At 37.2% G+C, this 72,089-nt stretch overlaps 2 protein-coding genes and 1 long non-coding RNA gene across 3 annotated transcripts; all 3 read left to right on the top strand.

The window, feature by feature from the left end:
• The first annotated feature begins 26,061 nt into the window (after nucleotides 1-26,061).
• Nucleotides 26,062-27,396, top strand: LOC113326362. Its single transcript, XR_003348363.1, has 4 exons — nucleotides 26,062-26,142; nucleotides 26,225-26,347; nucleotides 26,444-26,725; nucleotides 27,153-27,396. It is a non-coding gene; the product is annotated as an uncharacterized LOC113326362 (long non-coding RNA).
• An 11,018-nt stretch (nucleotides 27,397-38,414) lies between these two features.
• LOC113355427 (major latex protein 149-like) lies at nucleotides 38,415-39,044 on the top strand. Its single transcript, XM_026598310.1, has 2 exons — nucleotides 38,415-38,580; nucleotides 38,764-39,044. The coding sequence occupies exons 1-2, from the start codon at nucleotides 38,415-38,417 to the stop codon at nucleotides 39,042-39,044; spliced, it is 447 nt and encodes a 148-aa protein (XP_026454095.1).
• A 29,013-nt stretch (nucleotides 39,045-68,057) lies between these two features.
• LOC113326354 (major latex protein 146-like) lies at nucleotides 68,058-69,065 on the top strand. Its single transcript, XM_026574101.1, has 2 exons — nucleotides 68,058-68,277; nucleotides 68,543-69,065. Exons 1-2 carry the CDS (start codon nucleotides 68,088-68,090, stop codon nucleotides 68,818-68,820), a joined length of 468 nt encoding a protein of 155 aa, XP_026429886.1. The 5' UTR covers nucleotides 68,058-68,087; the 3' UTR covers nucleotides 68,821-69,065.
• Nucleotides 69,066-72,089: the final 3,024 nt, after the last annotated feature.

Here is a 72,089-nt window from a genome sequence, read left to right as displayed (position 1 = left end):
TATGAGTGGTGGAGGTGGTAACATTACTGGTGGTGGAAAAAATAGTGGGTGTGGTTGGTTTTTACGTACGTTGGTGAATGTTAGTGAATAGTAGTGGACAATAATAGTTTTGTGTCTTTTCAAAATGGGCAACATTTTATTGTGATGGATGTAGTTGGTTGTTTTTAGCACAACTGGTAAGGATAAAACAAAAATATTTTGAGGAGGATACTAAATCATATAAGACAATATGATCATGAACGTTGGATCACCTAAATGAGATCCCAGCTATTTATAGTATCCGATCGAATAAATCACGGTTTTTAGTATTAAAATAAAATCGATTACATTTACGGAATACAAAACAAAGTTTGGACAAGTTAGGCTAGATAAAGAACAATCAATTTATACTTGCAGAACATAAATCTACCGATATAAATGTTATTTAATTAAAATTTAATAATAAATGTTCAATTGATATTTCATAATAAATGTTTCCTTAATTAATCAAATGAATATATTTTTGTTGATACATAATAAATTTATTTTATATTAACCATATCAGTAAGCATTAATGATGGTTGTGATGGTGGGCAATGATGGGGATAATGGTGGTGGGTATTGGTGAGACTGGTGGAGTGGTGACGATGACGTGGTAGTGGAACAAGTAGTGGTAGTAGGGTGAGAAAAGGGGTCCTAAGATAGGTAAATTAAGCACTAATGGTGGTTTTGATGGTGGGTGGTGGTGGCGGATCGGCTGTGGGGATAATGGTGGTGGGTATTGGTGGAGTGGTGACGATAATGTGGTGGTGGAAGAAGTAGTAGTAGTAGGGTGAGAAAAGGTGTCCTAATATAGGGAACGAAGTAATGTTCTACTACCCATAGGATTTGCTCTAACGATTAACCATGTTTGTCCCAAAGGGTTGTATGACTTACAACACAATATTAAAAGATTCAAGGATAAGGACATGTTTATTAACCAACTCCTCAAAACATTTAGACCTGGATCGATCGGTTCGATTCTTCTCAGAAAATTGCGACATGTATGAATCGATGGATACATTTGAAACACATATGCTTGCCCGTGCCATTACGGGACGGGTTGAGACCTAGTATTGTATATAAAGGATTATATATATGTAACAAAGACTAACTCTAATAAATGGAATATCCTTTTCTCTTTGTCTTTTAATCTTTCCCATCCACTACAAAACATTATCATGCACGAAGTTATACCGCAGAGTTAGATTGAATCAATTTTTTTTATGGATTATTGGAAATCAATTATCGTCGAGCTAACGTTGGAATCACTGGAATTAAACCAACTAAGTTGGATATAGTTTATATTTTCCTTTCCCCTGTTTTCAATTGATATTTGTATGTGTATGTTGTGATTGATTGGGTCATCATCCTTGATGTAATCTGCGTGGGTTCTTTTAATTTGTTTAGTTTTTATAATAATCACATATACATTTTTTTTATTTTCGTTTAATTTGTTTAAATTTTATAATAATCACATGTACATCTGTTTTTATTTTTATATATGATGAATGATGGTTATTATAATATACACCTGTTTTTGGTTACGAGGATGGAGGAAGAGAAGGCAAAGAGTTTCTGCAAAACGAATCTGCAAAACGAAGGAGAAAGGAAAATCTCCGGCCCACCCAGAACTGGTCCGATCCACCAACCAGGTCCAGTCCGGTCCGATCCACCAACCAAGTCCGGATCGGTCCTGTCCGACCCACCTGGTCCAACCCGGCCTGACCCATCTGACCCACCTGTTCCAACTCGGTCCGCCCTGTCCAGATGTGTCATGTCCTGTTCCAGACTGGTTTTGGGCTTTGCGCGGCCAAGGCTGTTCCGCTTCATGGTATATACAACGGGAACCAAAGATTGAGGTATGCAACTAACTAATGTGGGTTTTTATATGAATATTTGTTGGGCTTATTTATACATGTTTTTAGAACATGCGTAGTTCTCTTTTTTTTTGTATTAAGATTAGTCCATATCATATAAACGGTCAACTTAAACTATGACTACTGATCTCGACCATTAAGAATTTTGGTTTTATTGTTATCTTGTTCTCTTGAATATTATATTGGCTATAGTTGAATGATGTTTTTTTTAATTCAATTGGTTGTACCAACTCGATTCCATTGTATTCATTTGGGGTTTAGAAGTACTTGAAAAACATTATTGGATACTTGATATTCTTTCCCCAAATTTGAAATATTCCGTGGGATGTAATCCACTGGCTCGACTATTAAAGAGTAGATATTTTCAAAAGATACGTTGCAAATAAAATCACATGTATCCTAATTTTTGTGGAAGAACTCACAAAAGGTGATATGAGTCAAAAGTTCCATTTCTCTACTTCATCCATGATCCTAACGAACCAGTATATGTTGAAGTATGACAACAAGAGAACTCTCTTTAGTATTCTATTCAACCTAAAGTAAGTGGTTGCTATGTGTAGTGGGATTCTCTTGGCCTGTTGAGATAAATAAATTTCTCAAATTAAGCTAAATGTAGCAAAAATTGAAAATGGAAAGAACCCCAAAGTAATGAGGGTTTGACATACCGACTCGTATAAAGCACGTGAAAAGGGACATATATATCATGAGATAAAAATGTATTTTTTTTATTTTTTTTGCCCAGCAGTAGTGACACCAAAGTACAGGTATCAATTGAACATGGGATGAAGCTAGATATAATTCTAGCTCTCACCAAAGAGTTGAGAATGAATCTTCTTATGGGTATTGGTACAAGAAATGTAATGCGGGTACCATAGTAACAACCACTTTCCATAAGAAGGTAATACTATAGACATCAACTTTAATGACAAAAAGAACTTTGCCTGGCCAATTGATTATTTAATTGAACTAGATCCAATGTCTGCGCTTATGAAATGAAAAGTACATCATTCTCACAAGACATAAATTTTCTAATGCACTTGAGATATATTTGGATGAAAAATATATCATCCCCCCTGAAACGTAACATATATTCACTCTAAAGTACTTGAGTTGAATCCTACTTTTGTTACGCAATAAGGCCACACCACTTATTAAATCTCTCAAGACGCAATGTCTAACTGATGGTGGTTTTTCTCCCACTAATTTAAGGAATACACACTTGTTTCTGAACTAATTCTTTATAATGTGACTATGATGATTGGATCATCGAGCGAAGCACTGCTCAAAATTTGTTTTCAAGATAGAACAAAGACGTCACAAAATCTCTACATGTATCGAGAGATAATCACACCTTGTTAAATTCCAAAGAAACCCATGCAAATGGATATCATATAGAACCTCACAATGATGAGAATGTAATTGATTGCATCTTTTATAGTCTCTAATATATTTGGAAGGAAATATATTTTAGAGAAACTAATGAGTCAATCTAGTGAAATGTAAATCACTATAGTATTTGGATTACTGAATCCATATTGACTCCGACGATGAAATGTTGGGAATTGACTCATACATGGTTTGAGCATAACCATAGAGAAACTTTGCTTGTGACAAGATACTTCATTTTGAAATGAATTATACGTACATTACTGTGTTTGAATGGACGAGACAATGGAAAAATATTGACAGAATGCGAAGTGACGGCATATCTCTCAATCAGTGTTTTCTAAAGTACTAGATGCACAACCCTCCTTCCCATTATGCTTTTAGGTAAGAAAGCATATCACTCATTTATACAAAGTCTTCAGTAAAACAAGATCGAGACCATCCTAAGATGCAAATGTTAAAATTTACATATTACAAAGAAAACAAGGTGAAATTCAGAAAAATATTCATGCAGAATGCGGACCATTAAAGTGACTTATGGCTCTGGTGAATGTTTTGACATTTTGGACTAATTATAGTTCTCAAGAAATTTGCGTTTGAAAAACTACTAGCACATATTTTACATGTAAGGTCTCACCACCCCTTGTAAATGCTAGCGAGTGTACATCAAAAGGATTTGATGGTTATTGCATGTCTAATAGGATCAATGCAGAGTATCCTATACCCCAAGGTCTCGCAAAGGTCGTCAACAAAGGGTACAGATGGTGCCTTAGGCATGGTTATGCGTACAAACCTACCTTTAACTGCTTGGGGAATATGCAATATTGATGCATCTTTACTTAATTCTTTTTAGAACCCAATATTAGTCAACCTTTTATGTGTACCAGTTGGTAACTGGATTATAAGCCTGACATTTTGTGTTATCACGCATTTTTGGTATGTGCCCTTACGACTCCACATCGTACTATGTGACTTAAGATTTTTGATGGTTGTAGTAATGAGGTTCAAACTCTCGGATTTGTGAAGGATAATTTTTTTAGACTTAATAAAAATAAATAAATATATACAATAAAATATTAACAATGGTGAGAGTTACTGGGGCTTAGGATTCGGCCAAATTCATTTCTTAAATGGTTCAGAAATTAATTCTAGGCAATTATAATTCAGAACAAAATGAATATTAACTCTATTCTTTGCCAAAGTAGATTTTATAAAATATTACTTGTATTTCTTAAGCATGGCATATCAAAAATCCCTAGGACTAAGCATAAACCATCAAATGAAATCACAAATAATTAATTAAAATCTTAATTCAATTAAAATTGGTGCAAAAAGTAAATATAAAATTAAATAAAATTACCACATAGATGAATTAAGGCTTCCTCCATCGCCCCAGTGTTGGGGTTTAGCTCATCATGGTGAAATACCTCTCAAAATATTTTATTAAGCTCAATTGGTATTTACAAGAAGAGAAAACAATGAAACAGGAAATATGCAACAGCGCATTTGCGTTACAGACCGACTGTTTCAAGTCTCAACTGTTATGCTGAAGATAATCGTTACAAATCTAAAGATAAATGTTGCAAACGAGGATGAAGGAACTTTTACAATGAAGATAAATGTTGCAATCCAGTTGAAGAAACTGTTACGACGGTTGAATAAACCGTCGCCGTTTCCCTGTTCTTCACGAGCAGCAGGAGCAGCAGCAACAGAGTTCTGAAAACTCTTGATTCACGCCTCCTGAGCTCTCCTCTAGACCCCAAACTCTCGACACCCATTCTAGTCGACCCATATAGTCTATTAATACTCCTAAGCCTCATTTAATCTCGCCATAACTCCTCAAAAATCTTCACAATGAAGAGAATTATTTTTGAGAATAATTTCTTATTTCTTTCTCTGTGTACGTTAATTTCCTTGAAAATCTTCAGAAACTGATTGATACGCAACCTAGGAAAGTATCTGATCTTAACTCCACAACCATGCAGCATCTTTTACGTGATTTTCTTTCCAAAAATGAAACCGATATTCTTCTCTCCTGTTTTGATCGGGAATTGATTTTCTGGCCAAAGTTGATCGATCCCAACCACCATAATATCTTCTTATACTCATATGACATATACCCATTAAGTTTCAGCTCTTTAATCTCCCAACAGATCCATCAAAATCTCGAACGAAATTCTGCCAGGGAAGAAGAAAAATTTCCCGCCAAAAAAAAGAATTTGAATTTTGTTGAAGACCTTCCCCTATCCAGTTCAGGGGTGAAAATAGCAAGTGGGGTTGAAATAGACTTCTTGGGGTGGAAATAATCAAAACATGGGTGCCTTTAGTAATTTTTCTGGGATGTTTTCCGCACTTTTTCGAGGTTCCTCCGGGGTATTTCTGGGGTACTTCCGGTCCACTTCTGGGGCGCTTCCGGTATACTATCAACGGAGGTCCAAATGCCACATTTTTGAGCCCATTTCGCCGCAAGGGATTATTTTTCCAAAAACTCTTACAAATAAATAAAACAACATAATAAATACAAAAATGGGTACTAACAATGTATACAATTGGGCTATATTAGACACATAAATGCGTCTATCAAATACCCCCAAACTTATTATTTGCTAGTCCTCGAGCAAATTTTATTCTTGAAAAGTGACCGAGTTAATCTCGGGTGGGTTTATCAGAGGTGTACCCACAAAAACCAATACTCCAGACCCTAACTATCTACGAAAAATCTTGGAAAGCACTAAAGAACCTCCTTGGTTGGCATACTTATTAATTACAAGAGGAAGTACCCTGACGCGAAATTCCAATTGCTGTATACGAGTTTGCACTCAAGCATACTAAAATTCATATAAGTGACAGAGCTCTACTAAGATAGTTTCACGATGGACATCATACTCGGAGTCAGACTAATCACAAGAAAAGATTAAGAAGATGGAAAAAGAAAAAAGTAGATGGTTGAAAAGTGAACGGTGTTTCCCATATCTGTCTGAAGGCCTCTGCCAAGATGAACCTAACCTAAATGACTGAGATACCGGTCTGACTAATATTAACACACTGGCATATACAAGGGAACCAGTGGTCAATAACTTAAATCTAGATCAACAAACTGGCAAATACAAGGGAACCAGCGGTTGACTACACATAACAATAACCATTTTTATTTTTTTTAAACTTAACGACATGAATAGATCTTTTGGATCCAAGCGCATGCTTCTTGTCAGCAGATTACACGATAGTTCCCACGGGTCCTGCATTCCACGCTTGCTTAGGCGACGGAAACAGGGAGAACACACGCATATTGCTATCCAAGTGTTAATACTTATTCCGATTGGTCTAACTGGTCCGGTCTTTCTTTTTTTTTTTGGTAACTCAGTCACTCTATTTCACCCTAGCAAAGGTAACAACTTGAATCGTGTGCCCCACCAAATCACTTGAAACAAAAGAAAACTAAAAATAGAAAGTGAAAAGGACTCGACGAGATATGGCGAAACTATCATGTTATTTCTAACACCTGAGCTCTGTGCTTTTATGAATAGACTCAATAGATGTTTCCATCTAGTCAGATTGGTTCCTCAGCTCCTAAAACAAAAATGTTTCCATCCACTTAGATTGGTTAGTGCTATCCTTAATAGGCGTAAATTTCTAGGCTCTGGAGTTTATTTATTGCAACTAAAAAGTTTCTCCCATACCCCCAAACTTAAATCTAACATTGTCCTCAATGTTCTAAAGATGAAACTAAAAGCATGAACAAGGAGAAACTGTTACCATTTGAAGCGAAAGAGTTAAGGAAAGATATTACCGTGTTGCATGAGATTGGGTTACCTCCCAAGAAGTGCTAAGTTTAAAGTCTTCAGCCAGACGTAGGAAAGGTTTAGTCAACTCGAACCGTATAACAGTAGACGGAATAACTGTGGGTCTTTAAAACCAAAAAGAGCTGACAAAAGGAAACTACAGTGAACCAACGAAATGAACAACACTAGCATGCCCTTACCTAGTTTCCTGATAACTATCGCTAATTGTGGTTCAGGTTCAGGTTCTATGAAAGGGTCTAAATAGAATATTTTCATTGGTTGCGTTTCTTCATAGGTTGGATCCAAATTATTAGGTCCTAGAGTCTGGAAAAACTCAAATAAGAACTTGGAATCACAAAGTAATAACCTAAATAATTGTGGATCCTCTAAGTCAATCAGATATGACTTACAAAAATGACCACAGTGAGAATAGTGGTCATTCTTAAGCAAATGTATCGATTCTAATTTCATAAGGCATTTAGGTTTAGTCTCACAACTTAATATTCGACACATTTGGAATATAAACGTTCCCACAGTTGGAAGAAAACTATTTGGTGGGAAAACAAAGTCAATCTGGGGATCATAGCCTGCGCAAACCACATCAACCAGAGGATGGGTTTCTAACGACTGAACTTCTTCCTGGACATCATTAGGTTCGGGAAAACGAGTATGAAGGTAATCTTGTAAAATGGTTGAGGCACATATGTCAAGTCCCAAGTGAGGGACCTTTCTAAGAGTTAAAGGTAAGGCACTAGGAAGGTGATAATCACCCCCAAACTTAGAGTTTTCAGTGTCTCTAGCTAGACTAGTCACAATCTCCCTAATTTCTGGATCATTAGATTCTTGAAAATGGTCAATTGATTCTTCTAAGTTATTATCAGGTGGTGCATCTTTACTCATATTTAAAATCTCTACGAGTTCATGTTCTTCGTCTAAGACTAATTTTTCTAAATCGCTAGACTCTAAAACAATATTCTTAGAATAAACTCGTTCCTCTAGACCATTATCGGCTTCGTAATCCTCGTCTAAAACTGTGGTATCTCTAGTCAAATCCTCGTCCTTTTGAATAGGTGAATAATTATTAAAATTATTTGGATTTGAACTAGAAATAACATTATCATTATAAGGCTCAATTGGAGAAACAAATTCCTGATTACTCTGCCTACATATTCATCATCACTATCCTCATCATCATGATACAATTTTTGAAATTCAAGAATTCTCAATCTTTGTTCCAAACTACATGGTCTATGTTTATAATATTTCTCATAGATCGTTAGAGGTGATTCCTCAATAAAAGTTGGAGTATCCATATATCGCTTCCCACGCATATATTCACCAAGAGTCATTTCCGAAGACGTCTCTTGATAACGAGAATTTCTAGACATATATTCTCGCAATGTCATCGCAGGTGGCGTCTCCTTAAAAGGATTCATCACCGAAGAAATATAAACTACAGAGGGATTCTATACAATCACAAACAAGGCCGACTCGACTCCACCAAAGCAAACCTAAAGATTTCTAGCAAACAAAAAGCATGATGGCTCCACTTAGATTGTTTCTAGACCAGCTTCTATCTTTCGAAAGGGAATTCGTTGCAATTTGAGCAAACCCCTCTGGAATCAATCCGAGTCAAAGTAAGTTGAATTGAGGCGAGGGAAGCTCAGTGGAGCTTTGATACCCAAGGCCTCACCGCTATCACAAGGCGGCGCAGTCACGCATTCAACTCACAGAAACCATCATGAACTTTGGAGTGTGCTTAAAGAGCAACCAATATTTTTCGAACGAGTTTCCTATTAAGCTCGTTACCCTATCAGTCTCGTTCTATTCCAAATTTTAAGCTTGGGTTCGCGTTAGGTTTCGTTTTCCTAAGGCGGGCAAGAAGGGAACGGTGATGAAATCCGAACCCTTATCTTGTTTAGGCCAGGCCTTGCCCTTTACTAGGAAAATAAAGACAGTCCGGTTCGTCCTCAAACAATTATCACCTTAAGGCAGACAGTAACCCGCTTGCAAGAGATTCGCAGGTGTTTCGATTGGACTTACCTCCCGTACCAGACGGGCGATGAACCGTTGTCGTCGAATCGGGCCACGACTCCTATGCCGTGTGCGAACCCGAGGGGCCGAGACGATATAGTAATCGTCGTCCTTCCCTGCACACAGTTTATATTTAATAATTTTTTTTTTTTTTTAATTATATAACTCTTCCGTAGGGTTTAAAAAATGTCCAATGTTCAATGTCCGGAAAAAAAAAATGTCCAAAAATAAAAACTTTAATTACAGTTTCTAAAAAAAAAAATATCTAAAAAATAATAATAAAAAAAAGTCCTTCGTCTTCGTCTTCGTTCCGTTCTTTTTGCTTTAAGCTTTTCTCCTAGTCTTTATGAATCGCCAAAAATCTTTGACAACTTCTTCTTCTTCTTTTTCTTTTCGATCCAAGCCTCAAAACCTGTATCACATAGACAAATACCCAAAGAACGTAAAAAAGAACAAAGAAAAATAAATCTAAAAAATAAAAAAATTCTACCTAAACACAATTCCGCGTCGGCGGCGCCAAAATGACTTAAGATTTTTGATGGTTGTAGTAATGAGGTTCAAACTCTCGGATTTGTGAAGGATAATTTTTTTAGACTTAATAAAAAATAAATAAATATATACAATAAAATATTAACAATGGTGAGAGTTACTGGGGCCTAGGATTCGGCCAAATTCATTTCTTAAATGGTTCAGAAATTAATTCTAGGCAATTATAATTCAAAACAAAATGAATATTAACTCTATTCTTTGCCAAAGTAGATTTTATAAAATATTACTTGTATTTCTTAAGCATGGCATATCAAAAATCCCTAGGACTAAGCATAAACCATCAAATGAAATCACAAATAATTAATTAAAATCTTAATTCAATTAAAATTGGTGCAAAAAGTAAATATAAAATTAAATAAAATTACCACATAGATGAATTAAGGCTTCCTCCATCGCCCCAGTGTTGGGGTTTAGCTCATCATGGTGAAATACCTCTCAAAATATTTTATTAAGCTCAATTGGTATTTACAAGAAGAGAAAACAATGAAACAGGAAATATGCAACAGCGCATTTGCGTTACAGACCGACTGTTTCAAGTCTCAACTGTTATGCTGAAGATAATCGTTACAAATCTAAAGATAAATGTTGCAAACGAGGATGAAGGAACTTTTACAATGAAGATAAATGTTGCAATCCAGTTGAAGAAACTGTTACGACGGTTGAATAAACCGTCGCCGTTTCCCTGTTCTTCACGAGCAGCAGGAGCAGCAGCAACAGAGTTCTGAAAACTCTTGATTCACGCCTCCTGAGCTCTCCTCTAGACCCCAAACTCTCGACACCCATTCTAGTCGACCCATATAGTCTATTTATACTCCTAAGCCTCATTTAATCTCGCCATAACTCCTCAAAAATCTTCACAGTGAAGAGAATTATTTTTGAGAATAATTTCTTATTTCTTTCTCTGTGTACGTTAATTTCCTTGAAAATCTTCAGAAACTGATTGATACGCAACCTAGGAAAGTATCTGATCTTAACTCCACAACCATGCAGCATCTTTTACGTGATTTTCTTTCCAAAAATGAAACCGATATTCTTCTCTCCTGTTTTGATCGGGAATTGATTTTCTGGCCAAAGTTGATCGATCCCAACCACCATAATATCTTCTTATACTCATATGACATATACCCATTAAGTTTCAGCTCTTTAATCTCCCAACAGATCCATCAAAATCTCGAACGAAATTCTGCCAGGGAAGAAGAAAAATTTCCCGCCAAAAAAAAGAATTTGAATTTTGTTGAAGACCTTCCCCTATCCAGTTCAGGGGTGAAAATAGCAAGTGGGGTTGAAATAGACTTCTTGGGGTGGAAATAATCAAAACATGGGTGCCTTTAGTAATTTTTCTGGGATGTTTTCCGCACTTTTTCGAGGTTCCTCCGGGGTATTTCTGGGGTACTTCCGGTCCACTTCTGGGGCGCTTCCGGTATACTATCAACGGAGGTCCAAATGCCACATTTTTGAGCCCATTTCGCCGCAAGGGATTATTTTTCCAAAAACTCTTACAAATAAATAAAACAACATAATAAGTAAAAAAATGGGTACTAACAATGTATACAATTGGGCTATATTAGACACATAAATGCATCTATCACTATGATGGGTTATAAAAATGATTAAGTGACTATGTTGGACAAGAATTTCCAACAATTATCCGCATTTTAAAACCTTTGGAAGGAGATCTCTTACTACTAGATTTGCGGGTGATCACTTTAATGAGACAATCTTCCCGTCGTTAGGGGAATATAAGAAAAAGTATTTTCTAAGAGAACGACAGGAATTGTCGTGGCCTATTACCATTGTGTCTCATATTGATTCTTGTACTTTACAAATGTAAATGTGAAGTGAAAGAATAATCGATTTTTAGAATGTACATTGATGTCACTAAAGTGATGAGATCACACATACCAGCTGCAAACCTGAAAAGCGAGGGTAAAACAACCACACCCAATATTTCTCTTAGCACCCTGTATGGACAAACTCCAATATACTTTCTAGAGAATCAACTAGACAGTCAGACTCAATCTAGAGAAAAATATATTGAGGAGTTAATATCTCTCTCACTTGATTTGATCTTTACTCAAGCAAATAAGAATTTGCGAGTCTTTATCAAATACAAGGATAATAACTTGGATGGTACCAAAGACCAATCAATTTCCAATCAACAACCAAGGTTGGATTTCACAATTGACCGATACAACGCACAACCTGTGATATTTCAATTATATAACAAAATATAATGCGGAATAGAAATAACACAAACACCATAATTTTGTTAACGAGGAAAACGCAAATGCAGAAAACCCCCGGGACCTAGTCCAGATTGAACACCACACAGTATTAAGCCGCTACAGACACTAGCCTACTACAAACTAACTTCGGTCTGGACTGTAGTTGAACCCCAATCAATCTCACACCGATTCAAGGTACAGTTTCGCTCCTTACGTCTCTGATCCCAGTAGGATACTACGCACTTGATTCCCTAAGCTGATCTCACCCACAATTAAGAGTTGCTACGACCCAAAGTCGAAGACTTTAATAAACAAATCTGTATCACACATAAAAGTCTACAGAATATATAAATCTGTCTCCCACAGATAAACCTACAAGTTTTGTTTCGTCTTTTGATAAATCAAGGTGAACAAAACCAACTGATAACCCGAACTTGTATTCCCGAAGAACATCCTAGTATTATCAATCACCTCACAATAATCTTAATCGACGCGGCGAAAGAAGATATTGTGGAATCACAAACGATGAGACGAAGATGTTTGTGATTACTTTTATATCTTTCCTATCGGAAATAAAGACCTCAATCCAATCGTTGCGATTGTACTCAAAACTATAGAATCAACAAGATCAGATCACAAAACTACGAGAAAGTAGTATCGGTCTGGCTTCACAATCCCAATGAAGTCTTTAAGTCGTTAACCTGGTTTTTAAGAAGAAACCAAAGGTTAAAGGAGAATAGACTCTAGCTAATACAACTAGTATCACACAGGAGGTATGGGGATTAGGTTTCCCAGTTGCTAGAGTTCTCCCTTATATAGTTTTTCAAATCAGGGTTTGCAATCAATGTTAGCTTGGTAACAAAGCATTCAATATTCACCGTTAGATAAAAACCTGACTAGATTCAAGCTAATATCTTTCAACCGTTGGATCGAAAACTTATATTGTTACACACAAATGAAATGTACTATTTTGGGTTTATGTAACTGTACTCAAACATGAACATTTGTTGGTTCAACAATAGTTAACCAAATGGTTAGCCATATGAGCACTTTCATATCAACCATGTTCTTCTTCACCATAACTAGTTAAAATGACTCAAATGAACTAGTTAGAGAGTTGTTCAATTGCAAGGAAATCTTATGTAACTACACAAGACACAATCGAAGCAAAAACGATTTGATTCACTCGAATCGGTTCATGAACTATATAGCCACGGTTTGCATTTAGCGTTTCTTAGTTAATATAAATAAGTTCACAAACAATCGTCTTTAGATATAACCAGCTTAAGTTCGCAGACTTAATTCGCGGACTTAAGTTCCCGGAAGGAGTTCTCAAACTCCAGCAGATTTTCTCGGGTCGAGAACTTCCACCAGTTCGCGGACTGGGTTCGCGGACTGAGTTCACGGCTCTTGTTCCGGTTCTCTTGATCAACAAAGTTCGCAAACTTCGGTTCAAGGAAAAAAGGACTTATACATATATGTGTTGCCACACAATGCTTATATCCATCATTGGTTATTTAATCTAAACTCTCATTTCAACCATTGAAACATTCTTAGAGGACATTTCGTCAAAGTAAGCAATTTTCAAGGTGATTGAAACGTGTCATGACTTTCATCACTAGGTAAAGATGAACTTGGCCAAAGCAAAAGCTTACCAACACATATTTCAAGAAATAGATAGGCGAGATAACTTCGGCTCGAAGTAGCAAATGTGTATAATCAAAGTCTATATAGCAAAACGACTTTTGTCTCAAAATAGGAGATAGAGCAGATAGACTTTTGAGTGATAGATAAGTTCAAATCTTCACATACCTTTTATTCGATGAAGATCCACCTGTTCCTTGAGTAGTCCTTCGTCTTATATGATGATTGTCATGGAGTTCTTGAGCTCAACTACACTTTCTATCCTAGTCCAAGACTTAGCTATAGTAGACTAGAAATCAAGACTTATAGTTTTGATCACTAACATTGACAAACATGCTTGAGATAGCAACACATGCGAGTTCGACCGAGCAATGCTCTAACAATCTCCCCCTTTGTCAATTTTACTGACAAAACTATCAATACATATGGAATACAAAAATAAATGAAATAACTTTTGTAGCTCCTATTACACATGCATAATCTTCAACATTACTCGAAATCTTCGTCACTTCCAAGTACTCCAATGATCCCAAAGGTTGTAAGTTCAGCATCATCGTTGTTGAAAATCCGTAGCTATAACAACGAGAAAATAAGAGTTCTCAATCATTGTTATAGAATTTCATAGTATCATTATATAGTATCAAAGTTTAATTGCATCACAACTTCGACAACAATACTATGGTGATATGTATCACTCCCCCTTAGTCAATACTCCATCTCACATGGAAACCACTCCCCCTTACATAATGATCCGAAAACCATATGTATTTGTAGTGTGAACTACATATTAACTCTCCCCTTTTTGTCAATAAAATTGGCAAAGGTACGAAAACGGATCCTAATGAAATTTCCGAAAGATACATTTCATGACCAAAAGAAAGAACATATCATCTTATTTAGATGCAATCATATAGCCGAAGCTAAATGCATTCATCAAGGAGTTTATAAAGATACAAGATAATCTCTATAATATTCCACAGCCGCACTCCCCACAAAGATTTGGCAATTAAGCACAAGTTCAATTAAGAACTCTCCCCCATAATATGTCATTCCCGAAAGAACAACAAGAGCGACCTTAATTTCAAAATAAAAGAAGGATTTCTTTGGACATAACAAATCATATACAAGTATGATTTTGAATCCAAAATACTCAATTAAATTAACCACAAGAGAACCCATGATTAATTTAATCGGAAATGCTCAACATAAGTGAACTTATGGAGACTCAAAAATACACAATTAGATTAATCACAAGAGAACCCATCATTAATCTAATCAGAATACACAACCAAATTAACCACAAAAGGTAATCAATTTAATTGGTCATGATCGACATAAGAGAACTTACGGAGCAACAACTAAGTAACCAAACGAGAATGACTAATTTAGTTGAACATGCTCGACATAAAGTACCTCACGGAGCAATAACTAAGCCAAACAATAACTCAGTCGATAGTGCTCAACATAAGACACTTTATGGAACAACACAGTATGTACACAAAAATTGTGGATCGGAGATCGACCTTATACCGTGGAATAAGCAAGGATTCATTCTATTTCCCATCACCATTTGCACAATGACATACAATAGACATAATCCTTGTAAACAAAATATTTTAACCCATCCTCCATCAATAATTGACATAATAGGCTTAACTTTTATATTTGTCAAAAGTTCATTCCTTCTTTTATCAACACATGCATATCGACATATAAAGGACTTAACTTTTGACAAGGTATGGGACAATCACGGTTCACGGACGCAAACACATATATCCCATAACACATTGCAATATATAAAACCATAAAGATTAATACTGCAAAAATCATCTTCCAAACAATTTTAGAATTTAAACCAATAAATCTAAAAACATGAAGATGAAAACGTTGGACATAACTATGTGTAATCACAATAATGACTATTCCAAACTCTAGTTATTCTTCTAAACAAAACAAGAAAATAGAAGATTTACTAGACAAACTAAAGGGAAAAAAAATCAGAGTTCATTGAGAACCTCATATCTTTCTATGAATCCATCAAAGAAGGTATCACTGATTTCCTTTATTCTCTTGACCGTAGACACACCATGTTCGTGAGTTAGAACACTAACTTTGCGATCAACAACCCGATCAAGCCGTCTAGCTTTGACGCAGTCCATGATGAGCTTCTTTTGATTCCATATCAGAATATTTTGATTAGCAAGGATTCTGGCATGACCATCTAGGAGTTGGTTTATTTGCAATTGAAGATTTGCAAACTCGACCTTTGAATCCTTCTGAAAACGAGTTAAATCCTTGACAGAATCATCAATCCTGGAATTGTGATCCTTTCTTTCAAGCATCTTCTTTGGAACCAGCTCCTTAATTGACTCGCGTTCCTAATTGTCTTCCTCCATATCAAGATGCACAATCTCTTGAGATTTTGCGGAGTTCTCCATGTACCCCTTTTTTTTGTTAGGGAAGGAGAAACACAATATAGAATAAGTATATATGTGTTTGTGAACACGAGTTGGAAACTCTTGTTACGAAAACCCTAAGAACTCACGAGAGGAGTATGCAAACGTTTGTGGACCGTCAGCACAAAAAAAAAACTAAACAGAAATAATATACAACATACTTGAGCATTTCTCAATTAATTTCCTTGCATCTCTCAAGTTAGAAACAAGCAAAAAAAACCTGGAGTCAGGTGGTAGAGTGGAAATTAATCCCACTATGATCATCGATAAAAGAGTTGTATATATCATCTAACAGTTTAATCTTTGTGTTCTTCGCCTTTCTTCGGTTGACTTTCATCCTAGAAGAGTAAGACATGGCGTGTTTAACATATCCGTCAGAAGGCTTTCTCTAAGGAATAAATCTAGGACCTCTTGCAATTGGTTCAAGAGGATCAGAATAGATAGGAATCCATTTTCTAGACTTAGATTTACCAGACACATCCTTATAAGCACAAGAAATATGTTCATTAGTGTCACAAGAGTTTATACCATTGAGATGAACTTGTTCCCTATGATGATTTCTAGAATAGAGATCATTTTTATAAGGTTTCTGGTTTTCTACGGGCACGAGATTTACTGCAGAAGTCGACAGACTATTTACTCCATTGATAGTAGAAAGAAGCAAATTATGAAGATTCGAAATTTGTTTCTTTCTGGCAAGGCAATAGATAGCATAGTGATTCTTTTTCCCACAGAATCTACAGGTTCGTGGAGGATAACCAACAACTGGCACCTGTTTAATCTTCATAGCCATATGAGAGGGTTGTAAGTCACATAACTCCTTCTTGACACAACCTTCTTCTGGAGAACATTTCTTCATGTGCTGTAATTCACAATAATTAGTTGGTACGGAAGAATTTCTCCTTAAGATAGAGTTTTCCTTTTCCAAGGATATGCACTGTTCATGGGCTAGAACATGAGATGCACCTAGTTTCTCTTTTACAACACGAATTCTGTTGAGATCTGATGAATGCGTCTCGATCATTCGTTTTTCTCTAATTGAGTCTTCCTTGATAATATCCTCAAGAACACTAATCTTTTCACGCTGTAGAGTAGTTTCTTGGAGAAGTTTTTCAATATTCTTAGAGAAAGACTCAATGATGTTATAGAGTTCACGTTCTCGATCTAGAGACTTTTCAAATTCATCAATAAGCTGAGCATGATCCTGAAAATCAATAGCTTCAATAGAATTTCTTGAGATTCTGGTGAGCCCCATTTCAGATTTTGCCAAAGTGTCACATGCCTCATGAGAGGAAGAGATGTCAACATCCGCTGGAACAATCTTTCTACCTCGGGATTCGGAAGAATCAACTAAGGAGTAATCCTTTGAGGTGTTTCCAAGACACTTGGTATAATTAAAAGCTTTAGGAGACATCTTGGTATGCGTAAATGCTAAAGAAGAGATTTTGTCCCCAGACTTAGATTTCCACAAACACATACTTGTAAGGTCTTTAAACGTGTTTGCCTGCTCTGATACCAATTGAAAAAGTGGGGGTACAACAACCACACCCAATATTTCGCTTAGCAATCTGTATGGACAAATTCCAATATACTTTCTAGAGAATCAACTAGACAGTCAGACTCAATCTAGAGAAAAGTATATTGAGGAGTTAATATCTCTCTTACTTGATTTGATCTTTACTCAAAAAAATAAGAATTTGCGAGTCTTTATCAAATACAAGGATAATAACTTGGATGGTACCAAAGACCAATATCCAAGGATCAATCAATTTCCAATCAACAACCAAGGTTGGATTTCACAATTTATCGATACAACACACAACCTGTGATATTTCAATTATATAACAAAATATAATGCGGAATAGAAATAACACAAACACCAGAATTTTGTTAACGAGGAAAACGCAAATGCAGAAAACCCCCGGGACCTAGTCCAGATTGAACACCACACAGTATTAAGCCGCTACAGACACTAGCCTACTACAAACTAACTTCGGTCTGGACTGTAGTTGAACCCCAATCAATCTCACACCGATTCAAGGTACAGTTTCGCTCCTTACGTCTCTGATCCCAGTAGGATACTACGCACTTGATTCCCTAAGCTGATCTCACCCACAATTAAGAGTTGCTACGACCCAAAGTCGAAGACTTTAATAAACAAATCTGTATCACACATAAAAGTCTACAGAATATATAAATCTGTCTCCCACAGATAAACCTACAAGTTTTTTTTCGTCTTTTGATAAATCAAGGTGAACATGAACCAACTGATAACCCGAAATTGTATTCCCGAAGAACAACCTAGTATTATCAATCACCTCACAATAATCTTAATCGACGCGGCGAAAGAAGATATTGTGGAATCACAAACGATGAGACGAAGATGTTTGTGACTATTTTTATATCTTGCATATCGGAGATAAAGATCTCAAGCCAATCGTTACGATTGTACTCAAAACGATAAAATCAACAAGATCAGATCACACAACTACGAGAAAGTAGTATCGGTCTGGCTTCACAATCCCAATGAAGTCTTTAAGTCGTTAACCTGGTTTTTAAGAAGAAACCAAAGGTTAAAGGAGAATCGACTCTAGCTAATACAACTAGTATCACACAGGAGGTGTGGGGATTAGGTTTCCCAGTTGCTAGAGTTCTCCCTTATATAGTCTTTCAAATTAGGGTTTGCAATCAATGTTAGCTTGGTAACAAAGCATTCAATATTCACCGTTAGATAAAAACCTGATTAGATTCAAGCTAATATCTTTCAACCGTTGGATCGAAAACTTAGCTTGTTACACACAAATGAAATGTACTATTTTGGGTTTATGTAACTGTACTCAAACATGAACATTTGTTGGTTCAACAATAGTTAACCAAATGGTTAGCCATATGAGCACTTTCATATCAACCATGTTCTTCTTCACCATAACTAGTTCAAATGACTCAAATGAACTAGTTAGAGAGTTGTTCAATTGCAAGGAAATCTTATGTAACTACACAAGACACAATCGAAGCAAAAACGATTTGATTCACTCGAATAGGTTCATGAACTATATAGCCACGGTTTGCATTTATCGTTCCTTAGTTAATATAAATAAGTTCAGAAACAATCGTCTTTAGATATAACTAGCTTAAGTTGGCAGACTTAGTTCGCGGACTTAAGTTCCCGGAAGGAGTTCTCAAACTTCAGTAGATTTTCTCGGGTCGAGAACTTTCGCTAGTTCGCGGACTGAGTTCACGGCTCTTGTTCCGGTTCTCTTGATCAACAAAGTTCGCAAACTTCGGTTCAAGGAAAAAAGGACTTATACATATATGTGTTGCCACACAATGCTTATATCCATCATTGGTTATTTAATCTAAACTCTCATTTCAACCATTGAAACATTCTTAGAGGACATTTCGTCAAAGTAAGCAATTTTCAAGGTGATTGAAACGTGTCATGACTTTCGTCACTAGGTAAAGATGAACTTGGCCAAAGCAAAAGCTTACCAACACATATTTCAAGAAATAGATACGCGAGATAAAAGCAGCTCGAAATAGCAAATGTGTATAACCAAAGTCTATATAGAAAAACGACTTTTGTCTCAAAATAGGAGATAGAGCAGATAGACTTTTGAGTGATAGATAAGTTCAAGTCTCCACATACCTTTTAGTCGATGAAGATCCACCAGTTCCTTGAGTAGTCCTTCGTCTTGTATGATGATTGCCATGGAGTTCTTGAGCTCAACTACACTTTCTATCCTAGTCCAAGACTTAGCTATATTAGACTAGAAATCAAGACTTATAGTTTTGATCAATAACATTGACAAACATGCTTGAGATAGCAACGCATGCGAGTTTAACCGAGCAATGATCTAACAAAACCTACCTGCAAGGTTACAAATCCTCAATAAGGGATATACACCATAGACTAAGGTGTTACAACTACACTTAGTGGAAGTGTGGTTGAGGCCGTGGCTCCATAAAGGAAGTTGGAGAGACCACTTGGTTCGATCAATCCTAACCTAGAAAGGAAGTAGGTGAGGAAGGCACAACTTACTTATATCATCAGAAATCATCTCGTAAGATTGTCTCTGAATTTGTCCATGAATCAAACTGGAGGACGCTCTGAAGTTTAATGATTCCAGAGAACAGTGACATCCCAAGTGGATTATGAGAATGCGCACGAGTCAATGGAAATATCATGCGAACATATTGATGATTAATTTCATATACACTTGCTTAAGGAAATAGAGCAAGATGAGATCGAATCGTGCTCCTTGTTGCGTAATGTCAACGAATAACATATTTGGCCTATACAATCCAGGTAGAACTTGGTTCTTTGACAAATATACAGGTATTTGGTGTGGTAGTGCTAACCAACCAAGTGTAAAGCCTATTGGACATACATGATTAATTTGTCACAAAGCATAATGAGAATAAAAAAGTCTTAAAGTATAAAGACTCGCCATGTGGCGCGAGGTTTCTCACAAAGCCCTGGAATTGTTCTCTTGTAATGAACTTTATAGCGTTCCGCTACTTAGTTAGCTTGGTAATTTCAAAGGGACTTGAAATGCAGGATATGTATGTGGTTGTTACGTATCTCTGAAAGAATCAAGAGATAGAAGATATTTACAAAAGTACTTGATAGCCTTTTGTTACCCAAATTAAGTGACTCTAAACCGCAGAATAAGTTTACAGTTAGATATAACGCTTACTTATAGATTGAAGCAATCGGGCGGATGTGGTATACCCGTCTAAGTGACTATTTGATTTGGAGGGGATAGACAAGTAAGTTATTTTTCCTTGCGTATTCACAAGAAAGATCGTGATTTGGAATTGTAGCTATCTATGTCGATGGTACAAACATGATGGGTACTCTTGGTGTAGTAAGAGACCTTAAAAGCTATTTGAAATCCGAACTTGAGATGAAAAATCTGGGAAAATCTCGACCGAATACTGAGCTTGTGGTATATTATCCCACCAGTTTGTATTTGTCAAAAGTTGTCAGGCAATTTAACAAAGACATGCATCCTGATAGCACTCCCATAATTAGTCGAGGTTCAAATATAAGTAAGTGACCATTTCGTCTAAATGAAGATGACGAAGATGTGTTGGGAGATTAAATTCCCATATCTAAGTACAATAGACGCATTGTTGTACTTATAGCCCGTTCGGTTGGGAGAATTGAAAACCTAAGAATTCAGTTATGGGGTAATCCAATTATTGGAATTGGATTCCAAGGAATGCAATTCAAATCCTAAAAATTTATGTTCAGTTGAGGTAATTCAATTAACTTTTTTTTTTTTACCCCGGAATCCAATTTCATTGCACTATTAGACCAATGCAATGGAATTCTATTATTTTGGAGGGAATTGGATTCCTAGGAATCAAAATTCTTAATTACAAAAAGTTCATTTGTACCATTAGGTTCAAGGAGTTGGGTGCATTCCCTAGGAATTGGATTCCCTGGAATCCAATTAATTGAAACGAACATGCTGCTAGTATAACAATGTACTCGATAAAATTTTGCATCCTCAGGGAACTTATTAGCTAGATATAGCTCAACGCCAACGCAACGTCATTGGAATGATACAATGAATGTAATAATGTACTTAAAAGTAACCATTGACATGAGTTTGTTTTATCCCTGCAAAGACATAAAAAGGTATGCTAAAGAAATTGCAATCCAAAGGTTTTTGATTATGAAAGAACAATAATCTCTTCTCCAACGAAAGTGATCACGGGGAGATATGGTAGACTATTTTGAGCAAATCCTACGGGTAGTGTCACCCTTTCAAATGAAGGAGTGCACTACCAATTTGAGCAGATTAGAGGCTTCTATGGGTAGTCTTTACCCCACTTTTCCCCAAAACACGTTCATACACTCGTTCATCTGAAAAAGTGGTTGGGAGTGTAACGCTAGACAGGGGACAGTCCCCCGTCAAAAAAAATTGCAACTTTTTGAACTAGACGGGGACTGTCCCCCGTCTAAGTATTTTTTTTAAGTTTTTTTCTTTTGACGGGGGATAGTCCCCCGTCTATATTCGTTTTACTATTTCACGGGGACTGTCCCCCATGAGTCCTTAAGTTTAGTTTTTTTAAAATTAAATTTTCCCTCCAGTTATTATTTTATTATAAAATTTTCAAATTGTTTTTATAAAGGGGAGATAGTTTCCCGTCTAGTGTTCCCTTTCATTTTTGCTCATAGTGGCTTCACTCGTTCATATGAGCGAGAGGTCCTTCATATGGGCGAGTTAGTCTCCAAATGGAGATTACCCATAGCCTTTGCTCTAAGTCATTACCGATAATCAGTTTCAAAAAGTACATGACTAAAGGAACCGTCTGGAATAACTCTGAAAGTAATCCGGGGGGGGGGGGGGGGGGGAGATCTAAAGATATGATGTCAACATATTTTACTTCGAAATTGAAGATGTGTTGTACTCTTTTTCCCTTCGATCGACAATAGTTTTTCCCAACTCGACAAGGTTTTTAGCGAGACAACACTAAAAACATCAAGTATGTTGAACGTTGAAGACATAAAGATCACGTTGATATTATTTAAATATCGGAATCAAAGAAATGAAACGTGATAGTATGTTAAGCAACGTAACTTCCAGAATCAACAACAGGGTCTTATAAACATTCAAGTCACCAAAATAAAGTGTGATAAACTCCTTTTGATTGTATTAGACTAATGAAAATTGTCTAACATCATGGGGAGCATCTAATGGTGTGTTGTACTATTTTCCTTCACCGAGGTTGCTTTTTTCCACAGGGTTTTGTTACTCGACACGGTTTTCAATGAGACAACAAAAAACACCGAGAATGTAATTTCCCAGCTAAGGATATTGTCTTTACTATGAGGATTTTCTTCCTTAAGAGTTGTGAAGCAACTAGTCAACATCAACGTAGGAAAGTGATCATCTGCAACAGATCACCTTTACTTGCATCTGTCTCGTTGTACTCTTTTCCCTTCGTCAAGGTTTTTTCCCACTGGGTTTTTCCTTGTCAAGGTTTTAATGAGGCAACATATTCAAGTCCAACTATGTTCTAAGTTGTCTTAATATTGTACTCCTTTTCTTTAGTTCAGGTTTTGTCCCTGTGGGTTTTCCTGGAGAAGTTTTAACGAGGCAATTAACTTAGACTAGTCGGTCCTTGAAGATCGTACAACATGTAAAATACGAGACAACATGTGAAGTACTACATGTGAAGGGTTGTACCAAGGTTTTGTCCCACGGGTTTTTCCTTGTCAAAGTTTTAATGAAGGATTTCTTATCCACAATAGTCATCAAGGAGAGAATTACATTTGAAGACCTGCATCCGAAGCATTGTATGAGAAGTCCCTCATATGGAGTTCTATTGGACCGCACAAGGGGGAGTGTTGTAGGGCTTTAGCCCACAGATGTGCGGCCCAATATAGTAACTATGGTTCTATTTCTATTGTATATAAAGGGTTATATCTATGTAATCACTACAAAACAGAAGGCTTCTAGGGACGGCCCATTCTCAAAAAACCGTCCCCAGAATGCAGAAGTTGGGACGAACCCGTCTAGCCGTCCTTAGCGATGTGTATTTGAGACGATGCCAAAAAAACCATCCCAACTGGTCCATTATTAAGGACAAACTATATCCTAGTGTCACTACTGGTGTACTGGTAGGGACGAATTTTTTTGTGCGTCCCTAAAAGCTTCTAGCCGTCCCAGTAAGTAGAATCATCCAATGGTGGTGATTATATCGTCGGTAACTTAACTTCTGTACTCCCTAGAACATAGTGAAACTAATCTATTTCATTTTTCCTCTCAAGTTTTCATCGCCTATTCTGCTCATGTTTTCATCGACTCTACTAAAACCCTAAAACTCTCCTTCGTGCGATTCGTCATCACTTTCTTCTCCATCTCCTTCGTGATACTCATCAGAAGTGAAATCTTCACTTTCTTCTGCTATAAGTCTGTCAAATCTAGCAGATGCCCATCATGCAAAATTAGGGTAAGAATCTCTGTAATTTATCTGGTTTGGTATTTGATTAATTTGCACGATTTCATCTTTGATGTTTTTGGATTCAAAATTTAACCTAATTCTCTCGATTTGCGTTGGGTTTATTTCTGTAATTTTTTTTTGCGCAGATCGAATTCTCTCTATTGTAATTTTGGTTTGCCCTAATTGATTGTTTGTTTAGTTGAACTATTAGTATTGTTATTTCAGTTTCGAGTGTGATGATTACATGAATTGCTATTTGATTAATTTGCATGATTTCATCTTTGATGTTTTTGGATTCAAAATTTAACCTGATTCTCTCGATTTGGATTGGGTTTATTAAGATATCTGTGGGAAGAGTCTCCTTCATGATTACAGTTTGAGCAGTATAATCTTTTTTTTTGAAGATATGAGACGGTATATTTTAGAAAACTTAGGTTGTAATTTGAACTTAAATGAAAGTGTAGAGGACATATCATCTGATTTTACATGGTGCTGGAGAGAATTTGAAAGACTATCAGAAAAAATTGGATGATAGAGCTAGAGACATGATGTAGATGATAAATCATTTTGTTGTTTTAATCCTATGTTTAGTAGCTAGACATTGTGAGCGATGAGTACACTGGGTCGATGGTACTGATTGTAATAAGCCATTTGAACTTGCTGCATCTTTGTTATAGTTGGAGTTTCATTTCAGGATTTTCTTTCGTGTTGTTGTGTATTTTTCCTCTTAGGGTCTCCTGGCATCTTTGTAAACCCCTGACAGTCTTAATTTTCAGAGATTACAGATTACAGTTGATGAAGAATGAAAATACAGATCTATAAAAAGTACATACTGATTGTAGTTTATCCTGTATCCTACTTGAAAACTGAATTCATAATTGCTAGTTTTTTGAACTTGAAAATAAAATCTGTGCATTCAACTTAAAGCTAGTGACAGAAAATGAAGTTCTGTGATAGGTGCCCTCGGGACAACCTAAGTTTTCCAAATTTATTGCAATTCCTGCAGTACAATACTGTCATTGCATTTTCGTGCTTACTGCTTGCAAAGAAAAGAAATTTGAATTCTAGTGCTTACGGCTTACAAAGAAAAGAATTTTGTAAAGAAGAATTGGTCATTTTGGGAACGTTTTGGAGTAAGAAACTAGATTGTTCAGAGGGCTGGGATGGATGCTAATTGGTTTGAATATTGAGTTTGTGCAAAATCTGAGAGGAATCAGGAAGCTAAAAGATTGCCATGATTATGTATATTGCAGCCTTGTTATTTCTAAATCTAACAGCGTCATTGCACTAGTAAAAGCAGCTGACCATCAACTAATTGTGTTTCTGACCCACCACTAGTTGTATTGTCCCTGCTTAATTTGGTTGAGTTCATTGTGATTTTTCAAAGGTTGCATAGGTTTATCTGTATGGTAGTTCATCCTAATTCCTTTAGTGGTGGTAGTTCATCACTAATTTTATTGTGCCTGCTTAATTTGCCAGCTTTTGAGTTCATCCTGATTCCTGCTGCTTGGTATAGTGTTAAACTCATGTTTATGTTGGATCATAAGAATTAAGAATGGCAGAGATGAATAGCTTTAGTGATATGATAACGTTCTTAGGTTGGTGCTGCCTGGGGCATTGAACACATTTGATAAAATAATGGGTTATTATCATGGATAAGAGTTGGGTTCACAAGGATCGGTCGGGTAAAGAGTATGAAGATGGTTTGAGGAGGTTCTTGGACCATGCATTCAAGGAAGGGGTTGTTACTGAAGATAACAAAATGAAATGTCCTTGCAGAAAGTGCAATAATGTTAATTACAAAGTTAGAAGTGAAATATTCAGTGACTTGATATTGCACGGTATGATGAGAAATTATACTACATGGTTTCATCATGGTGAGAGTTTAAGCTCAACGGTCTCATCAAGTATCGCACCACATGATACATGTTTTGAGGTCGGAAATAACAATAATGGACCAGGGGATGACCTTTTGGGCATGTTGCGAGCTGTGAGTGGAATACCAAGAAAGATAAAGTACGTATTTTCTGTCATCCATGCTCTCATTATCCCTTTTATCATTTACCCACTAGCGCAAGGCTCACAGCAAGCATCGTTTGTTATTATTTTCTTTTGAAACAGGAGTTGGCGGCTAAAAATAAACTAAATAGGTCCAAACAAACAATTCAACACACTGGTGGCTCCAAGCCACATGGAATATGCAAAAGAGGTAAAGCTTCTGTTTAGTTTGATCTTGGTGAGGATGTTTCGTATGTTATATGCAACCAACAGCACAAAATTTCATTTTACAGATGCTAGCCGAAACAGGAAGATTCCCTGAACGGCATGAAGTATTTCTTAGGACCAGGACAAAGAAAAGAAAAACATCAGATCCAAATGAAGAAGTGATGGATCCTGTTGCTTCTGAACAATACGTATACCTTTATACTTTTTAAGTTTTCTTTCGGGTCATCTGTTTTTTGCATTTGTAGTTCGAATTGACCTAACTTTCGAGATTGATTTACTTGTAGGATCGAATGGTGGAAATACACAACCAGGCTAACCAACCTGGATCTGGAGTCGTTTTAGGTGGTTGAAATGATGCATTTGCAGCTGTTATGGGACCAGATAGACGTGGTCGGATTCGTTGCTTTGGCAGCACTGTGAAGCCGAAACAGTTTTGGGGCGAGTCATCATCATCAAGTAGAGTTGTTCAATTGAAAGAGTAAAATGCAATGCTCAAACGAAGGGTTGCAGAATTGGAGGCTCAAGTTGCAGTATTACCACCAAACCAGAACAATGAAGGACTCGAGGTATCGTGCATCATTCACTTTTTTTTTTACATAGAATTTGAGTCATTGTGAATTGATAAGATTAGTCTTAGACCCAGTGGTTATTTAGGTATGCATGAGCTTCCGTGTTATCTAATTAACTATGTCTTAAGCCAAGGCGAGTATAGGTTTTTGTCCCATGTAGGTTACTTACAAGTTTGATAACTCTTCCCAGGTGCAGTTTAAATGTGACTTGTATACAGTAATCTGCTTTATCTAGTACTCGTTCCCTCCCAATGCACCACTGTTGAAATCCTATATGTACCAACTAACAAATGGTAATTTCACTTTAATGAACCGGAGATGTTCATTACTGCAGAACTGATTGTGAATGTGTTGAGTTTTTTTTTCCTGACTGAGAAGAATGTAACTATCGATTATCTATTGAGTAGATTTTTGTTTGTTGCAGGATATGTGATATGGAAAGGTGCAGGAAGGGTTAGTTTCCAGATATTAACAGATGATAAAATAGCACTCAAACGCCGCAGGCCACTGATTGTAGTTAACAGATGATAAACAGAGACACCATCTACTGTAGAGAGTGTATGAACCTAAATTTTTGCTTGTTTTTTGAGAATGGGAGGTCTCTTTTGCAAACAAATAACATGGTTTTTGAGTATCTATAGAAAAATAATCTTCTATGAATTCGTCTATGATTCTCTATTCTGTGGATGTATGGCATTCTATTTGTCTCTGTTTTGTGGATGTATGGCATCTAATCCTGGTATGTGAATGTATGAGGGATGGCATTATGCCAATTAAAGCAGGGAAATGGAGCTTCAGTAATATTCAGATATTAGGGACGGTTGATTAACCGTCCCCATTGTTCCAGTTTATACTAGGGACGGTATTGTTAAACCATCCCTATGATGCACTAGGGGCGGTTTTAACTTGTTTTTCCGGCCGCTTCAAAACCGTCCCTAGAAGATGAATCCGTTCCTAGAAGTATTTGTGGCGGCCAAGAAAAAACGTCCCTAGAAGATGAAGCCGTCCCTATTAGTACTACTGACGGCCACTCAGAACCGTCCCTAGAAGGCAAATCCGTCCCTAATAGTATTAGTGACGGTGGATCTGGGGACGCAGCAACAATCGTCCCTAATATCTTTTTGGGACGGCTTTCCGGTTGTTGGGACGTTTTTCTGACCGTCCCTAGAGGCCTTCTGTTTTGTAGTGAATAGAGACTAACTCTAATGAATGGAATATCCTTCTCTCTTTGTCTTTTAATCTTTCCCATCCACTGCAAAAAAAAAGTTAATTACAAGAAAAAACTAACTTACCGCATTCAAAATATTTGAAAAATAATGTATTTGTAGTCTTCTACCAACGTTCGCATATAACTTGAATTAGTTAGGGACTGCTCGTAACATGACTCCTTACTCCTTCGACTAGATAGGGATCGATCCTAACATAAATCCAAACACAAAACTGTTTTAGGTATAACTTTTGCATACAACGTCCGAATTGGGTGATTTTTATCTTGTTTTAACCGTCTAAACAAGAGATACACATATATGACCTGTAGAATTCAACACCGTAAACTCATAAGTACCGTTTCTATTAAATTCTCAATTATGGATAGAGAAGGTATGAGCAAATAAGAAAAAACTCTCCCAGAAGATGTTAAACAGTCATATAATGATCGAGATATCATGTGGTTCCCCACCTTCCATAAGATTGATAACAAAGGTGATAATGCACATAAGTTGATCCTTGTCTTGTTCGTCATGGTGACTAAGAAAGAATCATCATTCTTGACCTCTTGATTGGTTTGATTTCTCTTGTTCATTCTCTTGTTTTTCTTGTGATGTAGAGTGTCATTATCACAACATACATTCGTACAAGATACATTAGACAACATGATGTCTTTATTTAGTCTTTCAAGAAGACTCTCATAAACATTGTTACCAACATTTATCAATTGAGTGTCATTCTTGTGACTAACTTTTGGTCCCTCATTGCTATGGAGGACTTCGGGACCTATTAAAAGATCAGTTTCGTAGGAGAAGCTTTCTCCTTCATATCATTAAGACGATTTACTTTTTGGATACTTTGCGAAACAACCTTTCTCCAATTTGGAACATCAGATCTTGTTTTCGCATTTTCAAAGTCATCTCTCTTTCTATAATTGGTTCTTTTATAATATGACCTTGTCGAGCGATAGGAAAAACTTGAACTATCATTATAATAAATTTTTTTCCTAAACTTTGGACAATAACGACCTGAGTTATTTAAGGGAGCAAACTTATCCAATTCGTTTGATACAAAAGAAAGTGTGTCTTGCATCTTACGAACACTGCACCCCCATTGTAAGTGTCCTTTATTACACTAAATATTGTAACAATATTTAGTAACATAAGAAGTGTGAGTTTTAATTTTACCTTTTTGTGGATCCACTTGCATTGGATATTGATGAGTTTTGTTATTCACATCTATGTTCAACGGTGTAGCTTTTTGGACATCAGCAGAGGTGCTTTCTTTGATAGCTGCACTTGAATAGTTTGGATGAACATGATTCTTAGGCTTGACAAACTTTATTTCTTTACAAGAAATAGGAACATCTTTGTCATTAGTGGAAGCCTCTGGTTGAGAAGAATTTCTAGCTTTGACAAATTTTACCTCTTTGCTAGTATTTGAAGCATAAATTCCCGTATAGCCCGATCCCCGTGTGTCACGATGATTTTTACTTGCTTCTAAAATTGAGGTTAATTTTTTGAGCTATTTTTAAACCTTTTCAACTTCAAATTTTCACCACTTAGATCAACCTCAAGGCGTTTTTATCGTGAGAGATATGCACCTTCTTTCTCTTCAAAAGGCTGAATCTCCAGGGAAGAAGCATTCTTCAGAAAAAGTAGCTTTGCTTTCTAGGAAGCAAGATCAAGAAAAAGTTGATTGTTTTTCGCTTTCATAGATTCTATATTGCTTAGAAGCTTTCCTTTTCATTCAAGTGAAAGGTTAAGTTCTTTTGCACACGAGAGAAATTGTTCGCTTGATTATTTTAGCTGCGATGTTTTTATATTCGTATAGTCAATGGATCTTTCATCTTGAAGAAGAGATTTTTCAGAGTCTGAATCATTGATTGTGAATACAAGGCTTAACTTAATCTCATCTTGAGAATATTCAGACATATTTTCAAAAGAACAGTAGAACTTGTAGAAGAAGCCCCTTTTAAACATTTGCTTAAATGAAATCCAGATAGTGATTCACCAAACTCTTTAGACTCATATCTTATAGGTTGGATAACACCAAACACAAATTGTTAGATCTTTTCGTGTTTGCCTGCTCTGATACCAATTTAAATGACGAGGGTACCAAGTACACCACAATCTTTTTGATATCAACCTATAAGTCTGATACCTTGCATGATCTAATATATACAGAGACTGTCAAGAAGATAGAAACCACAAGGTATACACTTGGTATATAGTTTCTAGTTCGAAATCGAACCTTAAACTATATGGATCAACCCAAGTGGTGTAGATTAAGGTACAAGTGCAATTACTTTAATTATAACTTAAACAAATTATAATGTTAAAAGTAAAGTAAAAGTTGTTGATGGTGGTTTTTAGTTCAGGGTTAAAATCGTAAAACTCCATATTTGTGTGCCTTCATTCTATAAGAAAGTAGAGCCACTAAAAGATAATGAATGTCTATACCTCCTGGCTTAATTACATATGTACTGTGTAATTCAGTGTCTACATGTACGAAATTTATTAGAATAATATTGGTGCATGTTGCAATAATCCCAGATATTCTATGAATTTTATTTAAGCTTCTAGCTGCATTTTTCACTAATACGGATCCTGCTGCATAATAAGATCCTAGCTGCATTATTCACTAATACGGAGCATGCTGCATAATAAGCTCCTAATTACGTTATTCATCAATGCAGAGCCTGCTGAGTATCTATTATATGTTGTGTTCTTAGATGAACTCTCTATTCTGACATGACATGAGGATTAATGCTCATTCTTATCTAGGTAACATTAATCTCCCGAAGTGTATGAATTGAGATATGCATGAAGGGTACATGATCAAAAGCGTAAGCTGTGCTAATAAGACCAGAGTTGCGCTACTCGTATGAGTAAAAATTTAAAAAATTCACCTAAGATGATTAATTTTATGTCAATTGACGAAATTCAATTTTAACCTAATATTGTGTCAATTCACAAAATATTAGGTTTGTTTCCCTAAAATTGAGCCATCACGATATCTTGATCCCATTTGGTCGAGATAAAACCTAGGCAAGCTAGGAAATTAGCTTATCATAGAGTCAGTAGGAGAAAAATCCTAACAAAAGTGAAAAAATAAATAAAAGGGTCACGGATGGGGAACGACCACGCCACTTGGCCGGCTGGTTTTCCCTAGCTCACGCCCCTCATGACCGACCGACCTTGCTCCGTGTTAGCCCCCTCACACTCTTCTTCCCTATCGACCAATCACGTCGCTTCTACGCTACAATCTCCGCTTTAAATTGAAGATGGAAGTAGGCTGGTCGACGCATTTAATTTCTTAAGAAAATAGATCTTGGCCGCCCAAGTCAGTCGCTAATTGATCACGACCACACAACTTGGCCATCTCAATTAGCTAACCCTAATTATTACTAGATCGGCAAATAAGGTGTCGTTGTGATGACCGACCACCCATCTATTGCCTAGACCAATCACATCGCTCCTTTCCCACCTGCGTCTCTCTAAGTAGTTGGCCAAAATAGGCTAGTCTAGCTACTTCTTGTATATATGAAATTAAATCTAGACTGTTCAAGTCAGTCGCGGAATGATCACGACCACACGACTTGGCCGGTCAATTTAACAAGCTTGGCCCTCTCCTGCATGACCGAGCAAGCTCTATGATAGCTACCTTATGGCCCTCTACATCCAATCAGCTCACTCCTAGCCTACCTGCTTTGATCCGAATCATTGCCCAAAGTAGGCTAGTCGCACTACCTATAAGGGTCTTAATTAGCTTAAACGATAATAAAAAACTGTCGCAAATCATCTCAACCATCCAACTTGGCTAGCTGATTTGAGCGGCTTAGATTTGATTTGAGCCAACCAACGAGGTGCTATGAGTACTACCGATCATCCCTCTCTTAGATGGACCGGTCACCTCACCCCAACTTGCTTGTACATCTCCCAGCAGTTTCTCAAAGAAGGGAGGTCGCTCCACCCTTTTAACCTTAAGCTTCGCGACTAATTCAAGTAGGCTTTATACAATGATGCATTACACGCATCGAATACTTTGAGCTACTTGCTTGAAAAGGATGTTTCACCTGCATCATTTACAAACGATATTTTATGAATATCGATCTCATAAATAATTTAATAAAGTTTAATTATTTAATTATTTATTTAACCAAAAAGCACCATATGTTATTTTTGAGTACTAATTCACTGAAAGTCTCATTCATACGACTTGACTTGCACTTATAACCACCTGTTGCGTAGCTTGCGCATGATTGGTCGAAATATTTAGGTTTTACAAACAAGACCCATGATGTATGATTAATTGCTGGAATAATAATATATTTATGACCACTTCTCACATGTCATATTGGCCCATTCAACAACTACCATGCGGGACTTGCCCCACTTTTCATTAGTTGTGGTGTAACTTGCTTCATATCATATATATTTTACTTTGCAAGTAGTATGACTATGCAAGTCACGACTAGGTAGTGTTTTCTACCAAAATAATCGAGACATCAAACATGTCACAAACTGGGGGATGTTCATCAGGGTATTGGACTGGCGATTTACAGCATGCGGCGTGCAACACGCCCATTATGCATGAGAAAGTGTCAGGAAAGGCGGACAATTGAGAAAAGTAGAGTAGTAGTGTATGTAAAATTTAACAGTATTCCCTTTACAATAGGGACATGGTTCTCACCATTTTACACGATCTCCACCTCTTTACTACTCAATTACTTCCACTTCCTATGAGATCAGGATGTTCGACTATTACTTGATATAAATAGATTTTCAATCTATTCAATCAAAAAACTAAGGTAAAGTATCCAGAGAAACACAGAGAACACACAACTTACATTTTACAAGCAAGTTCTAAATCCTAATACAAGCCATAAACAATCATATCTTACAGAGTATGTCTCTCTGATCTCAACACCTTCTCTGATTCCCTCCCTAAGATCAACCCTTCTCCTTCATTTTGTGACCGAAGCAAGACTGGAACGATCATATCTTGGTTTAGGACAAAATTATACAGATTATTCTCTCGAATCTAAAGTACTCATGTGCAGTACATTTGTTTAGGGTCTAGACTCGTTTCTCATCAACCTACCCACTTTTACTCTTTTCTCTGGAATCAGTTTTTACCGTACTACAAAAGCACACAACAAGATTTTGTTAACGAGGAAACCGCAAATGCAGAAAACCCCCGGGACCTCTAGTTCAGTTTTGAATACTCTCATAACTATGCCGTTATACAAAGTCACTACCAACTTCGTATAGTTGAGACCATATAAACTACCCCTGGTCACCTAGTTTCCTCAGTATCCCTGCGCCTACAACCAATATAGATAACACATGTGAATCCTAAGATAAAGTCCACTATCGTAAGTTCATGCAGTCTCTATGAAGACTTTAAGCACTCAACTCTTTTGATCGTCTTCCAAACAGTAAAAGACTAATCTGTTTGGTAACCATTTTACTATCTTAGGAAATCAATCAGATATATGTATGTTGATTATGACAAAGGCTTTTCTGTTCAATATCAATTAAACTCCTTTGTCGGGATTTTGATATTCCAAGATCTGGATTAAACAAGTTAACCAGATCGAGTCAAATAATACTTCCTGATTTGGATACCGAAGAGTACCACCAAATGATAGATTGTCAATCTAAATACGACTAGTCAAGAGTAAGTCTATAAACAGATAAAATAGATCTATTCGGATCCCAGCCAATCAAGTTTGTCCACGAAGTAAATCACGAAGATACAAAACCAATAAAATAATCTTTTTGTCTTCAATCTTCAATAGCCTTCTGTACCTGCACAATAACAAACTTGATTCCTGACCTATGATCGATCACGTACAGAACAGAGTGTGTTAAAAATGGATGATCACAAGTCAACGTTAATTCCTTGATCTAGTTTGAGTGACCTTATGTCAGAAGAGAAGGCTCTCAAGAATAATCAAACAAAGTGCAATCAAGAGTTAACAACTGTTAGTCAATCAAATCAATAATCGAAAATTAAAATAACAATGCAATTATAGTTTCCCACCAACGGTACTAGTAGACGCTTCTTGATACCAAAGAAGTCTTTAAACTGGCAGACGTAAGAGATTTCGCCTAATTAGGTTACTCTCCTCTCCAAGATGGTATTACGAGAATACTATTAGTCGTCTACACCAGGAACAACAAAGATGAAATTCACCTGGCTCAGGATGAGTTTGTAAGAAGAACAAACTTCACTATTTATAGACCAAGGTAGTTTGGACACCAAGGAATTTCCATAACCGAAGATATTCTTAAGATATGCAATATAACACCTAAATTCGGTTTTATAAATTCCAACCAATGTCCAACTGTATAACTGAAATCTTCACGGATAACTCAATATTATCTAGCACTTAACTAATATGTCTTTCCAGAGATATGTTTTTATTGCTGGTAAAACAAAACATATTAATTTCGCAAATCTCAAAAAGATTCTCTACTATTTCGGTTTGGGATCTCACCTTGTGTATCATGGAATATCTTTGAACAATTCAAAAATAAGATTTTGGCACATGTTCAAATTTGAAAATCTTGAACTTTTCTATTTTGCAATCCCAGTTTCCAAATAACGCAAATCCTTAAGTGTACGTGACTTATAGAAATCGGTTTTGCTTATTGGGACCGGTTCCGCCCATGACTTCTAAAGCAAGTTAGGATCCTGTTCTACCTTGACTCCCAACATAGGTAGGGATCGGTTCTACCATGACTCCTAACATAAGCTAGGATCAGTTCTACCTTGATTACCTATATAGGTTACCTTAAGACCTTCAATGACAATCGACCTATCAATCCTTTTGATTTCCTTTCAACTACGAAACAAGATCGTACTTCTACTTATTTAAACTCATGTAATAAACATAATTTTCTAAATATGAAATCAAACATATATTCTCTACACAATCTAGTAACGAGTTACAAAGATTGTGTCGATGTCGCAATTACGAAGTTCAAAAAATAAGCATTATCTTCGTAAATCAATATACCAATGTAAAACACTTATCACTATTGATATATTGTTCCTTGACACTTTGATCACAATATGATTATCAAGTCTATTATACTAGAGTTTCATATATATAACTTTGCATGTTATATTTTCAATCAGAAATGACTTGAAAGCTTACAATATATAAATGGAAACAAGTCAAAGTCATACTAACTTCAATAGGAAGGATGATGTTATCGTCGATGTCGATACGTCTTCAGAATCTTCAGGTCTTCAGAGTAATACTTATATGTCTCAAAATTTCTAGACTTCCTCTAGTCTAACCTAACGAAGTTGACTCTAGTAATCTAATCAAGTGACTTATGAGTTTTGATACTAAAATATGACAACCAACCTTGACATACCAACACTTGGTGGGTTCAACAGAGCAATGCTCCAACAGTAATGTTGTTATCAAACTTCAAGTTTGAATTACTCATTGGAAATAAATGTGGATGAAATGTCCACTGAACAACTTTATATTAAAATTTTAATATGGATTAAATTCACTTTACTCGGTCAGAGGTTCAATTCTCATTTGCCCACTATCTTCATATCTGTGTACTGATTGCCAAATTACAGACGTAAATGTAATTTTATGCTCTTTAGGACGCAATATTATTTCGTTGCATCCATGATTTAAAAAAGTACGTATTCGATATATCGACAAACATATAAATTTCTTTTTGCTAACTATTTTTCTAATCTAATTTTTGAAATTGGAGTGTAATCAGACTGCTATTGTTAACCTCCGCAGAATCACCCGATTGATAGAGCATCTTGGACTTCTATCAGGCTGAACGTCAAAGACCATTAGATTTGAAACCAAATATTGTGTCGTTATCCAAATACTACAACGATACATGATGGAAAGAATATCTGAAAGTCATCACACAAATTTCTAGAATAGCAGAGAGCAATCAGACTGATAATTTGAAGCTTCATAGAAGCTCATAATCCACATAGCAATATCAAAGTTAAGATTTGTTGGGTGTACAAAGTGCAACAAGTAAGTTTACCCTTAAAGATACTTTGGTAGGTCATTTCTCTCAAGAAGGAACGCTCAAGAAAACTTATTTGCATTACTGTCAAGAGGAAACTTCAAGAAAAAAGTTGTATATTAATAAGTCTTTTTGCCTTAAAATTTTTTACAGTATATCATATATCATGTAAGGTAAGTCATACAAATAAATGTGTGAATGAATATTTTCAATCGAAAAATTTAAATAAAAAGATGATTTGGTTTGAATGGAAACGAAACTCATATCGCGTGTGCGTCTTTGCTAGTGATTTATTAACTTTTGTGATCATTAATTTTATACTAATAAGCTATACGAATGATGTTGCTTGTAAAGAAAAAAAAAACGCGTTACAATGCAAACAACCAGTCATTGTTCAGTGAATCTCAACTTTGCATCAAAGTAAATAAATTAAACCTTGACTTCTGCATCAGTATATAAATCAATTATACTCTACGATATATGATGTTTGAATACGTGGTTAGGCTGGTTCCTATATATAAAACCTGGTAAAAAATTCAATTTACCTGACCAAGTGGACTAGTAAGTGGTGTGAGCCGCTATAAGAAAAGACTTAAGAGATGGAGTACGTATCGAGCGATAGAGTCTCGTTTGAAACGGTCAAAACTCCACGACTCCAAATTTTTTCTATTTCATAAATATGATTTAATAATCTTAATACTGATTTGATACATAATAAAATATATTATAATAAATGAAAATGTGCACATTGTGTAAAATCGACATTTTAGTTCAAATAGAAAGTAAGCGGTGGTTATAAGTCCGCCTCACAACATAGTTTTTAAAACAAAAAGTATAAGGAGCGTTTATAAGTCCGCCTTATTACGCATAGAGGAACATCCGGTTGTCAGCAAAGGAGATTCGATCGAACAACCAATTCTTTACCTAGTGGTCAAGTCTTTACCACTCGTTAGAGACTCCATCTCAAAGGCTAAGTAGCAAATTCGCCATTTTGCCAGTTAAATGAGCTACTATACCATTTTCGTAGTGCGTGCACAATTGGCAAATCTATTAATTTGCCATAATCATAGAAACCGGCCTTAATACTCGGTCAAAGATTTGTATGGATATATATGTCACAACATTATTTTGCAATTCAGAAATATATATCTAAATTGCAAACCGCGAAAGATGGATCTCCATTTCTCAATCCATCCGGTTAACATTCAATGGATGGTGTTAATTATCAATTTACCCCAACCACACATAGTGGGTAAGAGAAACTGTTTGGTAAGCGGATGGTCTTGACCCTAGTTAGCAATTCGGGATTCGGCAAACGTACGGAACGTCAAACGTACGAGTATTATACGATTTTGTAAAATCCAGATTCGGTCCAAAATTCGGTTAACGGGACGTGGTTTGTTAGTAATTCGGAACGGCATACGTACGTGTATAATTCGATTTATAAATGTGAGTTCGGCTCTGAAAATTCGGTATCTATATATAACAAATAATTTGTATTTATAAGATCATAAACCAATTTTTATGCATATGTGTGAGTTATTTAAAGAAAAAATAAACTTAATATGATGATATTAATAATATATACAACATTAGTTATCCAAGAGGACGTCGTATGGTGGTTTAGATGCTTGGTTAGTGAGTTTGAGATCTCTCTCACCTTCACCTTCAAATCTCTTCAGTCGTTTTTGTTTCATAAAAATTACAACACGTCTAATATTCGGTCGTGTATGCTCGGGAGGCAGTAAAGCCCAAAAAATGGGATCTTTGAAAAGTAAAAGCTAAAGAATTTATGGCGAATTAAGCGAACGTATCATTCGGGATACGTAAAATTCGTGAACGATTCGCGAATAATCCGGGAATGCCACATAATACGCGACTTGGGTTCGGAGTTGCAAACGTACGCGAATAAGACGGTAAAATTCGTGATACGGAAAAATTCGCGAATCATTCGCCAACTTACTAACTAGGATCTTGACTACTTTCTCAGTTTGAAGGCAGATATTGTCTCACTTGTACGAGATAGGGACTTTAAATACCCCAACCACACATAGTGGGCTGGTTTTGATGATAACCCCCTATGAATATGGTCCAGAGGACAAAAAAAATACTTGCCATAAAAGAGCATCATGGAAAAAGTAACGGCAGGGGCTTGCGACTGTGGGATTATATCTCTGACCAAGTGTCGTTGCTGGTAGCTAGAAAAGCATAATACGCATTATTTAATCAGATGTAAACCAAAAGACAGAAAAAATATTAATAAATAAATCAATCAAAAGTTAATCATTTGCAATCAAGTTATGGTGATTGATGACTTTTGTATTATAATCATTTTCTATATAAAGTACTCAAATATCACTTCACAAACATGCCCATCTCTCGACATTTCTATCCAAATTAAGCAACAATCTTCTCTACTGTTAATGGATCCTTGTCTAGTCGGGAAAATGGTGACCGAAGTGGAGGTCAAGAGGTATGCTGCCAAGCATTACGAAATGTTTAGGCATTACGTAGAAGTTCCAAAAGCATTACCTCAAATTTACAAGAGCGTCAAAGTTATCCAAGGAGACGGAGATTATTCAGGCTGTGTCAAGGAGTGGGACTATGTTTCTGGTATGTGCGCATTATTTTTTTTTTGTTACTATTTCCGTTTCTGGAAAATTGTTATTTTCATTTTAGCCTAAAAATATATCAAATTGAAAAAGTGAAAATAACATTCTTTCAGAAACGGAGAAAAAAACTTAAAAATTATCTGCAGCTGCTTAATTTTACATGCATCTTTTTACGAATGGGCAGCGGGTAGTCCATTAATTGTGGAAGAGCAAACAACATACATGGACGAAACAATGACCGTCTGTCACAACATGGTTGGAGGAGCTTTGAAGAAGGACTACAAGAAGTTTAATTTAATACTGGCAGTTAGTCCAGACTCCAAGGATGACAGATGTGGGGGTATTGTGAGGTTTTCTATTGAATATGAGAAGAATAACGAGGATTCTCCAGCTCCAGTTGCTTATATAGCTTTGTGCCAAAAGATCATCGAAGGCCTGAATTCTTACTTTTGCTCTTCTAAGTAAAACCCCGCAAACATATCAATATATATGTTTGTGTTTTGTTTGAATAAAACATAAGTGGCCAAACAGCTGAGTTGGTTGCATACTTATGATCATGCCTACCCAGGATTGTATACCTAAAAAGGCCCCTTTTCATAAAAATATTGTACGAATAGATTTGCATGTTTTAAGTGTATCTATCAGTATGGAGTGGATTTCTGTCAGTCACTAGATTAGAGCTTCTTCAATGGTTATTAATTTGGCTCCACAAACAAGACATCCTCCTCTTATTTTTCCTTCAAATTAATTAGGGTGAAAAAAATCTATTTTCCGCGGCATTGTATTTGACCTATTCTTTTGATTAGTATAGATAAAATGTTTATTTTATATATTAATGTCAATTTAATTAAATAAAAGCTGATTAGGATAAGTTGACATCGTCTTGACGATGTCAACCCAAATTAAACCACATCATCTATACATTGATTAGAGAAGTTAGAGCTGTAGAAGGATTTCAGAAAAAAAAAGATATGAATCCTACGTGGACTTAGATATTTATCCTCACACGCATACCATTCGAAAAGCTCTAACTGATTATTGTCTCATATTCATCATTCCCGTACTTGGAGTTACATAACCATATGCCCAACGCGCGAGGTTATTCCGGAAGACCACCATTACTAATTCGAGCTTATGTTGAACAATTCCAATCCAGCTTTGATGCTGATTTCGTTTGGTGTACAATTTGTAATACAATAACTTTATTTATTTTTAATTATTATTATCATGTTCTTTTTAATTTCTAAAGCTATGTCATATAAGTAATGGAGAAATTCCCTTGAAATTATAGTCAGAGTACAAAAATCTACATGTAAAGGAGGTAAGAAATGCATATATTTCCCGAATCACTTTTGCAACTAGGAGCAAACTCAAAATGCCTTTAAAGACACACAATAACATTTAATAATCACAATATTCAGAATATTATGTTTTTTTTTTTTTAAAAAAGAACAAAAATACAAACAACAAACTACACGGCCACATACAAAGGGGGAGAGAAGATAACCAAATGTTAGAAACTTTGTTGGCAATAGCGAACTGAGCTAGGAAGTGAGCAACGTCATTCCCCCACGCTTGATAATATAAATTTGAATTCAACTCTAGAGAACTTACTGGAAAGCCTAATAATGTTATCTAGAATGAGTCCAACTTGCCAGCTTGGAAACTTTTTTGGGTCTTTAATGTATTGGACTACTGACTACGCATCACCTTCAATAACCCACTGTGAAAACCCATAGCGCAAATTAAGAATCGTGCAAAAATGCTTTTGATTCAACCACTTGAGGATTATATTCATAAAAGAGGATGAACGAGCATCCAACAAACAATCCGAAACTGCTCCCATATACAACTATATGAGCACTAAAACCCTTCTTGCAAGTTTAGGCTTAGCTACAACATTCCAAATGTGGCTGACATTTAGCCACCAAAAATGTAACTAATGTGGGCGTTAGGTGTACGTGGATTCTAAGTACCTGGCAGAAATTTCAACAGAAAAATATTTGATCTCACGCTGCTAGATCATCTTTAAACAGGCAGCTTTAATATCATTGGATCTTATAGATGTTGTTAGAACATTGCTCGGTTGAACCCACCAAGCGTTGATTGTCATATTTTAGTATCAAAACTCAGTTAGAGTCGCTTGATTAAGATTACTAGAGACAACTTCGTTTAGGTTGGACTAGAAAGTTTAGAAATGTTGAGACATACAAGTATTACTCCATAGACCTGAAGAACATGAAGACGTAACGACTACAACAAAGACATCATCAATCACTTGAGGTTAGTAATACTGACTTTACTTATTTCCATTCCTATCATTTTTTTCAAGTCGTTTAAGATTGAAGACATAACATGCGAAGTTATATCTGATACTCTAGTATTAGACTTGGTCATATTATTATGATCAAAGTGTAAGGAAGTATATTAATTACGAAGTACACCATTTATCTTTTGAACTTCGTAAATGCGACATCGACTTAATCTATGTAACTTGTTACTTGATTGCATATAGGATATATGTGTGATTTCATCCTAGGAAACTATGTTTTATTACATTGGTTTAAGGAAGTAGATATACAAACTTGTTTTGTAATAAAAAAGGAAATCAATAGGTGTTTTGGTCCGGTTTTATATGAATATCTATTGGATGACCAATTCGAACCTAAGGAAGGAAATCAGGTAGAACCGATCTTAACTTATGTTGAGAGTCAAGATAGAACTGTTCCCAACCTATCTTGGGATACTTGGTAGATTTGATCCTAGCTTTTGTTCGGAATCATGGTAGAACCGATACCTACCTATATTGGAGACTTGGTAGAACTGATCCCTACCTATGTTGGGAGTCATGATAGAACCGCTCTCAAAAGCAAAACCGATTTTAAATATTCACACACTACTTTAGGGTTTTTTGTGAAGTTTTAAATTAGGGTTTGCTGAATAAGAAAGTTCTAGATGTCGACATAAATTGAACATGTACACAATTATTACCTTTAACTGTTCAAAGATATTCCTTGATACAAGATGATCCCAAACCGAAATATTGGTAAATATTTTAATTTAGATTTTTGAATTATATGTTTTTCATTTTCCAGCAATCAAAACATATCTCTAGAAAAACTATATTAGTTAAGCACTAAACTAATATTAGGTTTTTTTTAAAAGAGAGATTTTGGAATTACAGGTTGGATATTAGTTGGAAATATGAAAACCAAAATTAGTAGTTTGTTGCATATCTTGAGAATCATTCGGTTTTGGAATTTCCTTATTTTCCAAACAACCTTGGTCCATAAATAGTTAAGTTTGTAATTCTTACAAACTATCTTTAGCCAGAAAAACTTCATTATTTCAGGTGGAGCCGACTACTAGTATTACTTGTAATACTATACCGGAATGAAAATACTCTAAGTAGGTGAAATCTCTTACGTCCGCTCATTTAAAGACTCTTGTGGGATCAAGAAGCTCTAGCAAGTACCGTTGGTAGGAAACTAGACAAGAGCATTATTATTTAGTTTTCGATTATTGATTTGATCGACTAACGGTTGTTGAAACTTTGACTGCAACTAGTTTGATTATTCTTGAGAGCCTTCTCTTCTGACATAAGTTCCCTCAAACTAGATCAAATTATCGAGAGGATCTTCAGAACTATTTTGTTAGATCTAAAGACAACTTGTGAATCCATTGTTAACAGACGTCATTCTGTGCATGATCGATCATAAGTGTGTGCAGGTACAATTGAAGGTAATTGAAGATTTGAAGACAAAAAGATATTTTCTGATTGGTTTCGCATCTTGTGATACTAGTGCATTCAACTTGATCGCCTGGGATCCGATAAAGATCTTATTTATATCTAGTTTATTTTATCAAGCAGTAGTATAGATCGCAACTATCTTTGATATTGATTGATCTTAACCGACAAATGAGTTTACTTGTTAAATGGAAGAGCCTTTGTCAAAACTCAACATATCTTTATTCTTAAAAATTGGTAGAGAGGTTACCAAACAATTTTGTTTCTTTATGTTTGGAATACGATCAAAAGGAGTTGAGTGATTAAGACTTTACATATGTAAAAAACTCAAGATATTGATTTCTATCTTGGGATTCACATGTGTTGGCCAGACGGTTGCAGGCGCATGGATATTAAGGGAACAAAGTAATTAAGTAGAGGTAGATTACTTGGTATTCAACTATACAAAGTTGGCTTTAATCTTTGTATATATCGGCTTAATACGAAGAGTATTCAAAATTGTATAAGGTCCCAGGGTTTTTCAGCATTTGCGGTTTCCTCGTTAACAAAATCTTGTTATGTCATTTACTTTTATTTTCCGCAATTATAATTATTTTATTATAATTAAAAGTAAATACACTTGTATGTTAATCCAAGACACTTGATAGTGATCATATAGTATATCAGTTTTATACTGTAACTATTATCAAGTGTATACCTTGTTGTCGTATTGTCTCGACTTTGTTCATAGACGATTACTCAAGGTATCAGACTTATAGGTTGATATGAAAAGATTGTAGTGTACTTGGATACCCTCGTGATTTCAGATATGACCCCATCAAACTCTAGGTTTAACCACAATTATCTTACCCATATTTAATTGAAATCCCAAATTATATCTATCAAATCTATTTCCCACAACCTGAAGTATTCAAAGGATTCATATGGTAAACATTAATAATCAATCGGAGATTTGGTTCACCAAGTTTGAAACCACCATAGGATCCATAAAATCACACAAAAAAATCATACAAGAGGTTGACGAATGGGAAGGTCAAGAAAAGCTCTTAATGATATCAGACCATTTTCTAGAAGTGTCAGAAGGATGAGAAGGAAAAAAAAAGTTTTTTACCAATGTATGGTGGTGAACTTCAAAAGATTTTTAAGAATCAAATCAAGAGCTTCAACAAACCTGAATCATCCAGTATTATTATGCCCTGCAGGGATAAAATAGAAAATAAGAACTTGTTTTTGAGGTGTTGATCAAGGATTCAAGATAAAGATGTAAATAAAGAACCATTAATTGGGGGATAAAAAAAGGAATTGGGGGATATAAGAAAAGGACAAAAACTGGTTCCAGATATCAATTCGGGGTCACCCCTTATCTAAGTATTTTACGTATTACCTAATCTACCCTTCACTAATAAGGATTAGTGATTACTAATAATTAGTAAAATCTTAAGATTTTTGATAAATGATTAGTGTGTGTTTTATTTGAATTTGGGTGAGTGAGGTGAGAGTAGAAGGAGGGAAAAATATTTTTGAGTGGATTTTTTTTTGTGAAAATGGAAGATGATTGTGAGGAGAGAATTGCAGCTGTTGAATCTTTAGCTCTACTACAACAAGGAGCTAACGTCAACAACTCTCAATTGCAACTCTTTGTTAAGCCAACACCCTTGAATGATGATTTTGACGAGTATGGAGAGTTTTTCGAAGAATCTACACAAGAAAGTAAACTTGCACAACATGCAAGCATCCCCAATACACATGTAAAGCTGCTAGGAGGTTGAAAAGTCGATTTTTTTTTCTTTAAACCCGCCATTTTTTCAACTGTAAAACCTCGGTGCTGACATGGTCGTAGTATGAATACCATGCCGGCAGACGCGTTACCGGCATGGTATTCATACTACGACCATGCCGGTAAAGCGATATCTCCCAATTTGAATATTGATCCGGCATAGTATTCTACCAAAAAACTATGCCGGTACGCAGTTAACTTTTTTACCTACCAAGGAATATACTACGGAATATTAAACCGACATGGGTTCATTGATAGGTTACCATGGCGGAACTGCATGAAAAACATATAGGAAACCTTTCCATGTAAAGCCAAAAACCGGCATGGAAAATTAATAACCATCAACGCCGGAACCAGTTACCGGCGTAGTACCATCAATTTCGAGAATGCCGGCAGTGGAACCGGCATTGTTGAGTTTCAAATTTACAATGTCGACACCTACAAAAAAACATACAGGAATAAATGTTTTCCAGAGCTAAATATCGGCATTACATATCAATTAATTGGAATACCGGTAGCGTGTAACGGGTTGGGACAATAATTTACGACAGTGCCGATACCTTGTTTTCCGGCGTTGATGTCTAATGAATAATGTATGCCGAAATATGTTTCAAATTTGGTCTTCAGTTTTGGCTAAGTTTGACAATGCCGGAACATTGGTCGAGCATGCCGGTACTTGTTTCCGGCATAGTGTTTTAATTTCGTTTGGAACTAATTTTCGTTCGATCTTTAGGTGGTGACATATATTGATCCAACAAATGCAAAGCCGTTTTATCGGGATACGTCGGAATACTATAAAATACCTCCGGTATGTGACCAAAGAATAATTTACTAATGGATTGCTAGTAATGAACCTTCTAATGAATGTGAAATTGATCTTATGTAGGGAATAATAGATCGAAATGAAGCAATCGCTTGGGCTAAAGAGACGGCTCTTAAGAACATGTGTGTGTTGGTGAGGAATACCGAACGTTCAAAGAGGCGTTTTGAGATGGCTTGCGAGAGAAGTGGGAAATACAAGGAGAAGAATAGCCACAAGGGAAAGGATTATGTATATCCAAAGAAGACTAATAAGGTACATAAGACTCGTACGAGGAAGAATGATTGCCCGTTTAAGCTTGTTTTCCGTTTAAATGACATGAACAATTGGGATTGTGAGGTTTTGTGTGGATGTCATAACCGCCGGGATCCAAAAGATTTTGTTGGTCACTCCCTAGTTGCAAAGCTGAAACCTCATGAGTTCGAGGATGTAAAGAGATTGATCAAAGCACTTATCAAACCGAGACAAATTCTCAGAGGCTTCAAGGAAAAGGATGAGTCCAACGTGTCTTGTCTACGTACAATTTATAGCGCACAAGCAACTATTAGAAGGGTGGAATGGGAAGGGAGGTCCGTTATGCAAGAATTTGAGAAGATGGCTTTGGATTACAACTACACGCGTATCATTAAAAGAGGGCCGGACGAGAACCCCCTTCAAATATTCATTTCGCATCCTTTGATTTTATAATTGGCAAATACATGTTTTGGTGTTCTTATGATGGATTGTACCTACAAGACAAACAAATACAATATGCCGTTGTTCAACATCGTGGGACAAACCTCGGACAAGGTAACATTCACATTGGCTTGGTGTTTAATAAAAAACGAGAGGGACAATAATTATCATTGGGCATTACGACAATTGAAATTATTCTTTCGGGAAAATCAACTTCCGAGGGTGATCGTAACCGATCAAGATGATGCATTAATGAAAGCAATATCCGACGTCTTCCCGGACGCAGAAAATTTCCTATGTACATATCATATACGTCAAAATATCATAAAAACTTGCCATGCCTTGTTTGAACCCACTAAGGCGGATATTAAGAAGAGAATGATTGCAACTAGAGGAAGATGTTCTAAAGAACAAACTATCCTCCTCCGAAGAAGAAGATGAGAGAGGCAAGATGAAGGAGTGAGTGGACAAAGAACATGCGGAAAATCATAAAAAGTGGTTGGAATTTCTAAGAGATTGGGAATAAGTTTTGTTTCTAAGTTCACGATAAGGGTACATGTGAACAATATACATAATAACATAAGTTTAAAAACAAAATTACCTGCAGTAGTGTGAAACTCCCGACAAATTGGTTGGTTTTAGCCTTAGAGGCCCTTCTCATCTCCATCATTAAATGTGCCATTACCGCGGTGCCCCGAAAATAACCATAGACATCTTCCAATGGATCCAAGTACTGAAGGTAGTTCGCACTAACCCTATTGCCATTAGTGTCAGGGAATACCCTAGTGCCCAAGATGTATAACAGGTATGCAGCGGCAGTATAACGAATTTCTTCAGGGTCCCATCCATCCTCCAAACTTATTTGCTTTGTGTTTTCAAACTTCTTCTTAAGCAGCGTCAACTTGATTGTCTTTGTCCTACCAGACTTGGATTCATAAAATCTCTCCACAGAAGTTTTGTAGTCCCAACCCAACAGCTTCTTAGTCAAAGCATGCAACTTCGACCATTCTAGGTCCAGAGACTAAACTCCTTCTGCAATTGATTTGCCGGTAACATTCAAGCCTAGAATGTTCTGAGCATCATCAGGGATGAAGGTCATCTCCCAAAAAGGAAGTGCATGGTATTGGTTTCACCATGATACCTTTCGACGAAGCAATTGACAGTCACGGAATCAGGCTTCACATAATTTTCAACCAAAGCATATAGACCAGATTCCATTACTATTTGTTGGACCTCTTCACATTCATCGGACAATTTCCAACAATTCGCGGCTTGGTTTCGGCAAACACGCACATCCTTCGTATGATCCTACAATTAGGAGACAATACAATTAAGATATTTTACATAAATACACAACAATACATATGCACAAGATAAAAAAATACTTACATAGGTTTGATAGCTAGTACGAGCCCACGAGTGCTTGTATCCAAATAGCGTTTTCGGTTCCGGAGCTTCACCCCAAATTCTACCACGTTCAAGGTCAGGTATCATGTCATTAATATGAGGAAGGTGGGAACCTTTAACTTTCACTTTGTCTTTGCCCTTATTGCCATTGCCTTGTGTTGGTTGTTGACTTGACCCACCAACTTCGCTTTGGCTTGCTAATTGACTTGGAGGAACCACATTATCTTCATCCTCACTTTCCTCTTCATCTTGCTCATCTTGCTCACGGATTACAGCTCGACTACGGTCACCACCACTCTCCCAAATTATCCCTATTGTCTCAGCCCCCAAACGCTTTTTACGACCTCCATCTTTCCCTCGAGGAGGGAGAGATTGAGGAGTATCAAGACCGTAATTCCTTCTTCTCTTAGTGACAGCATCTTTAGTTTTTCTTTTGTTAGCCTCCTTGGCTTTTGACATATATCATAAAATCACACGAAATGAATGCGAGACAACTCACTTTCAGTTTTTCCACCGGCATTGACTTACTGAAACAAAGCAAGCCGGTTGTCTGTTCCGGCATTAAACAATGATTGTCGACAATGCCGGTAATCATATGTAATTCTCCTGTATGTTTTAAGTACCGGCATGCTCGAAATAAATCAATTCCATGTCGTAACCTGGTGCCGGCATTCGAATCAACCTAAATATCTATGCCGGTACTGGTAAAAAATTCATAAACTCTCCTGTATGGTTTAAGTCCACTACCGGCATGCTCGAATTTTACAAAAGAATGCCGGTACTTTAAACCGGCATACATTGCAACCAAAAGTCTATACCGGTACTGGTGACAAATTCATAAACTCTCTTGAATGTTTTTAGACCACTACCGGCATACACGAATAGTTATAAATGACCGCCGGTACCAAGAACCGTCAGTGAATTCGACCCAATTTCTATGCCGGTATCTAAAATTCAGTTTCTGGTGAATCTGCGGAGTGAAACCGACATTGCATTCATCCTAGATTGAATGCCGGAAGGTAAAACCGGCACCATATTCATACATATTTTAGTGCCGATAATCACTGAAACTCAACTGTTTTAGTTAGGGTTCGCGATTCTAACCTAAACCCATTGCTATAAATCGATTAAAACACTCACAAATTAGTTTAAAATCACTAACCTTCTCACAAAAGTCATGGTTGCGAGAGGTTGATTGTCCGAATCCGCTGCTTGTTCTTCTTCTTGCTCTTGAGCAATCTTAGCAATTTTTTGTTCCTGTTTTTGTTGAGCAATCGATTTTGAGTTCGATTGGGCAGTCGTTTTCCTTCGTGGAGGCATTGTTTATGATTCAGGTAGTTTAATCGACGAAGAAATTCTTGAATCGACGAAGAACGGATGAAGAACGATGATTTTTTTTCAAAACCTAACCCTAGGTCAGTGCCGGTACTGAAATGGGGGATATATGAATTTGGTTTTTGATTTTAATGTTTTAGGAGAAAGGATATAATGGTCTTTTCATAATGTTTTTAAATTAATTAAAGGGTATTTTAGTATTTTCATACCCAAAAATCACCCCTTGGCACACACCATGGGTTGCTGGAAGTAATCAATATCCCCTAATTCTTTTTTTTATCCCCAATTAATTGTTCTAAATAAAGGACATTGTTATTTACCATTTTTCTGAAAATAATCAAAATTCTATTGTCATCATATTTCCGCGCATTAGCAACAGAATCTCCTTTATTTGTAATGACAAAAGGTAAATCTCTTAGATGGTGAGGAAGAGAAACATGAATGATTCCTTCGGCGCAATAATATGATAAAAACTCTTTGACCAATATTAAATCTGATAGACTATGTTTAAGAGTTGAAAACCGAAAGTATGGGGAAATAAATCTGTAAAAAATGGAATCCATAGAGCAAGATACAAAAACTGATTTAAAAGGAGGGATTAATATTCAATAGCGGATGATACTAATGAAGACGAAACTGAGAATAGGAAGTGGGGATAATATGGAATCGGCATCCTTTTATGTACTTCTCAAACCCACCACCATAGAATTTAACTCCATTGGATCCGAGTAGTTAACTAAGGCACATAAGGTCATCAAACATCTCATTTTTAATCGTATATTCCCTTCATGGATAAATATATTCCCTGGTCTGCTCCAAATGATCGATATCTTTCCTAAATTACAGATGAACATTTGAGCGCACACTTGCAATAATTTGATCGATTGTAGGCTTTTCACATACTTACATAATTGTCACATTTTTCTTGGCTGCGAGTAAGCAAATACGCACTTGATACATAGAGTTTTTTCAAATTACGGCTGAAATATTTTGCCGCTAGAAAATCGTTAAAATATCTCTGGTTAAATCCTGAGTTTGCTAAGATCATATCTATAAAACCCAATGATACTGAAGTTGCGAGATCAGCGCGAGATCATTTTTCTTATTTCTAATTTTAGCTTATATAAAGTACCCGCCAAACCATAAAATCAGAATAGGAAGTTAAAAAGCTATCGTTGAGTTGCCGATCTGGCCAGATACTCGGTTTCCATGAACTAAGTATTGCCTATAATTGCAGGTGCGAGTTTTATATGCATAGATCCGATGACAAGAGCGGTGATGATGAACGTACCAAGTACACCACAATCTTCTCGTATCAATCTACTATAGATACACCTTGTGTAATCTAACTATCAAAATATTACTTCAACAAGATGTAACGTGGTATATAGTGTAAGTTCGTGACCGAACCAATCTATGTGATCGTACCAAGTTTGATTACATACAAGTGTATTTAATTTAATTATAAAGATAAGTAATATAATGCGGAAGTAAAGTAAATCGCACAACACAAAAGATTTTGTTATCGAGAAAAACTGCAAGGCAGAGATACCCGGGACCTAGTCCAGTTTTGAATACTCTCATAATTAAGCCGTTATATAAGTTGACTACCGCAACTTCGTATAATTGTGACCAAGTAAACTACTCCTAGTTACTAAATTCTTTCAGTATCCCTTCGCTACAACCAATCCGGATTACGCACGTGAATCTCAAGATTGAGACCACTATCTCAAGTTGCTTCACCAGCTGTGAAGACTTATATTATCTCAATTCCTTTGGACCGTAACTCAAAAAAATAAAAGTACTAACCTGTTTCGGTAACCACATCACTTTCTATCGTCTGGGTAAATCAAAGATATACTTGAACACAAAGGATCTCCCGTTTAATCAATATAAACTCATATGGTCAAAAGATCAATACCAAGACAAAGATCATAGAAATAACTTATCTCAGTCAGCGAGCTCTGGTCAAGTAATTATACGAGGAAAATCCACTAACTAGTTTGCCTGATCTTTTCCAAAAGTCTAATGTATATAAATAAACTGCTTGTTAGATTCTAGAAAATCAAGTGTGCAAGAAGTATCACAGAGATCAAAATACCTAAAAAAAAGGTCTTCTAGTCTTGAATCTTCAAAGTATCACCTGGATAAACAACTTGATTCATACTAATGTTCGTTCAAACACAAAAAAGAGTCTGTTAACGTTGGATGATCACTAGTCCTATCTCAATATCTTGCATCAAATAGATATGAAATAGTCAACCCTCAAACAAATTTGAGTAGAACGAAATTGATCATCTTTTCATAAAATTGATTTGATAATCCAAGGTTTTGGGTTCAAATTCTTCAAATTAAAACAAAACTTGAAACTGTATGGCGTAAAACAAAACCATGTATAAAATAGAAGCCGTTAGCAACAAAAATATACGTCGTTAATTTATTTTCCGTCGCGAAAAATAAAATACTTTTAAAATTTTGTTTCAGAATCAAATTTCTTAGGATATGGGTCCTCACATACTGCTGCAGTTGTCATCTAGCTATATTACGACTATTCACATGATAACCATTATGTTTAGGCTGAGCAATATTTGGTGGGCGTCTTCCGTTTACTTGATTTTATTGTTTTTTGTAGGGAAACATTGATTATTCGATATTGACATGGTTGATCGATGATGAATTAGTGGTAGAAAATAATGGATGGAAAAAAATTGCATGTATTATATGATGAGGAGTCTAATAATATGGACACTCAATGACTCACTGATGGAGCCAAACAAAATTGGATGGTGCCAAGTTATTTTTTATTTTTCAAAAAGGATAAAAGTAGAATTCTATTATTAGGGATTCAACCCTTGGGGTTTTGGGGGCTTCATAAGATTCTAATATCCAAAAAGCGGATAAGGGATGCCTAATCTGTATAGGAAAAGTTAAAAATACTTGTAGATGAGGAAAAACGATTTGCTGGTTTTTAAGGAATTGAGGAGACGACCGTACGGAGGAGACTCCTCGAACGAGCGAAATGTTAAACCTCACACAGATGCACCGCTGCAAAGGGGGTGCTTTAGATTCGAGAGATCAATCAGTAGTACTCCGGCCTAAATCAACACAATGACCGTTCCATAGTAAATTCGGTTACAAGAGAGGATGGGTTGATCTGTAGGAGGGAAGCTGGGAAATGTGTGGAATCAATGGTAATCAAAGATTGTGGGTGTGTGAATTCTGAATATGATAAGCTCTGAATGATTGAAATTGCTCAATTGAGAGTAGTTGCTCAATTGATGAGTTGATGATCTCGTGTTGTCGTTGAGACGTGAGATTGATGATACTGTTGATGCTGATGATTCAATCATGATTCAGAGACTTATTTATATTGCTGGAATTTTAGATACCATGATTCCATGAAGTGTGACAGTTGATGGAATCAAGGAGTGGGGAAGTGGAGATCGTGTTTGAAACCAGTTGCTCAACATGTGGAGACTTGGTCGATTTTCCACCCACTACCTCGTGAATTCCTTCAACTGATTGCACGACTTGATTACATTCCATCGTGTGTTTGAAAACACGTGCCATAGACTGCCAGACCAAAACCCTAAGTGATATCCCCCCCCAAGTGACACGATTGACGTCTCGTGGTATGTTAGTCAATTGATGACTTCGTGGTTTGATGTGACGATGATTGCATGTAGTTGCTGAGTTGAACATGATGTTCTAAAACTCATGAGTTGAACATGTCATGAGACAGAGGTATAGTTCTTACGATGAAGCGAGCAAGTATTGCTCATTCGACGGATCGTTGAATATTGGTTGTTGAACCAATATTCTTTGGCTTGAGCAAATATTCATCATCTGAGAAAGTGTTGCTCATGTGATGAATTGTTGAATATTTGATCGTCTGAGCATGTGTTGCTCATCTGATGGATTATTGGCAACGTACCAAAAACATTAATTAGAATACTGGTCGTTGAACCGAGCATAATTAATAAAACTAATGACATGAGGTCGTCGTAAAATTATTAAGGTTGGAATCTGGAATGATGATCCTTGGATTCAGAAACCCTAATTTGATTAATTGATGATCAATTCATGGTTCGTCAGAAGTTTAACCATAGGACGACGGAGGGAGCGACTATATGGGACCGTGGATCAACCATGTAGTGTCCATATGATCACCTGAGCAAATATGAAGAATACCTGAAGAGTTGATGATTTGTTGGTGGGAGAATGATTAAATGTTGGCTTAATCATTTATTCAAAAATACTCGTCTGGGCCTTAGGTGAGAAAACCTAATTAATTATGACGAGGCGAGGGACTGACCATGGAGTTATGAAACCGGCCCTGGGTTGTTACGTGACCGCCTAATGATCACTTCATGAAAATCCAAAGTGTTTGGAAGAGTTTTGTACCTAATACGAGCAATTGTGCAAATTAGGTCAAAACTGTGAAAATTAATGGGACCGGCTTCCGTGAGCCAAAGAGACAATCTTGGTCGGTCAAGATAGCGTGCTCGTGTCCCCAAGGCTTCCGCGTCTCAGTCCTGAGAATTTTGATATTTTCTGGCGTGCAATTGAGCATCCATTCGAGAAAATATGCCAAAATTAGGGTTTCGACGAAACTGAGGAAAACACCATGAGATGATGAAAATAATTATAAAATAAGGAATGAGAGGAGTGGGACCTCCGTGGTCAAGGCATGGTCGGCCGGTCGTGACCACGGTCCCGTGGTGGCTTTTTGTTAATTTTATAATATTTTGATGATTTTATGAAAAATTCATGAATTTTGAGAAATTTGATGGATTTAGGGAGTTTCCATGAATTGAAGGAGTTTCCATGAGTTCATGGAAGCAATATATTAAAATAATAAAAACATGGGCGTATGGGACCATGGAGGCATGGCCGGCCGGTTATGGACCGGTCCCACGAGTTTTCATAATTATTTTTAATATTTTTAGGTATTTTTAATGATTTGAGGGGATTTTTCCTAATTTGAGAGAAATACCATAAAAACAAGGAATTTGATGAATTTAAGGAAAAATAGGATAAATAATAATAAAATAATAAAGCAAAGGACGTGTGGGACCGGCTAGGGCATGGCCGGCCGGCTAGTGGCCCGGTCCCACAAGTTTTTCATAATTTTATTTTATATTTTATTATTTGATGATTTGTGCAAAAATACCATGAAATCAAGGAGTTTTTCATGAAATTAGAGAAATAATAATAATAATAATAAAATAATAAGGAACCATGGGGTGTGGGGCCGGTTGGCCAATGATCACGCCCCACACTCCTTTCCTTAATTTTATATTATTTTTTATGGATTTATGGAAGTACCATGAAACCGATGAGTTTCCTCGAGACGAAGGAGATTTGATAAAATGAGAGAATTTTCATCAAATCATGGAAAATAATAAAAATGCATTAAAAATATAAAATTGGCCTGGGATTGACCATGACTGGTCGGTCGGTCGTGTGTCCGTGTCCCAGCACCTTGGTCAATATTTTAATTATTTATTATTTCTTCTCCTATTTTCATAGGTTCATCGTTTCGTGTATTTTGAAATACTCGTTCGTGTGACTGTTAGTGTCGTCGTTGAATACACTTTCACCATTTGAATCGGGGACTTAGAGGTAGCTCAGACGCCCGGTTGTTGATTATTTATTACTAATTGTGGAATTCAGTGGAGAATAATTCACAAACTGAGTAATAAGATGTTTATTATTAATTCATAGGATCAGCTGAGGATTCACTACGAATTCAGAATAATAAAGTGAGCATTACCATTCCATGGGATCGTAGATTCGACCATAGAATCAGAGTAATTAAGATTTATCTATTACCATTTATGAGACCAGTTGTGGATTCGATCATGAAATCGGAGTAATGAGATAATATAGTTATTGCTATTCTATGAGATCAAGCGTGGATTCGATCATAGAATCAGAACAATTTTTATTGCCATTCATGGGACAGTCGTGGATTCGACCATGGAATAGAGCAATTGTTATTGCCATTCCATGGGACCAGTCGTGGATTCGACCATGGAATAGGAGCATTGTTATTGCCATTCCATGGGACCAGTCGTGGATTCGACCATGGAATAGGATAATAGATTATTCTGGGAATTCAGTAGTGAATGTCACGCGAATTAATCTTAATTAGGAATAATTAACTTTGTGGCTCTATACTAGCAGAGCAAGCTGTCTAGGAGCATTAATTATCCCGATATGAGCTTGTCGGTAAGTCATATCCTTTATATAGTCAGGGTAAACTCGTTGTTTGTTCCTGAAGACGTTATCGCTCTATACTAGCAGAGCAAGCTGTCTAGGAGCCGTCCATCTCGTGATACTATATAGAAATAATCACTGAAAGTATTCAGTATTCATGAGATATGCCGTTGTCCAGTCGTGAGACTACATATCTACATGTACTCTGAGAGAAAGTACTCTCCGTTGAGAATTCGATGAGAGACCCGTGTCTCGATACTCACGTCTGATTGCTGAATCAGAGCTTCGTATAATTATGAGTTTACGATTTTAGCCTTTGTCGAAAATCCACCATCTACATTAAGTCCCCTGCTTACTGAGGAAAGCTGTGTTCCTCAGTCAGCATTAAATGGTGATTTTCCGGCCATAAAATAATACCAGTAATTGAACTTAGTCGTAAGTTGAGACGTTACCGGATTTAGAGAGCATGAGAAACCACGACTTGATGAAGGCTTCAATGTCATGATTGGAGCGTCGTTTGATGAGCATAAATTGGTGTTGAACCGCTGGTTTGGACGACGAGTCCGTGGTCGGTTAGGATTCGCGGGTCGGGCCCAATAAGGAAATCCTTAGAAAATTAGGTTTTGGAAATAAAATTGATATAAAAGGGATTAATCCTCTTTTTTTTTCACGACCACTCTTCATCACTCTCCATCTTCGCGAGCAGGAGAAGGAGTTTCCGCCGCCGCGATCCACCTGCGCCGCCGTCGCCGTCGTTGCCGTCGGCCAATTTCCGGCCGGCGCTCCCAGGTACGTTTTTTTTTTTTTTGTTTTGATTCTAGACCTTCATGAATTGTTCATGCCTTGATCAGATGAATTATATACATGTGTATATTAGTGTGAGTTTTATGAAAAAACCCTCGTTTTTGAAAACGTATGTTCGTTCGATCGTTAGTTTTGAAAACTAACTATAATCCCTGATTTAGAGAGATTTTTTTTTAAATATGAACCTAGGTCCAGTGATAAAACTTAGTGTATGAGCTTTCATGTGTACCAAGGTTTATCATAAAAGAGTGAATTTTCATGAAATCGAATAATCCTTCGTTTTAAAGACAAATACGACGACCGAAGGAAAATATATGATGAACTTGTGTCCAGTGATAAAATTTTGCTTATGAGCTTTCATGTAAATACAAAACTTTATCATATGTATGAGATGTGAGCTTTCACAATATTTTTGAAATAAACCTTCGTTTTAAAGACAAATAACGACGATACGAAGGAAAAATATTTTTTTTTATATATATGCAGCCGTGACATATATTGTGCAAAATATGATGGTATTTTATTTGCATGAATTTGTTTTCATTAGATAAAATCTTGAGAATTTATGTAGCAAGTTGCATTAATTGCTGTTTTTTCGAAAAATCAAAACGTGGGTTTTGAGGAACCTTCGAAGATAGACAATATATTTATGATGAATATTTATTGTTATGAACTTCATAGGTCAGTTGTGTGAATGTTCACATTATGAAAATTGTGTCCGTGATTTTATGAAAAATCAGTTTCGAAATTAATAAAGTTTCGTTCGTTTTTGCAGTTTTCGAAGAGACGAACGATTTTGAGGTGTTAACTCTACCGTTACTATCACTATTGTTAGTGGAAGTACAAAAGGTAAGAGTTAAGAGTTACCATTTTTGCCGTATTTCCTTGATTCATGTCTGGAAGCATACTGAAGTAGAATGTAATGTGGACTTTGCAGTTGTTTTAGCAAAATGACCAATTCCTCAGCCAACGATACTTCAAGGGACGAATCGCATACTGATGATGACATCTCCAGGGATGATGCATGCATGGACGAGACCTCCATTGGTGAAGAAGAGGAGGATGCCACTGGCGTGAAGAACATTCCGAATATAGACGACGCATTCTTTGAGGAGGATCCAAAAGGAGCTGAAGCATATCTCAATCCCCAGTATATCGTCTTCTGATCAACCCTAGGACTGTGACTCAGAAGAAATTGGTGACCCCGAAGATGGTAATACGGCTTTGTCTCGAACGAGGGCTTTTCCTTGCATCGACCATAGAGTTTAAGCTTTCTCGACGCCCTTTGGAAAAAATTCTGGATGGGCGAGGCATATGTTGGGTTTCCCTCATGTCAGGGCTATGCTCAACCAGGCGCAAGTGACGAGAGCTATTCAAGCTTCTGGAGACTTGTCTATTAATCATGATGTGAAAAGTATCGTGGCTTTGCTGGCTCGTTGGTGTGTTCCCACTCACCTTCATATGTAGATGGGGAGAATTTACTGTTACCTTAGAAGATGTGGCTGCTTTGATGCATCTCCCGATTACAGGTAATTTCTCTGGAGGTCTTTCGGATGAGGAAAAAGTGGTTTTGACACTCTGACAGCTGCGATGGAAGAAGTGAACAAGGCGTCTGGTAGTAAAGGTTGTTATGCCCATTGGTTGACACGTTGGTGGCCAAGAGATGAAGTTTCTGATAGTCCCATCACCGGTATGTTACCTATTGCCGCTTTCTTATGCTTATGGTTATCCAGAGACATATTCGAAGACAGTGGACATTTGTTGAAGCCTTTCGTAATCCCTTTTGCTATTAAGATGGCTCAAGGTGAAACTCCCAATAGGTAGCTTATTCCTGGGTTCCTTGTATTCTAACTTAGACTCCTTGGTGTTAGATTCCAGCGTGTCGAATGGCTTCATGAAGATTGAGTGTTATGTTAACACGATGTTTCTTCAAGCTTTGATGTGGGAACACTTCAAGAATTATGCGCCTATCCCACGTAATATCCTGCAAGGACCAAATACTGATGCCCGTCACATCTTCGCCGAGAAAGATAATGCCCGAATCATGCGTTGGTCTACAAAGCAGCCTCGGTCTAAAGCACGCCTCATTGATGTGTTGGATGAAGAATCGGAGTTCGACTTTCGTCCGTGGGTGTCGGTTCCTGATTATGTTTCTCAACCAACGACTTTCAATACTGGAGAGAGCACGACTCTGAAATCTGGTGCTAACCCGAATGATGGTGAGAGATCCTTCATGTTGAGCTGTACTCCTGGTCACTTGTTATCCGTTATGCATGGAGAGGGCCGTAGAAGAATACAACATTGATAGGGCGGCTCGACAAATGGGTATGGATCAATGTGTTCCAACTACCCGGAGAAGGAAACCATCAGTTGATCAGCTTGCGTCTCGTTTAGATCACACTCACGTGGAAGGGAGTAGTTACTGGTTTCCTGGTTCTGATAGATTTGCATATGTAACCCCAGGTTATATAGAATTCTGGCATCAACAATTTGAGAGGTTGCATGAATTCGTGACAGTTAGTCAGCCTCCAGTGAAGATTCCTCCGTCTGCTGAGATGATCTCTGGTCGACCAAGACTGAAGTACCTTTCTGGTGATAAACGAAAATTATCTCCAGGATGTTCTCAAGTAAGATTCTCCACATGTCTTTTATGAAACCATGGTAACTGTATTCTGATCATGTTATTGAATTCTTTACAGGACGGTCGTAGCGTAAGACCTCGAATCCATGCAGATTTTTCAGATATTGGAGAAGTTGTTCACGGCGGAGAAGGAAGGAACAAAAGTTATAAGTTGTTACCTAATACCGTGAAGTCCCCAGTTCGTTCTTTGGTGAGTTCCCAATATTTCTCACCGTGACTTTCATTGCTATTAACATTAGAATCATGAAGCCAATGTTGTTAATTTTGTTGCAGAATTTTACTCCATCAAGTCTTGAAGGTCTTCAATTTTCTGCTACTGAACAAGCAATCGCTGATTTGAGTGACGAAGAAACTGTAAGTATTTCTTCACATGTTCAAATGTGGTGCTTCATAGATGAAAATATTGATTGTAAAGGACGTGTACAGGAGGATGTCGTCATGGAGATGGAGAATTCTGGAACTCAATCATCCTCTGGGAATGGGAATGGAGGTAATTCCCAAGATTCGGAGCCGGATGGAAGTGATGTTCCTCTTGTCGTTGATGTGGACAATTCCAACCCCTTGGACACTTTGGAGACTCCTCAAGTAAGTATATATCCCTGTATATTCTTCATAGAAGTATAAAAGTGCTGACTGTGAACGAATGAATGAGAACCCATGTGAATATATGAAAACTTAGTCGAATTTCGTCGTCAGAAAATTCAGAACCCAGCTTTTAGTAGAAACACTGTAAATCTTCGCCGGAGTCGATTTTGATGATCTGCATGTGCAAATTCAAGCCCGGAAAATTTCCAAGCTTTCAAGAAGCTTTTTAAGTTTTGAGCACGTTCAGAGCCTGAAAAAGGCGAAATAGTAAACTTCCAGGAGACTTCCAGAACTTTTTCAGATTGCGCATCACTTGATATTTTGGCCACATCTACTCGCTCGTTCATCGGATTGTCATGAAATTTTGACATGTCATAGAGGACATCCATACGAAATGAATATGACCCATCCTCATTCCTTGTAGATTGCTCCCAGTTCGTCTCTTAGTACAGGGCAGAGTTCAGTTTCTTCAGACGGACTCATCGTAAAATGTGTTTTCATGACTTTCATGTTATTTGCTCGTGCCTTGAATGTAGTATGATGAACTTTGATATTTCCTTGCGGTATACTGTGTTTCATAATCTCCTTTGGCTTCGTGACTCTAACCTCATGTAATCTTCGTATTAGGTGCTAAATACCGAAGTTGAGGATACTGGAGCCAATGATGATAACTCTAACCCTTCCGAAGTTATTGATGAAGAGACAACCATCCCTGCACTTCGAGGCCATGAGAAGGTCGCTGCTGATGTTATGGAAACCAGATGGTTGTTGCCTCAGTGATAGAAGAAACCGAGATAGCAGCGGAGAATACCGAAGGAACTGTTGCTTTGGTGTGGAAGCCGCTCCAGTGACTGAGAACCGTATAATAGTGTATGAATATCCAACTGCAGGGTTGCTTTCGATCCTCCTTTAACACTTCACTCCCGTATCATGAACTGGTCGGTGGATTCAGCGTTCCCATTGGATATGCACGCTTGTACGAGACGATATGGAAGAAGTTTGGCCACATGATCGTTGACAGGAACCTGGGCGTGCTTATGCTTTAACCATGCAAGTAGGTTATCTTGCGTGTCGTGAGTGATATGCATAGACCAGGAATACTGACTCCAGATATACTCTTTGATTGGGAGTTTAACTTGGAGAATTCAGAAAGACTTGGCCTCAACGTGAAATGGCTTCGTAAGCAAATAAACGTTATCAAGGATTCATGTGAGAAGAACATACCCTTTCCCAATGATGTGTGAAGGAGAAGGAGGACAAGATTTCCAAGCTGACCGAGGAGTTGAACAAGGAGAGGGCGGCTTTGCAAATCTTGAAGGATGCTGATGAGCGAAAGCCTTTTCTTGCTGATCTCTTGAACTTCTGAACTTCTGAGAGATGTGAGGTTTATACTTGGGTTTTGATATTTAGATGGTTTTGGATTGACTGATGGTTAAGGATTTTCTTGTAGATTTGATAGAGATTTTCTTTTACGAAATATGAACTGAATTTTGATAAATTGCTGAATTCAAATACTGATTGCAAGTATTGCAAATGTTTTGGAGGAATTGAAATACAAATGAAAGAAAATCCTAAATGTTAAATCCAAACGCCATGAATGCTTCGAACGCCCAATACCTTAAATGTCCAATAATTTCAGATAAACGCCTTGAGCCAATTTTCGTGAATTACTGGTAGGGTTCTGCATCTGTGTTGATCAATTTGTAGTATCCTCCGGCCACGGACTTAGCGACCATGAATGGTCCTTCCCAATTGGAGTTCCTTGTAGAATGAAGACCGCGCTGAACTGCTTTGAGAACCAGGTCCCTTCATGAAACTTGTTAGGCTTGGTCGATCGTGCCTTGAATATCTTCCGCTGATTCGGAATTCCCTGTTTGACGGAATTCCACGATTGTGGCACATATGGACACTCGCGCGGAAGAGAGTATCCAGCATAGTGTTGATCATGCTTAGCCAGGTCTTCAACAATAAACCTCTCGATGGAGTGACCGATTTGAAGAAGTTCTGAACCCAACCATTGAGTGTAATATTGCTGAGGTGAAGTTACCCACTCGTAGCTTTTGATGACTGCTAAATTGTTCATGGGGAGAAGTCCCTGGACCATAGTAGCGTATTGAACATTGGTAATATTGGAGCATGAGGAGGAATAAGACTTTCCTGAGCTCGAAACCTTCTGACAAAGGTGTGCGGATTTTCTCCAAGTTCCTGCGTAAGTCCCATCAGAGTTTTTACTTCTTCCAGATGCTCAAACGGTGGTGCGTCCTCTGCTTCGTCTTCCGACTCGGAATCCTTGTCGATGACAGGATGTGTTGAAGGCATCGTTATCCTTCCGCATGAATCCAAGTTCTTCCAAGGACCATGTCGTATCCAGGGTCTTCCCGGATTATGAAAAACTTGGCCTCAGTGCAGATCAATCTTTCCGTAACTTTGAGAGTGATGAAGCCGTATGCGTCTCTGGAGATTCCTTCGTGGTCCCTGATTGCTATGGGAGCGTGGGTGGCTTCCTGTCGAGTAATACCGCAGCTCTGAGAGTTTTCAAAGGGATGATGTTGACAGCGGTACCAACATCGACGAACGCCCTTGAACTCATTTCCTTTAATGTGCACTGTGGTGAGCAGTCCCCAGTCATACATTTCTTTGTCGGTGGCTGAAGGTTCGGTTGGTCTCTTGGATCAGCAGACGTTTTCCGGACACGATGTGGTTCAGTGCAGCAAACATGTCTTTCCTTTGAGCTTTCGAAAGATACAACAACTCGCAGACATGTTCGATCAGAGATTGGACCGCTTCCTTGACAGGAGGTTCAGAGATGGTAAAAGTTCTGACTGGGAGGGGTTTTTTGTACTCCCTCAGTCCCCAGGTTGAGCTCTCCTGATTCGACCTTTTCTTTGAATATGCGCTTCAAAATTTTGCAATCACTTGTGGGATGGCTGACGTATCTATGGAAGCGGCAATACCGAGGATTTTCCATGGCTCTTCAGTTGGTTCCTTCTTGACATAAGGCAATTTGATTGCACCATCTTGGATCCAGGCATCGAGTAGTTCATTAACTTCTTCCATTGAACAGGGAAAATCAGGTGCTTCTGGATCTTCCGTATGCTGAGGAGGGATTTCGAATTCTCCTTCTTGTGTGCCTTTGAAGGGGTGGAGGAAGTCTGCTTGTGCTGTGGTTCTGCTTTTCGCTTACTCCCTTCTGCGACAGCATTTGTTGAAGGTTGCAGGTTGTACTGCTTGTTGATCAAACGCCTGCTTCCTCGAGTGTCTTTTGAATCCTCAGTCTTTGTAGACTTTGCTCTTTCCAAAAGAGCGGGTGCAGTGGTTGCCGACCTCTTCGCAGCTTCGTGAAGCTCTGAGAAAGTCTGGAATCGAAGGTTTCCAGCAAGGCCCTGTAGACCGGGAGCATGCCATTGATGCACAAGTCCACCAGTTGTTGCTCCGTGACGTTTGGGTCATGACAATCCAGGGCTTGGACTCTGAACCTTTTCACATAATCATTGGGATTTTCACTGACCCTCTGAAACATCTTCCAAGGTCGGAGAGGGTGACTTGTTCTGACACGAAGAAGTATTTCCTGTAGAATGCGTTAACCATTTCTCCCCAATTGTTGATAGTCCCTGGTGCGATGTTGTTATACCAGGTGTATGCTCTGCCTTTCAGAGATTTTGAGAATTCCTTGAGACGAACGACATGATTATGTTCATGTTCTCCCAGGGCTTCGAGAAAACGAGAGACATGTTCCCGAGCATTGCCAGTTCCATCATATAAGGTGAAGGTTGGAGAAACGTAACCTTTGGGGAGTGGAATCCTCTGCGTAGCGGCAGGATAAGGAGGTTGATGACGATGGACATGCGATGTTTTGTCTTTTCCACGGTTCTCCAAAGGTGCTCCAGATCCTCGCGAGTGATGAAATTCGATGATCCCTTCGCTGATGAGTTGTCTGCAGCAGTTTTGTGGACTTCGTCGTCTTCTACTGTATGGATTGGAATTACTTCAGGATCGTCGTCTGAGGATTTCTCCTTCTCCTTTCCCTTCTCTTGAGTTTCTCTGACATCTTGTCAGTAAGAGTTTTGAGATAATTACACAGCTCCTTCTGTGTAGCAGCCATGTCAGTCTGATTCTTTGCAAGAGTCTCCTGCGCTTTGATAAGATCAGCAATGGTAGGTGGTGGATCTCCTCTGACTTCTTCAGGGTGTCGTCCGGACAGTGGATGACCTTCGACGTGAGGAGGAGTAATGTCACCACCATCAGTGTTGGAGGTCGGAATTGTCTCCGGGATATTCTGATTGTTGTTGTTGCTAGTGCTAGCACGGTTTGTGTTAGGATTCGTAACTGAACCTGACCTGAGATCAACCATCTTGTGAAATTGTGAGATTGCAACCGAGAGAATGATCTCCCACTGTGGTCGCCAATCTGTAGATGGGGAAAAACGATTTGCTGGTTTTTAAGGAATTGAGGAGACGACCGTACGGAGGAGACTCCTCGAACCGAGCGAAATGTTAAACCTCACACAGATGCACCGCTGCAAAGGGGGTGCTTTAGATTCGAGAGATCAATCTAGTACTCCGGCCTAAATCAAGACAATGACCGTTCCAGAGTAAATTCGGTCACAAGAGAGGATGGGTTGATCTGTAGGAGGGAAGCTGGAAATGTGTGGAATCAATGGTAATCAAAGATTGTGGGTGTGTGAATTCTGAATATGATAAGCTCTGAATGATTGAAATTGCTCAATTGAGAGTAGTTGCTCAATTGATGAGTTGATGATCTCGTGTTGTCGATGAGACGTGAGATTGATGATACTGTTGATGCTGATTCAATCATGATTCAGAGACTTATTTATATTGCTGGAATTTTAGACACCATGATCCATGAAGTGTGACAGTTGATGGAATCAAGGAGTGGGGAAGTGGAGATCGTGTTTGAAACCAGTTGCTCAACGTGTGGAGACTTGGTCGATTTTCCACCCACTACCTCGTGAATTCCTTCAACTGATTGCACGACTTGCTCACATTCCATCGTGTGTTTGAACACACGTGCCGTAGACCCAGACCAAAACCCTAAGTGATATCCCCCCAAGTGACACGATTGACGTCTCGTGGTTGTTAGTCAATTGATGACTTCGTGGTTTGATGGGACGATGAGTCCATGTAGTTGCTGAGTTGAACATGATGTTCTGAAACTCATGAATTGAACATGTCATGAGACAGAGGTATAGTTCTTACGATGAAGTGAGCAAGTATTGCTCATTCGATGGATCGTTGAATATTGATTGTTGAACCAATATTCCTTGGTTTGAGCAAATATTTATCATCTGAGCAAGTGTTGCTCATGTGATGAATTGTTGAATATTTGATCGTCTGAGCATGTGTTGCTCATCTGATGGATTATTGGCAGCGTACCAAAAAATTAATTAGAATACTGGTCGTTGAACCGAGCATAATTAATAAAATTAATGACCATGAGGTCGTCGTAAAATTATTAAGGTTGGAATCTGGAATGATGATCCTTGGATTCAGAAACCCTAATTTGATCAATTGATGATCAATTCATGGTTCGTCAGAAGTTTAACCATGGCGAAGGAGGGAGCGACTACATGGGACCGTGGATCAACCATGTAGTGTCCATATGCTCACGTGAGCAAATACAAGAACTCCTGAAGAGTTGACGATTTGTTGGTGAAGAATGATTAAATGCTGGTTAATCATTTATTCAAAATGCTCGTCTGAGCCTTAGGTGAGAAAACCTAATTAATTATGACGAGGAGGGACCGACCATGGGGTCATGAAACCGGCCCTGGGTTGTCACGTGACCGCCTGATGATCACTTCATGAAAATCCAAAGTGTTTGGAAGAGTTTTGTACCTAATACGAGCAATTGTGCAAATTAGGTCAAAACTGTGAAAATTAATGGGACCGGCTTCCGTGAGCCAAAGAGACAATCTTGGTCGGTCAAGATAGCGTCCTCGTGTCCCCAAGGCGTCCGCGTCTCAGTCCTGAGAATTTTGATATTTTCTGGCGTGCAATTGAGCATCCATTCGAGAAAATATGCCAAAATTAGGGTTTCGACGAATCTGAGGAAAACACCATGAGATGATGAAAAATAATTATAAAATAAGGAATGAGAGGCGTGGGACCTCCGTGGTCAAGGCATGGTCGGCCGATCGTGACCAAGGTCCCGTGGTGGCTTTTCCTTAATTTTATAATATTTTGATGATTTTATGAAAAATTCATGAATTTTGAGAAATTTGATGGATTTAGGGAGTTTCCATGAATTGAAGGAGTTTTCATGAGTTCATGGAAGCAAAATATTAAAATAAAAAAAACATGGGCGTATGGGACCATGGAGGCATGGCCGGCCGGTTATGGACCGGTCCCACGAGTTTTCATAATTTTTTTTATATTTTTAGGTATTTTTAATGATTTGAGGGGATTTTTCCTAATTTGAGAGAAATACCATAAAAACAAGGAATTTGATGAATTTAAGGAAAAATAGGATAAATAATAATAAAATAATAAAGCAAAGGACGTGTGGGATCGGCTAGGGCATGGCCGGCCGGCTAGTTGCCCGGTCCCATAAGTTTTTCATAATTTTATTTTATTTATTATTATATGATGATTTATGCAAAAATACCATGAAATCAAGGAGTTTTTCATGAAATTAGAGAAATAATAATAATAATAATAAAATAATAAGGAACCGTGGGGTGTGGGACCGGTTGGGACCAAGGCATGGCCGGTTGGCCAATGGTCACGCCCCACACTCCTTTCCTTAATTTTATATTATTTTTTATGGATTTATGGAAGTACCATGAAACCGAGGAGTTTCCTCGAGACGAAGGAGATTTGATAAAATGAGAGAATCTTCATCAAATCATGGAAAATAATAAAAATGCATTAAAAATGTAAAATTGGCGTGGGATTGACCACGACACGGTTGGTCGGTCGTGTGTCCGTGCTCCCAGCACCCTGGTCAATATTTTTAATTATTTATTATTTTCTTCTCTATTTTGCATAGGTTCATCGTTTTGTCGTATTTTTGAAATACTCGTTTGTGCGATGACTGTTAGTGTATCGTCGTTGAATACACCTTCATCATTTGAATCGGGGCTTACTTAGAGGTAGCTCAGACGCCCGGTTGTTGATTATTTATTACTAATTATGGAATTCAGTGGAGAATAATTCACAAAACTGAGTAATAAGATGTTTATTATTAATTCACAGGATAGCTGAGGATTCGACTACGAATTCAGAATAATAAAGTGAGCATTACCATTCCACGGGATCGTAGATTCGACCATAGAATCAGAGTAATTAAGATTTATCTATTACCATTTATGAGACCAGTTGAGGATTCGATCATGAAATCGGAGTAATGAGATAATATAGTTATTGCTATTCTATGAGATCAAGTTGTGGATTCGATCATAGAATCAGAACAATTTTTTATTGCCATTCCATGGGACCAGTCGTGGATTCGACCATGGAATAGGAGCAATTGTTATTGCCATTCCATGGGACCAGTCGTGGATTCGACCATGGAATAGGAGCAATAATAGATTATTCTGGAAATTCAGTAGTGAATGTCACGGCAGAATTAATCTTAATTAGGAATAATTAACTTTGTGGCTCTATACTAGCAGAGCAAGCTGTCTAGGAGCATTAATTATCCCGATATGAGCTTGTCGGTAAGTCATATCCTTTATATAGTCAGGGTAAACTTGTTGTTTGTTCCTGAAGACGTTATCGCTCTATACTAGCAGAGAAAACTGTTTAGGAGCCGTCCATCTCGTGATACTATATAGAAATAATCACTGAAAGTATTCAGTATTCATGAGATATGCCGTTTTCCAGTTGTGAGACTATATATCTACATGTACTCTGAGAGAAAGTACTCTCCGTTGAGAATTCGATGAGAGAGCCATGTCTCGATACTCATGTCTGATTGCTGAATCAGAGCTTCGTATAATTATGAGTTTACGATTTTAGCCTTTGTCGAAAATCCACCATCTACAATACCCTTACCCATAAATAATTTAAAAAACATAAAATTATTATCTTCTTCTTTTCATTCTCTTCTCACGATAAAGATGATGATCATAACAAAACCCAAAACTATTATCGTCTCCTTCTCTTCTTCTTGATACATCATGATAAAGATGATGATCATAAAAAAAAACTAAATCCATTATTGTTTTTCATATCTTCTTTCTCCACCGCATCGTGATGAGGATGATGATCAGAAAAAAGAAACTGTGAAAAGCCACCATTTATTTTTGTTTTTAACCGGATAAAAATTCGATTCGATCAAGTTGAGGTTAAAAATACCAGTTTCTGAAACTTTTTTATGGTTGTGAGTTCTTACATTCCAAACCGTAAATCATATATTACGGATTGGAAAATATAAACTTTTAGCCGTAAAATTAAACATGGTTGGGAAACTAAGAATTCCCAATAGTGAGTCATTGTAATAATCATAAGTAGTAGTGAATCATAATGGTTAGAATTTCCCAACAGTGAGTCATTTTGATAATCCCAACAAAAAAAAACAGAGGTCCACTTCCGGCTAGGTTTTCCCAGCCGATTTTTTTTTTGTGTGTGTGATTTTCAAGAACTACTTTCAGCTAGGATTTCCCCGCCATAACTAGTACTTTCGACTGGGAAAATCTAACCGAAAGTAGTTCTGAAAAAAAAAGAATAAAAAAAAAACTATCGGTCGGAAGTTCTTTATTTTTCAGTCGTAAAGTGTCTGTTTCAGCTGGGATATAACCTTTTCCCACCTGTAAATACCAAAAAATATTTAAATCTTTTACGTACTTTAATGGATTAGAAACAACAAAAGATTAATAGGAGTTAAGTTATATGAGTTTTTTAATATTCTTCCAAAATTCTCAAAAAAAAAAATTCGAAAATAATTATCAAGATCCTCCTAAATCAAAAGATAAAACAGCTATGATTTTCACCGATCGTAATAGTTTAACTAATCACCATAACTAACGGTAATCAAATCAAGGGTATATTTGCCATCATCAAAAATAATTTGATAAAGGGTTATTAAGATTACTACTTCTTGGCACTTTTCTGTCTTCTAGTTAGCCACAAAACCCACTCTCATGCAGCTCCAGTAATGGCATCCAAAAAGTAGCATCATACCGTTAAATTTGACCTGATAATGCACTAATATTTCCAAGAACACCCACCGATGTCATACTAGGGGTGAATGAAAAGTGGGGTCCAGAGGCATTATAAGTAAGTATGAGTATGACATTTCATGTTACTCTTTACATCTAACGTTAGAGGGATGGAAAAGTAATCGCCGGATCATATTTTCCTTAAACCAAAGGAAAATATTAATAAATAACGTAATCAAAATTTTATCACTAATCAAGTTTTGATGACCTTTAGTTGTTACCATTTCCTATATAAACTCTTCAAATATCACTTCACAAACATCTTATCTCTCAAACATTTCTATCTAGAGCAACAAACGATCTTCTTCTATCAATGGCTCCTTGTCTAGTTGGGAAGCTGGTGACTGAAGTGGAAATCAAGACGAATCTTGACGGGCATTACAAATTGTATAAGCACTACCAAGACCTTCCAAAAGTATTGCCTCAAATTTACTCCAGCGTCAAAGTCATCGAAGGAGATGGAGCTCAGTCTGGCTGCGTCAAGGAGTGGGGCTATGCTTGTGGTATGTGCACATCAATATCATATCTATCACTATTAGATGACATTTTCTTCTTATTCGATCGTATCGCTTTCCCTTTATACATAACTGTAATCATGTGTTATGCAACCTTTTTTTCTTTTTTATCAATAAAGAATTTGGTACTAGCGAGTTACGAACACAGATCACACTGATATCATCACCTAGTAGTTATGTGTTATGAAACTTAACAAGTACACATGCAGCTCCTTAATCTTGACGCATTTTTACATGTCTATTCTATCTGCAGAGGGTAAATCATTAACTACTGTTCAAGAGAAGACGACGTACACAGACGAAACAATGACCATCTGTCACTGTGCCGTTGGAGGTGATATGATGAATGACTACAAGAAGTTCCATTTAATACTTACAGTTAGTCCAAAGGCTAACGAATGCGGGGGTATTCTGAGTCTCAGTATTGAATATGAGAAGGTTAATGAGTATTCTCCAGCTCCAATTGCTTATCTAGATCTGTGCCAAAAGATCATTGAAGGCATGAATTCTTATCTTTGCTCTTCTGAATAAACTATCGGTATGCATATATGATGCAGCAAAAAAAGTATTCAAGGGCGTATCTATGTTTGTGGTTTGTTTGAATAAAAAGTAAGCATCCAAACAGTTGAGTTGGTTATCAACTTACAGTTTTATACTTATACCTACCTGGGTTTGTAGGCAGAAGTCCTCTTTTTATAAAAGAGGGGTGTTTTTAAAGCAAATTATTGATCAAATCTGTATGTTATGCGTGTATATTATATATATTTCTGTGTGTATTGCAACCTACAGTGTGTTAGTGACTAATGTTAAATCACGGTGTATCCAGCAAAGCCATTAATTTATGGCGTAGACCTGTCGTTTATACACAAGTCCAAGAAATATTTGCTCCAAGTGTGCCTAATTGGAGTCACAGTGTCAACCACCTAGGCCCAAGACTTCTTTTTTTTTTTTTTGATGGGTAGAGTAGCGGTGCTTGGGCTACATCCAAATTTCTTGGAAACGGGAATTAATTTGGTAATTACAGGGGAAAATTAGGCGCAGGTCCAAAAAAAAATATTTTCATTGTCAGGCTCACAATTAATTTTAGGTACCGTGACACCCATAATTATTTCCGTGACACCCATAATTATTTCTGTGACACCCATAATTATATGAAACTATTAAAAATGTCTGCATGACGGATTATGCATCCGCATGACGGGTTATGCATCAGGGGTATAATTGACAACGCAACTTGGATATAACATATCTAAAAATCCGCGCCTTGAAATTTTACAAATTTTATATTGTTGGAAATCTTTTTAAGAGAGCTACGCAACGAGTACAAACAACAACATCAAATTTTTTTTTTCACGAAAATATCGGAAGTGATCTTCGTTTTAGGCAAAATTTCGAAAACTGACTACATAACCATTATGCAGCCACCAAAAACGATGCATAACACATTATGCAGATGCATAACGAATTATGCAACCATTTTCTCGACTGCATAACAAATTATGCATCTAAAACAAGTTATATAACCATTGTTTTGGTTGATTTTAGTGCGTACATAAAATTTAATGCATAATGCAGTATGCATCCATATTTACGGATGCATATCAGGTTATGTATCTATTTTCTCGATGCATAAAAGATTGTGCAACAATTTTCTCGATGCATAATGCATTATGCAGTCATATTTTCGGATGCATAACAGGTTATGCATCCATTTTTCACGACTGCATAACATGTTATGTAGTATTATTGTAGGTGCATGACAAGTTATGCAACCTTATTTTTTGTTAGTTTCAATACTGAGAAAAAAGTAGTTGCATAACGTGTTATGCAACCGTTTTTTGGACTGCATAACAAGTTATGCAAAAATAAAAAAGTTGCAGAACATGTTATGCAACAAATTTTGAGAATTCATAACAACTTATGCAACAAATTTTGTAGATGCATAACCTGTTATGCATCACTATTCACACCTCCATTTTCTTACTTTACTCATTATTTTTTCTATTTTCCCGAAGTCTTTTAAAACCAATGAAAGGAAGGTTAAGACAACGAAGAAAACAAACAAGATTGTTAAGAAAAAGAGATAAAAATCATGATTTACAGATGAGTGTCGACCTTTAAGAAAATAAGGTCAATAACACTGACTACTCTAACAGAGTGGGCATCTTTTTTGTGACTTGTGTTGTCGAAGTAGAATCTCAGGTCACAAGACTTTCAGGGTCAGTGCTGGTGGTGGTCCTGCTGCCTGCAACCTACAGGCTACAGCTCCACATTGCCTTTCCTGCAGAAGCAGCATCACAACTTTTTTCCTGGAATTAAAGGCTGTTTTTCTACACTCAGAAATGAAAAATAAAAAAAATCGTCCTATCATCCCTTACATAGGTATCAGCAGTGCTCAGCTTCCACCATCTTCTCCCCTACTCTTTCACCTGGTTAGCAGCAGTCCTACGAGAAGATTGGTAAGCAGTGGTTGTTAATGTGCTCCATTTTTCCTTAAAGCCTGGCAACAAGTCATATCTTTGCAGTGAGTTAACCAGTAATAATAATAACATATAGTCAATTAGATAATCAGATGTAACTGGTTGTTGGTACTGCTGAAAATTTGGACCACATAATGTGAATTTTCAGGTTCACATGTGTTTGAACCACTACAACTTCAATGTCCACGCCCAATCAAGAAGATGGCGATAACAATGACAAAGAGTAGTAATCGTGCTTATTACTAATACTGTGCTTGATGTTATTAGAGATCATCATCCTCAATTCATCCTCATTAATCACCTCCTCCTCTTCCTCCTCATCTTCTCCCCATCATCATTTTTAAGAAACAAGGATGATGAGTAAGAGGTGTACTTGGGAGATGAGAAGAACCCAAGAAATGAAGCCAATGAGGAATGAATACCGCAGTTTTTGTTTCTCCTCTCTTCGGCACCAACCTTCTCATTGTCATCCTCATCATCTGAAGACGTTCTCGTTCTCTTCTTAGCCTCGAGAGAGTGTAACAATTGCTCCAGTTCTTTCACAAAATCTATGGCACCTCCTATGATTGAAGCTTGGTCCCCCTAATCGATTAATTCAAGTCGATATGTGTTAGAATTCAACAAAAATTATGAGTATTTCACTTTTAACAGAGGATGATTAAACGTAACAAGTCGTAAACAGAGTCAATAGCACAAGTTGGTCAACCATCAATCCCAATTGTACCATGGCAGCAGCTACTTGTTCTAACCTGATTCAAATCACCACCAAAGTTTCTTCTCGATTCAACAACGATTCCCACTTTTCTGTCTCAGATTAACTCACCGAAACCCTTCTTTCTCCCTATTCTTCTTTGTAATTCCATGTCATGAGATCAAATATCCACTGCAAGACGAAGCCCTAATTTCATGACCTAACTTCAATTTCCTTACCCTTTTAGCTTACCCTTTTCTTCTTCTTCCAGAGCTCAATCGACTTCACCACCATCACCTTCTCCCTCGATTCATCAAGCTACTAAATTTCCTAGAGATTATTCACACAAAATCAAGCTCAATTCCTTTGAATTGAGATCGACAGAGAGACGAGAAGAACAGTAGAAAATGAGAGAAAGAAGAGAAGAGAAAAATAGACCGGAACATAATTTTGCAAATTCTGGGTTTGTGAGAAATTTTCTCACGGAAAATGGGTGCGCGCCTGAGTTTTTCTGGGCGTGGGTTTCACAGTGGAAAAAATCTGGAAAATGGGTTTGTCTGTAGTTTTCACATTATGGAATCCGAACCCTTACCTCAACTATGAGTAGTGATTTAAACTTTTTTGAAAAA

Source organism: Papaver somniferum, chromosome 1 (genome assembly GCF_003573695.1).
Source record: "Papaver somniferum cultivar HN1 chromosome 1, ASM357369v1, whole genome shotgun sequence".
NCBI classification, from domain to species: domain Eukaryota; kingdom Viridiplantae; phylum Streptophyta; class Magnoliopsida; order Ranunculales; family Papaveraceae; genus Papaver; species Papaver somniferum.
Note: the sequence above shows the minus strand (reverse complement) of the source record. Positions and strands in the feature narration are given on the sequence as shown.

Coding starts and splice junctions, on each gene's coding strand:
- LOC113355427 (XM_026598310.1), top strand. CDS start 38,415: ATGGTGACCGAAGTGGAGGTCAAGAGGTATGCTGCCAAGCATTACGAA. Junction 38,581..38,763: donor GGAGTGGGACTATGTTTCTG/GTATGTGCGCAT, acceptor ACGAATGGGCAG/CGGGTAGTCCATTAATTGTG.
- LOC113326354 (XM_026574101.1), top strand. CDS start 68,088: ATGGCTCCTTGTCTAGTTGGGAAGCTGGTGACTGAAGTGGAAATCAAG. Junction 68,278..68,542: donor GGAGTGGGGCTATGCTTGTG/GTATGTGCACAT, acceptor TTCTATCTGCAG/AGGGTAAATCATTAACTACT.